The following is a 71,713-nucleotide window of genomic DNA, read 5'->3' as shown; positions in this document are numbered from 1 at the left end:
TAACTCTAAACCTAACCCTAACATTAACCCTAAACATTAACTGTACTAACTCTAAACCTAACCCTAACACTAATACTAAACATTAACTGTACTAACTCTAAACCTAACCCTAACATTAACCCTAAACATTAACTGTACTAACTCTAAACCTAACCCTAAACATTAACTGTACTAACTCTAAACCTAACCCTAAACATTAACTGTACTAACTCTAAACCTAACCCTAACATTAACCCTAAACATTAACTGTACTAACTCTAAACCTAACCCTAACATTAACTGTACTAACTCTAAACCTAACCCTAACATTAACCCTAAACATTAACTGTACTAACTCTAAACCTAACCCTAACACTAATACTAAACATTAACTGTACTAACTCTAAACCTAACCCTAACATTAACCCTAAACATTAACTGTACTAACTCTAAACCTAACCCTAAACATTAACTGTACTAACTCTAAACCTAACCCTAACATTAACCCTAAACATTAACTGTACTAACTCTAAACCTAACCCTAACATTAACCCTAAACATTAACTGTACTAACTCTAAACCTAACCCTAACATTAACTGTACTAACTCTAAACCTAACCCTAACATTAACCCTAAACATTAACTGTACTAACTCTAAACCTAACCCTAAACATTAACTGTACTAACTCTAAACCTAACCCTAACATTAACTGTACTAACTCTAAACCTAACCCTAACATTAACCCTAAACATTAACTGTACTAACTCTAAACCTAACCCTAACATTAACCCTAAACATTAACTGTACTAACTCTAAACCTAACCCTAACATTAACCCTAAACATTAACTGTACTAACTCTAAACCTAACCCTAACATTAACCCTAAACATTAACTGTACTAACTCTAAACCTAACCCTAAACATTAACTGTACTAACTCTAAACCTAACCCTAACATTAACTGTACTAACTCTAAACCTAACCCTAACATTAACCCTAAACATTAACTGTACTAACTCTAAACCTAACCCTAAACATTAACTGTACTAACTCTAAACCTAACCCTAACATTAACTGTACTAACTCTAAACCTAACCCTAACATTAACCCTAAACATTAACTGTACTAACTCTAAACCTAACCCTAACATTAACCCTAAACATTAACTGTACTAACTCTAAACCTAACCCTAACATTAACCCTAAACATTAACTGTACTAACTCTAAACCTAACCCTAACATTAACTCTAAACATTAACTGTACTAACTCTAAACCTAACCCTAACATTAACTGTACTAACTTTAAACCTAAATGAACCCAAAAGCCATTTTTCTTTTCTTTTTTGTTTTCAGACGAAAACTGAATAGGTGCTGTAAACAGCCTGTGTAGAAGGGAGGGCCAGGTGGTGGGTGGTGTACATTGGTAAAGTAGCTACACCACCCAGTGTACAGTTGTTTGAACAAGTTGTTTGGACAATCTCGGAATCTGCAGTTGTTTAGAAATTGCTCCATTGCCTTGGACTTTTATGTGTTCCAGTGTGTTGGTCAATTGAATGCTGTCAAACAAAGCCTTTTTATGTGGACTCAGAGAAGCTACCAGCTGTTGCCAATCACTAACTGGTAACTGGTAGTTATGAGGTCTTGGCCATGGCAAGTTAAAAGACATTGTGAAGAACTTTCAGCACCACTGAATTAATAACCTGTTTGTAATCTGAGTGGGTGTATGTATGTTTTGACCCTGTATGTATAATTCAGACCTTGTGTTGATGGCAGAAAAGCCCTCAAAATCAAACATGTGCACAAGTTCTTGTTTTTGCTATTACAGATATAGATATTTGTTGTTCACTCGTTCTGATCCTGAAAAACAATACTGACATTACATGTATGTCCATGATGAGTGTATGTGAACTTCTAACCGAGCATAACTGTAGCATGTTATATGATAAAAAGTGTGTGTGTGTGTTAGTGTGTGTGTGTGTGTGTGTGTGTGTGTGTGTGTGTTAGTGTGTGTGTGTTAGTGTGTGTGTTAGTGTGTGTGTGTGTGTGTGTGTGTGTGTGTGTGCACGCTTATGCAATTTCTGAGTCTCAAGGTCTCAACCTAATGCTTATAAAGCACAGTGGAGTTCTACAGCAACAAAAGCTCAGCCAGCCTCAGAGAACCTGCTTTCACCTCCCCAAAAGGAACAAGGGTTGCAGTACGGTGTTGAATAGAGAAAGAGAAAGATAGAAAGAGAGAGAGAGGTGTAGCCAGTGCTGGTGTGAACTCTTACCCTGCATGTGAGTGTGGAAGTGCTGCATGTCTCCGGTGCAGTAGAGCAGTTTTTGGAGCAGCTGCTGCTTCAGGCCCGTCGGCCGCTGAGGCGACTTTTCAGCAGGAATCATTGCTAACAGTGACCTGCTATGCTTGTGCAGCTGAGTCCACTTTACTCTCTCTCTCTCTCTCTCTCTCTCTCTCTCCCTTTCTCACTCTCTCTTTATGTCTGTCCTTTTTGTCACTTGTTTCTTTACCTCTTTTGTTCTTTAACCACCGCACTCTTCCCCTAACCCCCCCCCCCCTCTCTCACACATCCTGTCCACTCCTGTGATGGTTAATATGAACACTATCAACATCACTTGTTTTCTGGTTATGTATTCAACCAACGGCCAATGTTCACTCGACCAGTAGCCTCTATCCTTCTTCACCAATCACTCACTCTTCAGTTACTCTTTGATCCTGTTCTGTGTGGTTAAGCTTGATGAGCAGTAAAAGAGTGCATGTTGAGAAATTGTTGACTATTAGAACCTATTGCAACTGAATTTATTGAGACCAACTCTGCTGGTCTCTCCTGTAATCTTTGTAATGTCTGTGTGTTACTTTACGGATGGCTGTTCAGCTGGGAGGGGAGCTGTGAGGGGATTTGTATTTTGCTTGGAAGCTGGCACCTGTGCTGAACTCCGAGGACTGAGGAAGGCTGTGTGCTGCTGTCTTATGTAATGCAGTGTAATACAACAGCTCACTGACGACTTAACAACACGCACTGTTTACATAATGCAAGATTTGGGGAGCCTTTCTCAAATAAGAGCAAATGACTATGCTTAGAGATAAACAGACAGAGAGGGAGTGAAAAAGAGAGGACTCAACCGAACAAGACAAAGCTGTATTATCATGACTACGGCCCGGGGGTCGCAAGTTCAAATTTGCCATCAGCAGCCGAACCCAAGGGAGCGCAATTGGCCGGCACAGGCGTGTGTTAGCTGGTCAGAATCAGAATCAGAATCGGACTTTATTGGTCAAGTATACTTACACATACAAGGAATTTGTTTTTGGTTACAGTAGCTCACAGTGCACGATAACTGACATTACAGAAGTAACAAACACACCCATCCTACACACACACACACAGTGACATACACGCACAGACACACCTGTAAACTTAACATGTGCAGAGTTGTATATTTAAAGTAAAGTGCTAAGTGCAGCAGTAAAGAACAGTGCAGACTGGATTAAATAGATATAAATATGGAGAACAGAGGAGTCACTGGTGGTGTGGTGAAGCTGGGGACCTGCCGCGTTCCTCCAAGTGTGAAGTAAAGGAGAAACATGAGGAACATGAGGAAACACAAAACACAATAATTCTCTCTCTTCATTAGTAATTTACAACTGTGAAATATGAAGAATATAATAAAAGGAAAAGTTTACCAATGACATCAGTACATGTTTATTAGGTGCCTGAGGTGACCGTAAAGCCTCTTTCCATTCACCACGTTTTTGACAATTTAAAATGTGCAACAAAAAAAAAAAACCTGAATAGAAAAACTTTTTTAAAACACTTATCGCAAAAAAAGAAAGATTTTTACGCTAGGACGAGGTGAAAAAATGGGAAAAAGTGAAAGTGAAAAAGGTTGTTTTGACTCAGAACAACCTTGCTCGTCCTGCCTAGCGTCTCTAAACTGCAAGCATTTGGAAATGGCTGTAAAGATGATTCTGCTAAAAGCAAAAAATGATAAATATCTCTAATTTTCTTATTTAGATGCTGCTCCTAGCTTACGACTTGATTTGACGTCAAGACAATAATTTTTCAGGACCTGCAGGATTTTCTGCTACAGAGCAGAATTAATGGTTCCGTCAAGTATAGCAAGTCACCCAGGCCCTGAAGCTGCAAAGCATCCCCATATCATCAAACTACCACCACCATGTTTGACTGTTGGTACATGTTGTTACTGTAGAGTGCTGTGTAAACAACTTAAACCAGATGTAACATTCCAAAAAGTGTGCATACCATCATTTCAAAAGGCTTAGGAGTCCTCAAGGTGTGACCAATGTAAAGCAAGTCTTTATGTCCCTCTCGTTTAGCGGTGGTTTTCACCTTGAAAATTTTTCTTAGGATACCACAGCCAGATTTGTAGCTTCCCAGCCAGGAATCAAAACCTAGTCAGCCACAGGGAGAGCTGTGTTACTCACTACACTACACCAACCAACACAACAGAGTACTGAGAACCTTCAGTGTAATTAAATACCACATGTTCATACCTAAGTAGCCAATAGGTCAATAAGCATGTCCATTCCAAGCATTAGACTGCAGTCTAAATTAAATTGCTTATGCATGTTTCTAATGCCAGCACGTCTTAGGTCAGTAATCTGTTGCGGTCAACAAACGCATGCACTTCCAGCAGGTCATGCTCATTTGTTTTAAGCCACACCTATTCTGGTTTAAGCCTCAGTCTTACACTAATATCTATCATTTTATTCTGTATTTACTTGAATGGTATTGTTGCACACTGTGTATCTCTGCATGGTCTAAAAGCGAGAGTGAGCATGTGACAGATATTGTGTGTGTGGACAGATGAGGCTGCCTGGTGACAGGAGGTCGTTTTGCACTCTGTGCTCGGCTAATGATGCCTGCGTGTTCAGAATGGTGTTTCGAGCTGGCAGACAGAACACAGCAAACCGCTGAGTCTTACTGCCTCTTGGCAGGGAAAGATAGAGGTGAGTGTAAAACCTGTAGCAAAGTTCAAAAAAGTATAGGGACATCCAGAGAGAGAAGCAGAGAGAGGGAGAGGAAGAGGGAGAGAGAGGGAGAGGGAGAGGTGTCCTCATTAGTATTCTTCTCTTTTCCTTCACCTTAATCAAAGGCCATGTCCTTTTTGGTCACCATGGACCACAAGTCTGCTTTAACATTTAAAGGGCACTCACTAGAATAAATGCACACAACACAGCAATATCTTGTCCAGCCCCCCCCCCCCTTCTCTCTCTTTGTATATGTGCTTATACATGACAAATCACCTTCAGCCTGTTTGTGCGTGTGTGCAGAAGACCAAGTAATTGACAGAGGGACACGCTTCTTGAATGGACAGTAGCGGTCAATTACTGTTCAATGACAACAGCTCTTGCACATACACATACACACGTGCACACACACAAACTCACACACTCACACATACTCACATAGTTTTATACTATGTGTATATGTATTTTTAACTACATAGGCATCTCAGATTTTTGAATAAATTATATTTAATTATTATTATTTAATTAATTATAGTAATACATTAAGCAAAGCAAGTTGTTTGATCTGTGTTGGAAACAGGTAAAGAATTACCCACCATGGGTTTGGGATTGGCACCAGAAGGTTGCTGGTTTGATCCCCAGGGCCAGCATCTATGGCTGATTAAGGAGCATATTATGTGAGGGGGGAAGTTTGGGCGGTTCTAAGAACCTGTGACTGCTGGGGGCCCTAAATGTGTTATTGTATTTTTGGCAGAGTTATGGGGTCCAGCGTAATACATAATAATTTTCATTGGGGCCAAAATCCCTGGCAGTGCCCCTGAGATGAAGCATTCCTTGAGCAAGGCACCTAACCCCCAACTACTGCCTGGGCACTGACGTGGATGCCCACCAATCTGAGTGTGTGCTTTTATTGCCCTAAACACTAGTGTGAGTGTTTATGTGTGTGTATATGTGTGTGTGTGTGTGTGTGTGTGTGTGTGTGTGTGTGTGTGTGTACACTCCCATGGTTGGACAAATTCTGTACTGCTGTGCGTTATAATACATAAGGGTGCATAATGATAATTAATAGGATGTGTTGTTCCAGTCCCATTTGGGTCCATACTGTAATTACTTCAGTGTGTTCATGTATGATGTATGAAGAAAATTGACATTGTTTATCATGCCCACTTTATTACACGTTAAATCTGAATACAGATACTGATCCAGGCAGTTTGGGCGCTAAACAGATGCAGAAACAGATACAAAGAATGGTCTTGCGTTATATTCCTGGTGTGTGTGTGGGTGTGTGAGTATAATTGCTTGCCTGTGTATTGTTTTGCAGTAAAGCTCCCTGATCATGTAGTTGTTATCTAGGGTCGCACTTCTCTGGGGTGTGGGTGGATGAGTGGGAAGCTGAAGGTCGAATGTAGAGGGATGGCTTGGTGTTGGTGTGTGTGTGAAGTGTGTAAATGATTCGTGGGGCAGGGTCAGAGAGAGAGAGAGTGTGTGTGTTAGAGGTTAAACACCCAGTGAAAGAGAGTTTATACCTTAAATGCATCTCAACCCTGTACTTTAGATAATTGGCTTGTGTGTGTATTTACAGAGAATTCTGCATTTTCAAAAGCAGTTAAGTCTGTTTTGGTGAAAAAACAAAAGTCCAAAGTGGTTTAGACATTATTTTGGATGAAACCCCTGGACAAAACAATAAAAAATTTTAAGTTGTGAAATAGTGTACGAGTAGAAATGTGTGATATACACAGTTTTGGAATAGATACCACCATAAACCATAAAGATAATTTCAAGGCAAATGAAACATCTAATCTATCATGTTCTACTAACTGGTACGTTATGATCCATGCATATATATATATATATATATATATATATATATATATATATGACATTTAATAACACTCTTGTAATGATTATTTCCTAATTCTGTACCATTGAATAACATAAAGCTGGATGGACAAGATTCCCAGATCTCTTACAATCAGTCTTCTCTGTTCTTACGGTGTTTGTGTCTGGCCAGTGACACCAGGATCAATGTTACTGGCCACTCTCTTTTTTTAATTGAACCAGCAGCACCTTTCAATGCATCTAAGTGTGTGTGTGTGTGTGTGTGTGTGTTTGTGTGACTTGCACTTTAAAAGGTTATTCAGATGAAGGATGCAGGAAGCAGAATCTGCTAGCCTGATGAATGCTTTTCAGAACAGAAGAAGACATTTCCACTACCACTACTTCACCACTGAATGTGTTCCCCAGAATCTATCAACCATTTTCCTATTATTCCAATAGAAATTTAGTGGTTGGAGAAAATAATTGTGAACAGATTATATCGTATATATCTAAAGAGTGAATTAGATCATTGGTTCCCAAACCCTGCCCTTCCCATTTTAGTGATTTCTTGCTCTAACACAGCATCTTCTACTCAGGAAGGGCTTTTTAATGAGTCTAATGGTAGATAATGCAGATAGTGAGTCTTTAGTGGTAGATAAGGAGTGGTTATAGGTAGATAGCAAGAGATTAGTAGTATATAGTGGGTAGTTAGTGGTAGATAATAAGTGGTTATAGGTAAATAGCGAGAGGTTAGTGATATATATATATAGTGGGTAGTTTGTGGTAGATAATGAGTGGTTATAGGTAGATAGCGAGAGGTTAGTGATATATATATAGTGGGTAGTTTGTGGTAGATAATGAGTGGTTATAGGTAGATAGCGAGAGGTTAGTGATATATAAATACAGTGGGTAGTTAGTGGTAGATAAGGAGTGGTTATAGGTAGATAGCAAGAGATTAGTGGTATATAGTGGGTAGTTAGTGGTAGATAATAAGTGGTTAAAGGTAGATAGCAAGAGATTAGTGGTATGTAATGGGTAGTTAGTGGTAGATAATGAGTGGTTATAGGTAGATAGCGAGAGGTTAGTGATATATATATATAGTGGGTAGTTTGTGGTAGATAATGAGTGGTTATAGGTAGATAGCGAGAGGTTAGTGATATATAAATACAGTGGGTAGTTAGTGGTAGATAAGGAGTGGTTATAGGTAGATAGCAAGAGATTAGTGGTATATAGTGGGTAGTTAGTGGTAGATAATAAGTGGTTAAAGGTAGATAGCAAGAGATTAGTGGTATGTAATGGGTAGTTAGTGGTAGATAATGAGTGGTTATAGGTAGATAGCGAGAGGTTAGTGATATATATATATAGTGGGTAGTTAGTGGTAGATAATAAGTGGTTATAGGTAGATAGCGAGAGGTTAGTGATATATATATATATAGTGGGTAGTTAGTGGTAGATAATAAGTGGTTATAGGTAAATAGCGAGAGATTAGTGGTATGTAATGGGTAGTTAGTGGTAGATAATGAGTGGTTATAGGTAGATAGCGAGAGGTTAGTGATATATAAATACAGTGGGTAGTTAGTGGTAGATAAGGAGTGGTTATAGGAAGATAACAAGAGATTAGTGGTATATAGTGGGTAGTTAGTGGTAGATAATAAGTGGTTAAAGGTAGATAGCAAGAGATTAGTGGTATGTAATGGGTAGTTAGTGGTAGATAATGAGTGGTTATAGGTAGATAGCAGGAGATTAGTTGTATGTAGTGGGTTGTTAGTGGAAAGTAATGGGTGGTCAAAGGTAAACAGCAGGAGGGTATTAGTATATAGTGGTAAAGAGCTGCACTTTTATAGGCTATGGAAATACTCCATCAGGAGACCTAATCACTGCTTATGTCCACTTGTCCTCATTGTCTCTTTCTCTCACACACACTCTTACATGCACACTCTCTTTGTATTTCTCTCTCACTGTCTGTTTCTCTTTCTGGGCACAAATCTTTTGTTTGATGGTGTTGTATGGTGTTTTGGTAACAATAGTTAGAGTTAGACAAAAAATAGAGGGTGTGTGTGTAATGTGTGTGAGTGTGCGTGCGTTAACTCTGCAGGCTGTGTTAGTCATGCAGAACAGAGGCATCTGCCATGCCACTCTGCTAATGGCTCTCTCGGGCACTGGCACAGCTCTTCACAAATCACTATGTGCATGCCTGTGTGTGTGTTCATGTGCGCTTATGGTGTGTGTGGGTGTGTGCTACCCTCCTCAGAGATCACATAGCAGTAGAGCAGAGCAGTGTAGTAGCTCATGCATGGAGCTCAGGGGAGCAGTCTGGACGTGTGTGAAGAATACAGCGCTGCATTTTTCATGTAGCAATTCTCAATGCCCTTATTTTCAATTACATGTGTGCATGTATGAGTGTACACATGCAAATATACTCACACATACACACGCACACATACACAGTTCTTTGCATTTGCGTATGTGTGGGATGCTCCATATACATAGTTATGCATATACAGTACTATGCAGAGATTTTAGGCACTTTAATTAAAATCATTTATCTCAGCAATGCATGTTTTACCTGTACAAACATCATATCACAGTAGAACATATGAGGGTAAACATAAATACATTAAAAAGAAACAAGTATTTCTCATTCTGAAGAAAGTAGTTGTGAACTTGTGAGCTAGTCTGAAGTACAAAGCTTGGTTCCAGACTCCTGGATGCCTCCAGCCAGTGTGTGATTTGTTTAATTCCATCACCAGCTATCCTGATTTACCATCATTAAGCACTGATTTACCAAACCAGGTGTTGGTTAATAATACTAGACTCCCATGAGGAGAGCTTTGGAGATGTTTGATTGAACAGAGTGATGTAAAATCACTGCATTTTGTATGAATGTGATTTACATTTATTCTAATATTAGTGTCTAATAAGAGTTAATAAATCTACTTAGCGATAGCTTGGATGTAGACAGCAGCAGTGAGATGAAGGATGGGATCCCACCCATCTAGGAGAACTGACTGCTCAGGTACCATAGAACGTCTAGCCCAGACCTCAACACAGCACTGTTGTGTATGTATGTATGTGCGAACCTCACTGCACACACACACACACACACACACACACACACACACACACACACCCCACACACACACCCCACACATATATATACATACATATATATATATATATATATATATATATATATGAAATAATTACAGCACTGGCTGTTAATCATATATCACGCTGCTTTCATTTCAAACCACAGTGTAAACTTTCTCCCACTCACCATCCCTTTACACTTTCTCTACATCCATCCCTCTTTCTATCTCCATGGCGACCAGTGCCGTATCAAGGCTGGGAGGGATTATACATCTTTTCTGTGTTGTGTATAATACATCACACACTCCCCTAGCCTTACCTTCCCTGTCTTCTCTATTCTTTATAGGAGTGCTATGCAAACCCCATGAACACCACACACACATACACACACACACACACACACACACACTTCAACACAGATCCATCTCCAATTATTTAGCCTGCTGTGGATCCTCACATGCCTGCAGGTTAATCAGAGCAGGCAGCCGTAAGTGTGTGCGAGAAGGCAGCCCAAACTGGGTCAGGCTCATGCTCTCATGCATTGAAGTGTCAGCTGTAAATTCTGAAATTACGGGCTTCAGCAAGCAAATTGGAAACAGACTAAAACTAAAACTTAGAAGACTGTGAAATATTTTCCTTATTAATGACGCTACGAGAGAGAGAGAGGAGAGAGAGAGAGAGAGAGAGAGAGAGAGAGAGTGAGATGGGCTGGACAGGTTCTTTGTCATGGTTGGGAGAAATATTTTAAAAGGGTATTCTAGTACATATTGTAGTACATAAGAAGTACAGTAAGTTAGAGCTTACTGAATAGCAGAAACTGACTAAATCATAGTAGATACTGAACTGCAAATTAAATAAAGTTAAATAAGTCTTACAATCTCAAACAATTCTCAAACAGCATTCTTAGTAAATACAGAAGAATTTATAATATTAACCAAATAATTCCCAATAGATAGTGAATGATTAATTCCCATTCCCAATAGTGAATGATTTATAGTGGAAGCTATAAAGCTATATACCTCACTAATGTTCTTGTGGCTAAATGCCATCAAATCCTCACAGCAATATATCTAAGATAGTGTCCTATAGATAAAGGCCTTTGCAGAAGAGTAGGGGCAGTTACTGCTGCAAAGGAATAAAAAACAAACTATTGTAATTGATTTCTCAGGTGTCTACAAACTTTTGGACATATAGTGTCAGTTAGCATATGCTAATGCACCAGTTGTGAAAACTAGCTTGATGTTGTAGCTTTAGATGTTAAAAGTACAACTGTCGTTAAATGTTTAAGGGTTCTTCAACAAAGGCAATGGTTCTATCTACAGAACCATTGAAACTCAAATACTAGTTTGAATCCTAAATGGTTCTTTGTCTGTTAAAGGGTTCTTCATGTTGGTGGAGAACGTTCTGTAGATGGTTCTATAGGAAGTCTTTTTTTATGTGATTCACCCAAATATAGCACCAAAAAGGGTTCTGCTGTTATTACAAATGACCTAATTTTTAGTAGTTTTAGTAGTTGAACGCTTATTGCTTAGGGAGTAGACTAGCGTTAGAGTAGATTTGGGCTAATTTTTTCGTTTTCTTCAGATTCTTCATAAAAGGATTTTTGGAAATGTTTGATAGTTATCTTTTGACATCTTGAGTTGGTGTTGCGTCTTCTTTTGCTGAATGTTGTTCATTCAGACTCTGCTGAAGAAAGACTGTGAGTGTGACTGTTTTGACAGGTCTGGGCCGTCAGTCTGACGTCTTTAGTTTTCTGTGTTTTTTTTTTTTTTAAGGCTAAACACAATGGCTCCTTTTTTATGATCACCCATCCAATTCTTCTCAGCAGCAGATTACAAGCAAGCCAAACAGGAGTTTTTTTACATAAGAATGGTGTTATGATTAAAGATGCATAGCCTTGGCCATATTCAAGTCTGTTTTATTCATCTATTTCTATCGCACTTTCTCTCTCTCTCTCTCTCTCTCTCTCTCTCTCTCTCTCATCTCTCTTTGCCTCTTTGCTGTTAGCCTGGGCAGCATCTCATGCTCATGTTTCCCCTGGTTCTGACAGTCAAAATAGATTACAAGATGTCAATTCCAATCTCACAGGCCAAAGTCTACTCTCTCTCTTTCCCTCTTTCTCCCAGGAGTGAAGAACCCCCCCCCCCGACTGAGAGAACAACCTCCTGACACACAGCTAAAGCAACATTAGGAAGTGTTGTTACAGCTGAGTGATTGTCTGCATTGCTCGTATTATACAGGGGTGGAAAGTGATGAAGTACAGTAGGAGGAACTGTTTAAGTATCCGTTCTTTACTTGAGGATTTAATTCTTCTCACAGTCTTAAAAAAGGGTTCTCAAAGGTTATTTAAAAAGCTCAGCGATTCTATATAGAATCTATAAAGGAATTGGCTTGGGATTGGAACTCGCAACCACGAACAAGTTAATTGGCAATACCAAAAGAGAAATGGTCTACAAAAAAATACCTCAGCATTGTGGGGGAAGTGGAGTAAAGACTTTTAAACACCTAACCGGATAATCCTATCAAGAGTCCATAACTAAGCCTAGTACTGTGAGTATCAGAACATAGCAGCAAGCAAACACAGCTTATGACTTACTGATTTTGGGCCCCATAAAAAGATATTACACTGGAACCCACTCAAACAACTCTACCAGATTATTCAATTTATACATTTTCAGGGCCCCTGTCAGTCACAGGACCTTACTTGAATCCCCCCTTCCCCGCACACACAGCACCCCTGATTACAGAAGCCCTGGAAAGGTGAATGTGGCATCCAGCCTTGACCCGGTATCAGCGATCAGTATCAGCCCCAAAAACACTGATCGCTCCATCTCTAGTCAGATGGTATCTGCCAAAGTTATGTAAAGCTTGTCCATCCTCACAACCATGATATGAAGGAGCGCTTGTGGGGGTGGAACGTAAATAGCTCTGCCATTTCTGCTCTTTTCTCTGAGGTGACACCAGTCTGCTCTTTAACAGCAGATAGAGAGGAGTTGTAAAGGAATGCTGCGAGACCCAGGGTGGAGGAGAATAGTCAGTGGGTGAATAGTCAGAGTGAGATGTGAAGGTTCTTGCTGTTCTTTCTTGCTTTCGACCTGAACCTTTGCTGTCAGTGTAATAGACAGTGTAAAGACTCTCCAGTGCAAAGGCAGCTATAAAGACACATTGCACTACACACTTTCACAAGTATATATGGACTATATTCAGGCAAGAGTGTGTGTGTGTGTGTCTGTCTGACTGTCTGTCTGGGCCCTAAACGTAAAATGTGGCTCCATTTTTCCTCTCTGAGGTTTAATTGAACTGTTATTTATATATTTCCTTCACGGAGAGCTGTTGGCCTGTTCAGAATACTAAAAAGGGCCTTTTCGGCCCCACCCCTCTCGCTCCTCGCTTCTCGCTCCTCTCGCGCTCATCATGATTTGATCTCTCCTTCCCCAGACTATAGTTTTTCTCTGTTCTCTTATTTTCTCCTTCTTCTACTCCTCCCCTTCATCGTTCATGCTTTCCTCAAGTTTTTTTCTAGCTAAAAGATTTTTATCTCTCCCCTCTCATCTCTCTCTCTCTCTCTCTCTCTCTCTCTCTCTCTCTCTCTCTCTCTCCATTGGTCTCTCTCTTTATGGTGTTCTCTTCTTTCCTCAGGAGAGTAGCCTAAGCTGTGCTGTGAAATACTGCTGCCTCTAAATTGCATTTAGCCGCGCAGACCATAAAAATCTCTCTCTCTCTCTCTGTCTCTCTCTCTCTCTCTCTCTCTCTCTCTCTCTCAATCTTTCTCTCTCTCTCTCTCTTTCTCTCTCTCTATCTCTCTCTCTCTCTCTCTCTCTCTCTGTCTTGCACACACACTGTGCATCACCCCTTCAGAGAGTGAATAGTTCACTCTCTGAGGCCTTTACCTGCAGTGCAAATAAGCCCTGAACGCTTAGAGAGCGTTGCCAAAAATACAGCACTCTCTCTTTTCTTTCTCTCCCGCTCTCTCTTTCTCTCACACACACACACACACACACACACACGCACACTCACGCAAGCACACACAAGCACACTATGTCTTGTCTCAGAGGTAGGTATGGCCTTGCAGAGGCTCTTGCACTTGTACTCGATATGGACAAAAGTATTGGGACACCTGCTCATTCACAGTTTCTCCAGAAATCAAGGGTATTAAAAAGAGTGTATCCTGTTTCTACTATCCAGGGAGAGCTTTTGATTACATTAGTGAGATCAGCATGTTGGATGGTGATCACCACCCTACCTCATCCCCATCTTCCCAACTCATCCCAAAAGTATTGAATGGAGCACAATCATTCCACAGAACACAGCAGTTCTGCTGCACTACAGAGCTATGCTTTTTATAGTATTTCCCCAGAGATTAGAGAGAGGTTTCGTCTTCAGTGTCTCAGCAGCCACCGTTAACGTAACGCTCCTCTGTCTCTGTTGTGTAGTGACGAGAGACTCGCAGTGCACTTCAGTACACTCTCAAAAAAAGGCTTCTCCAGGAGATTCTTTATAGTAAAGGCAATGACACACATTTAGCAAACATATCAGAGTACGAATGCTGACCTGGCATCAGTTAATGCATTTTAAGATGGCAGCTAATGATCCAGTTGATCCAGTTATTTAACTTGCTATGCTTAATAAATGAGGCCCATTGTTTCTGTATACAACCATGCTAACTCACAGAATTCACAGAACCCTTTGTAACTGGTTCTACAGTCAGGTCAGTAAGTATTTGGACAGTGACACAATTTTCATATTTTTGCCTGTGTATTTGCTACCACAGCGGATTTGCAGCTGCCTTCAGTGGCTGCTTGTTTGTGAGTTTTTCTGCCCTTAGTTTTGTCTTTCTGTAAGTGAAAAGCTGGTGAATAATCAAAGCTGTCCATTTCTTTACCTTAAGAAGCCTCTGAGTTTCTTTCACGATATGTTTTGGGTCATTATCTTTACACCATGAATCGCTGTCCAGTTTCGCGCCATTTCACTTAATGTATGTTGAAAGTATAGCTCTATATACTTCAGAAATCATCCTGCTACTTTTGTCACTAGATTTCAATAAAAGAACAGTGTCCCAGTTACATTAGCAACTATACACATGCCCGATTATGTGCCCTTCCTTTCCATCTCCACACTCTTCTCATATTATTTATATTTTTTATACAACCATATTCACCATTTGGGACATTTTTGTGACACATATGGAATTTGGTTTTTGCTTTTAATCCATCCGTGCAGTGAACACACACACACACCGGTGAAACACACACAGTGGACAGTGAGCAAGGTAAAGGGTCTTGCTCAAGGGCCCAACAGTGGTAGCTTGAACAGGGGCAGCTCGAACCTATAACCTTGTCATCAATAGCCCGGAGCTCTAACTGCTGAGCCACCTCTGCCCCATCATCCTGGTACACAGTTATCTTGGTTTCATCTGTCTAAAAAATCTTGTTCCCGTACTGGACAGTCTAATCTGGCCTTTCTGGTCTTGGGTTTTACCAGTGGTTTGCATATATTTATTTTCATGAAGGCGTATCTTGATTGAAGACTTAATACATCTACTTTCTTCTTCTATCATCTTTCGTGGTCTATCAGTTGTGTTGGGGTTGCAGAGCTCACCAGTACATTCCTTCTTTTTAAGAATGTACCAGATTGTAGATTTGGCCGTTCCTAATGTTCCTGCTAGCTTTCTGCTATCTATCTTATATCTTTGTGTTGTTCATCATGTGCATCAACACCTCTTTTTGGGCCCATAATGAGAGCTCCCATGAACAGCTACCAACTGCAAATAACTAACACTTGGAATCAACTTCAGATCTTTTCTTATCTTCATTTGTGTATAAATGTTGAGAAAACAGGCCTCTCCTAGGCATGACACTGCTTAGCAGTCACTGTCCAATTACTTTTGACCCTGTAAATCGAAAGGACTATGTAAAAATGGACGTAATTACTAAACAGTCAATGTAGTATTTCTATTGAACCCTTTAAATGAGAAGCTGGAGGTTCACGTTTCGTTCACATCTTTACTGTATGATGGACAAATCCATTGTGCTGTACAGAGGCAAAATCACTGTCCAAATACTTACAGACCAGACTGTATGATACACATCTAAAACTTAAGTATGGCATTGTGTTCTTATACTGCACCAAAACAACCCTGTATGTGTATGTGTGTGTGTGTGTGTGTGTGTGTGTGTGTGTGTGTGTGTGTGTGTGTTTTCCATTAGTTTCTGTGTGTTTCTTCCAGTGGGCCTGGAGGCCTCAGTCTGACGTAAGACTTTCACACTATTTCACACTGAAAGACTCTCTCAGCGCTTTGCCCTCTCACTCTTCACTCTTCCCTCCCTCTCATGCATGCTCTGAGCTGTGTGAAATTTGTTTGTGTGTGTGTGTGTGTGTGTGTGTGTGTGCAGTAGTGCCGCTGTGCTCCTCTCTGGTGAATGCTACTTATGAATTTTTCATATGACTGTACTGACTTTAAGAAAAAGCAGACTGGGGATAAATTTGGAATGTGTGTGTGTGTGAGTGCGTGTGTGTCTGTGTGTCTGACACTTGCTCTGAGCATTTTTTTTCTTGCTGTACAGACACAGCATCATGCTCAGAGGAGTGACATCACAGGCTTCTAATAGAACTTCAGCTCATTTTGATCCCAAAGCGAACGAACACAGTGTACTACACACTTTTCAGATACACACACACCTGACTGTACACTCCTCGACAGCAGCGAAGAGAGTGGTTCTGTGAGAGAGAACATAATCTGAGAACATTTCACCACAACAAAATGTTGTAAATATTGAGTTTCCAGCCCAATTCGAAAAAAAATGTTTTCTGGAGATAAAACAGCGTCTCTCGTCACCAAATATGTGGCAATGTCAATAAGACCCCATTTCCACCTGATCACTTTATGCGTCTTGCTTATCAAGATCATATGTGGATAAGGCCAAGCAACATAAACCCAATTGTCTTTTAAACTAGATACAAATCCCATCACTCCAGGAGATGGTCTGAGATGCATTTGAGCCATGTTATAGCAGTGCATCCGCCTGTCCCAGATCCAAACACCAGTAATAATCACAGCACAACAAGCAACTAACCAGAGACGCATTTGACTATGTGTAAGTGTAAATGCATGTGATTCATTTTATATCCTGATTCTAGTCACATGAAGTGACCAGGTATAAATGAGGTCTGAGTATGGCCTGTACCCCACTCACCCCCATCAAACTCCACCACATATTACCCCAACTTGACACCTTTCACAGCCAACATAACCATGTGGTGGAATATTGTGGGTAGGTGGGTTCCAGGTGGGCATGGGCTCTAATAAGGTTTGTACATTAGTTGTTACTGGAACCCAGTTGGGCTTCCCAAATAGCCCCCATCTTTACAGCCAACACTAATCTCACCAATCTAACCCTCCAAAATGACTGTTTTTACACTAAATTTCTTTGAAAGTTAAAAGTTTAAAAGTGTTCTTCCTTCTCCTGTAAAGTTGTTGTTTTGAAGATACAAGGTTTTTGTGCTAATAAATTGTTACTTCTTTAAAACATTCATTATTTTGTTTTGTTGTATTTGGTTATTATTATGTATGGTTTTGTGCTTTGGCAACCATTTGTGCTGTTGAAAGTTTAAGTTAAAAAAAACTTGTTGAATTAAATTGAATTGAAATGAATTGAGACAGAGAGAAGTTGGACCAAAATATACTTACACCCTGGTTTTCATGCATAGTTGTGTTCAAATATGTTTTAAGTTTTGATTTTGAGTACTGAGTGTTTCAACCAGTAACGTAAGCATGCACATTAAGTTTGTACAGCAGGGCTGTACACTTGCAGAGAACTGGCCGGATGTTGGCATTTGCATTTGCGTACTTGCGCTGAGTGTGTTTGTGGCGTAAGAGAGGGACAGAGAGAAGGACAGAGGTTGAGACATAAAGTTGGCACTCCCCCAACAAAGTGCTACTTTATGAATTATTAGATTGTAACATTACATCATCCTCAAGAGCTCTCTCTCTCTCTAATTGTCGTCTGTGCAGGCTGCTGACCCACTCTTATTGAATTGAGTACAGTAAATGAACTGACGTCACTCACGGCACAAATTTGAAAATGGTTGGACTCCATTGTAGAAGCAGTAGCAGCTCAACGGCTCCATTCACACAAACACAGCAGATTTCTCGAAGGAATCAGGAGGCATCATTTTCTTTTCTTTGAACTTGATGTTTTATATTAAGGTACATGAACGTTACATTCTGCCGTTGTGCTCACAATGAAGAGGTAAACTCTATCTCTCCAGTCAGAACTGAATACACATGCACTCACACACACACACACACATAAACAGACACATCCCATACATCCGGTGTTTTTCAGTTCATGCAGTCCTTTGTTCATAAACAGCAGTCTGGGGTTTTTTTTTTGTTTTTCGTTTGTTTTGTTTTGCCTAATTTAGGCTGCTTCCACATGGCTGAAATAAGACATATGACCAACCACTTTAACTTAGAAAACATAGAGAAAAAAAGATAAACCAAAAAGCAATGAATCAAGTACAAAAAGAAAAGAAGGAAGCGATTCAGACGTCTGATAAAATAACAGAGAGCTTCTTTAAAAAATAAAATAATTATCCACGTTTTATTTACAGCATCATAGCAACTGTTTCGTGTTTTCTTTTCCACCGTGTTTTTTTCTGAGTAATATTGATACTAAGTAGCGCGAACAGCGATAAGAGACATTTATGACATTCTGCACTGCACAAGGTGATGACCAATCAGATGTTGAATGAAATATGATGAGAAGCGTTATGGGGTGTCCGCAGACTGTCTTTGGAATCATTGGTTAGCCAGGTTTAGCCAGCGCCCCCCCCCCCCCCCCCTCTGTAGAACCCCCCGTCCTGAACTAACTGACAGACAGATGACATCACTGAAGTTCAGGGGCGTTTAGACAGTCCTTGTAAACTCTTCAATTTTGTGAGTTGTAACACAAGTACTTTGCGGACAAACAGCTGACAAAGTCATAAATACAAGTGGTATCCTAAACTTGAGTTTATGAGTTGTACATATCGCCAGCCTCTGACATCACATGGACACAGTAAATCAAGCTGGCATTGGTCCATCCCAGCCGCTATATGTGTAGCGATAAATTTACAGGTTATCGGTGACTATTCAAAATAGCTACTAAAAGTAACACCAATTTGACGACATGACAGTTGTCTGACTTGTAAGTGACCAAGTTGAACAGATGTTGGATACCACATGAATATAATAGACCTTTTTTCCATTTTTTTGCATTGAACAAAGTGATTGGTCAATCTCATTTGCAACTAGCGGTTACGATACATTTGGTAGTATGTTAACAACTCCCCCGAGAAATGAATAAAGCGGAAACCGTAGCTGAGAAAGATGATTAGTGACAATTTTCCAACAAACCGAGTCCACTAGGACTGTCTGAACACACCTGTGAACTCAGGTGATGTGGAGCTCACCTGAGCCTACCACTTGTATTTCTGACTTTGTCAAATGTCGGGTGCATCTTTCTAGTGGTGAACTCCGAAATTGACAAATTAAGTCCGACCTATGTTCCCTCAAATCCCGCCCTCTCCTATTCCCACATATTTTGTCAGTTCCTGGGTGTTTTTGCTTTGCCATGGTGACCCACTAGTCTTCAGCTAGTCTTCGGACAGTGCATGCCACTTGGCGATTTGCCGCCGTGGGTGATCGCAGATCTCACGCCAGTGTTCTCCAGGTGTTCCCGGGGAGGAGGTGCCGAGCAGCAGGCGGCCGATGAGCGGCGTCCTCGCCGTCCGGTCCGAGTCCAGCAGCAGAAGCTCCACGCTGGTGTCCCGCAGACCCTCCTCAGAGGGCACATCAAAGACAAAGAGCTCATTGAAGACAGGGTTTGGTGCACACTTCTTCACATGGGTTTTCTTCTTGCACACACGCTTCTTTCCCTGGTACAGGTTCACCTTCACATACGGGTCTGCAGAGAGAGAGCGAGAGAAAGACAGAGAAAAAAACAAGTCAAGTCAAGTCAAGTCAAGTGGGTTTTATTGTCATTTCAACTACATACGGAGTACACAGTGAAACGAAACAACGTTCCTCCAGGACCATGGTGCAACATAGACAGTGCATACAAAACACAAGTGCAACACAAACAAACAAGTGCGGACAGACAACACAACACAGTACAGACCAGAGAATAATAAATAATTGCCGGTAGTGTGCAAATTGTGCAATGTGTAATAAATAGAGTCCAGTGAGTTACCAAAGATCCAGTCCTCATTTATACCTTATTTTCTTATTTTACCCCAACAAATTAAAAGGCCAATTACCCAATCCCCAGTCATGTGAACTCCCCCTGGCCATGTCCCCAACTAGATTGCTAAGAGATGCCTGTGCTGACCAACATTACACTAGGAGTGATGTGGGGAGGAAGTACCATCAACCCACCCTTGAGAGAGCAAGGCAGTTGTGCTCATTCTGACTCTGACTACAGATGGCAAGCAGCATGACCCAGGATTTGACCCAGCAACCCTCAGATCATAGTGGCAGCATCCCAGTCTTAGTTACCTTTTTTATATATAATTTTCACACAGTTCCCACCCACTAGCTACATAGCCCTGCTACCATTCTACCAAGCCATGAGGGTAAAGGCTAGCATGTGCTTCCTCAAGGTCGCGTGAAGCACCACTTTATCTTTTTACACTGCTGCTAATGCAACAACAGCTCCACATGCCTGAAGGAAATCATTAACTGCCAGTTGCACTGTGTCAGCTAACAACACACCCAAGCAGACAGATGTGGCTTGAAAAACTGAAGATTTTACTTTGAAAATTTAGCTTTTAATATTTTAATATTAATTAATATTTTCAACTTCATAATTTAGCTTTTATAAACACAGGATCATTGTTTAACATTGATAAAACAACCTGAAATGAACTAAGCTTAAATAGGTAAGGGGTGAGGGGTAGTTGAGATTAAGTGTCTGTCTTAAAGCAGCTGTATTTTCAGCTCTGGCAGGCAGCGATCAATAGCTGGATCGATGGAGAGGAAATGTTGGGTGCAGTTGAGAAAGATTGCTCTGTCTGATGTTGTGACAATAGGTGTATGAGTTATTCTGGCTCGGGTCGCAGTTTTATTAACCCCCTCCCCAAGATTTAGAAGCTTAGACACTTACTCAGTACAGAACAGTATGAGGGTACTGAAGATACACTCCTTCTACCTTTACCATAGTTGTGCTTCTCTTTAGTTTTTCTCAGGTTTTGAGATTAGGAAGATATCTCAGATCTTCAGATTTCTAATATATCTCAGGTTTTGAGATGAGGATGCCATCTCAAGTTTTAAATTAGGAAGCCATTTCAAGTCTTCAGATTAAAAGCCTATCTCAGGTTTTCAGATGAGATAGCTATCACAAATCTTAGGATTAGGAAGCTATCTCAGGTTGCTTAGATGTTTGAATCTTGTTTTATGTTGCAGTAACTGGATCTGAAGCATCAGAAAGTCTCTATTTTCACATTTAAAGAGGCTTGTATACAGTTTGTTTGAGTAAATAGGTTGTCTATTTGTACTTGTACATTCACCGCATTTCAAATAATAAAAGAATTCTGACTCATATCTAAACAATCATAAACAATAGTAATGAAAATTGAGGCCTTATAATGCATAAAAGTGTTTACTAAAAAATGTAATCAAATTGAATTGTTGTCTGAGGCAAGTCTTTATACCCAACACCACCACTATCCCCCTTTAAACTAACAGCCTTGTTTTTTAATTCACTTACCTGATGGGCCGTTGGGGTCAGTCTTGGGCAGGTGGCGAGCCTTCAGGACCACCACTGTCAAGGTGCTGGTGGTGGACTGATAACACAGAGACAAGAGCAGCTCTCCCCGTCCTGTAGTCCTCTACAGAAAGAAAGAGAGAAAGCAAAACAATGACATACCTGAGCTGCCTCTACAACCCTAGACCACAATGCTTTCAGAGAGCATTTTTAGACTCTCCAGTCAGTGTCGCTAGTAAACACTATGTAGTGAACAATTAATAAATTATGGAGGGAACCGTTCCAAACAGGTGTTTTTCAGTTCTTGTTTCCAGCAGTGCATCTCACAGTAAACAAAAACAGGCTTTTTTGACACCTATTGCATCTGTTACCAAACCATGTGACTCATTCAGCATCTTCTTTAGCTTCCCTTACGTGTAATAAGAGACTTGCAGAGAATAATTTCCATCACTGTATCCACTATATGATGTGTGAGCACAGCAACCCGTCACCATGGCAACCTGAAGCAAGGCTCTGGTGCTGCCGTGGCGATGACTAGGAATGTCTCTCAGCCAATGAGACGTAATTACCTCCGTTTGACTGTTTTCAGCAGCAGTCACCAGCAGAGGATAATGGCTTCTCTTTCCACTCCAAATGGAGTCTATTGTTCTGTGAATGATGGTGAAATCATGTTGTCAAAATCGGGGCACGTCACCAGCGGTGCTGATTGCTCTGTGTTTTGACAGAGTTTGAGTTTTCCTAACTGAGTTTTTTTGTGCTTTTTCAGTCCAATACTAGGCTTTTCTGTGTCAACTGACTGAGAGATGCACTGCCTACCAAGCATTGTCCAAATCAATAGATAACCTAGTGCTGGGACAAACCGCTCAGCACATGAATCATCCTCCCATGAAATGAGAGCCATTTAGTCCTGCTGGACAAACACCTTTCTACCAACTTTACTTCCCCAAAAGAAAGGATGCAACCCATTTCCAGGTGGATGATTTCTGTCGTTTTAGCAAATATAGACCATCATTTTCCATTTTTATGACATTTGAAATGTGTACAAATCATCTTCTAACGATCTACCAGAAAAGGTCTCAGGCTGCTTTTGTTCCATTAGATGGATGATTAAAAATTTAGTGCTAGTGGTTCAGTCGTCCATCTTTGCTTCTTAATGGGTGACACAGAAGCCATTTTATTGACCACCCTCCTACACACACACACATACATGCACACACCCATACCACTACATACACATACACACTAGCGCACGCAGAGCAGTAACCATCCTTCTGCTCTTGGGTGTGTCTACGGCTGCCTACGATACGCCAACTCACTATTGAGCGCTTCTAATGCAGCATTAGCGGTGGAGGAAACCAGAGACCTTATACAGTCCTACTCTCTCCCTGCCTCTACATCAAGCCCCCCTCACAAACACTATCAAATTACAAATATCAATAAAAAAAGGATGCCAGACAGAAATTGACCAACTGAAGCAATGAGAGACATTAACTTCTAGACACTTTTAGACACTCTAAAATGGTCTACTAAGGTAGCTACTGGTGATTTGTAAAATCTTAATACTGAAGGTGTCAGGGAATATTATTATACAATAGAAGTCCCATTTGTGGTCCTTTAAAGACGGATCAATCAAAGGATTCACCCAGAACCCTACACACAAGCTATGACCCATGTAGGGTAGACTCTAGTGTGGACTTCTAAAAAAGAACACACTGAATAAGGCAACGCCCCTTACCCTAACATTCCTCTTGATGATGTCACGGCTCATGAGAACCCGTCCCTCAGAGAGGTCCACGTCAGCCAGTGGTACGAGTGTTTCCCCGATGACCTCATCACGGGAGAACCGGTCAAAGCTGAACACCATGAAGTGCAACGCAAGCTGGGACACTCGGGCGTATGGGATTCCGTAGAAGCTGAAGGTTTCATCAAAGGCCGGGTCCAGAGTCTTTCGCAGAACCCTTGTCTTCACTTTGTGCTTCTTTTCAGGGAGCAAGGTGAGCTTGATGTAAGGGTCAGAGGTTAAGGACTGCTCATCGGTAGGCGAGAGCCCATGCGCCTCTTTGATGTGCACCATAAAGGCCTTCTTCTCAAAGTTGTACTCAAGGGAGAAGAAGAGGGTACCCAGGCCACCTTCTTTGTCTTGAGGTTTGTCCAGGGCAGGCGTGGCTGTCTGGCTAGACAAGCTGCTCTCTGGGGTGGTGGCCTCTTGACTGCCCCCATGACCAAACCCTGGGTGTGGTGACGGGATGTCTAGGTCTGGAGAGCTTCGCACTTTGGGATTGAGCGCAGCCGGTGGCTTAAAGGTGAAGTTTCCATTGAGGTCTCGCTTCTCCAGGTCCAGGTGGAGCGAAGGGCGCCCTCCGGTGGGACTGGGGCTGTTTTTTCCCTGTGTGGAGTCAGGAGTCTTCTCTCCAGCAAACTTTTTCTTACCATTCAAGCTCTCAGGGTAGATGTCCACCCCCTTCAGCATGTGAACAAACTTGTATGGTGGAGTCTTGGTGCTGCTCTTGTTGGTCTTGCGTTGGCAGCAAATCCAGGTGAAGGCGGAGATGCTGAAGACCAGGCCAAAGACGCTGACCACAGCCACACTCACTGGGACCTCCGCTGAGGGGGGCAACAAACACACAGACACTTGTCAGCACACTCAAGACTTATAACTTATAGGACAGTCCTTCTACCACACATAAAGGTTCCAGAAAGGGTTATTTGGGGCGAAACCACAGACAAACCAACAAACTGTAGGTTCTCTAAAGCAGTGGGTTTAAGCTCCAGTCCTGGAGACCCACTGCTCTGCACTGTTTCAATGCTTCCCTGCACCAACACACCTGATTCAGCTCATCAGGTGCTCAGGTATTGAGCACTGCAGGAGGTATTGAGGGCAGAGAAGATCTGAAACAGTGCAGGAGAGTGCATCCCCAGGACTGGAGTTGAAAACTACTGCTCCAAGGCTTTTAAAAAGCCCCAATTGAAACTACCCAACTGTTCGCCACCTTTATAGGTGTAGGTTAGCGTAGCCTATTCCTGTTTCCCTCTTCCTCTTGGTGCAAGCATAGCTAGTACAAACTGTGCCATTGCATTGGAGGCAACACATAAATATCCAGATATCGTGACTGACGTAGTTGGCTGTGAGTCAGGAAAGCCAGAACACCCTGAGAATAGCACTGTCCCTTCACATCCAGTGGAACCTGGCAAGCATGTTTTTGTGTGCTTCACACCTCAGCTGGGCTTGTAAATTATGGACAAGCGCTTTGGCATATGACTAAAAGGGCTCGAGGCGAACCTTGCAATTAGTATTTACAGTCACATGGGGATTCTCAGCAATGTGTGCCCACTGGTGAGCTGACCATGATGATGGTATAATACCCCTGCGTTGGGCGAGAGTGGAAATTTCCTACTGCATGGTGGGTGCACCTCTCAGTGGAATTAAACCTTCGCACCCCCTCCCCTTTGCCTTTCACACATATACACACACTATGTATTTGTGGGGTGTGTGAACGAAGACCTCAAGCAAACCCAACAAGCAAACCCAACACCCACCACAGTAACCATGACCAAACCTTTCAGCTCTTACGTTCTCTAATGAACTATATAATGAGCTTCACCTCAGTTCACAGCTTATTTTTGGCCTCACACACACACACACACACACACACACACACATACCCACACCCAGCAGTGTGTTCTCTGACAGATTGGCGTGAGAATGACTCAGTGAAAAGGCTCCACAAGGAGTGATGCCAAAGAAGACCCACTTCCAAATTCCAATGAATGACTCTCTGAACAGTGTGAGGATTTGAGGGTTTGTAGATCAAACTGTGGATTCATTAGGCAGTCTATAGTAGTGACGTCATGGTCTACTTATACCCATCGCGCGTGCTAAAGGATCGCTGCTGCCACGTCAAACCGCCAGCGCGAGACAAGCGTCTTCAATGAGCGATCGATCAGTGACTAAACGAGGACCTGGTGCCGAACTGGACCAGGTCTTCGCCTATAATCTAAAGCTGTTGTCTAGGTAACCCCACACACAAGGCTGTAGACCCCAACCCCCCCCCCCCCCGCCCCCCCACTTTCGGTCCAGCTGTGCTGTACTCACCGAATTGCGCGTGTTCAGAGGCCACTGGAGCCATCGCTGTCCGCGGTGCTGAAACGACGCTCGCAGATCTTCACCACTCGAAACCCCCTCCTTCACTCTCCTCTCCACTAAAGCCTCGAGGCACGAAGCTGAGTGTGTGTAAACGCTTGTAGTGGATTAAAAATTCACGCGCGCTCGTTTCTTCTTCAAGGAACAGCTGGCACGCAGTCTTCCTCCTCTTCTTCCTCCTCACTGGTGTTCAGCACCCGCCCTGTGCTGCTAGTGTCTGCGCTATATGACCGAGGAAAAGCGCCACCCTTCTCTCTCTCTCTCTCTCTCTCTCTCTCTCTCTCTCTCTCTCACTTTATCTCTCTCTCTCTCTCTCTCTCTCTCTCTCTCTCTCTCACTTTATCTCTCTCTCTCTCTCTCTCTCTCTCTCTCTCTCTCTCTCTCTCTCTCTGCTGAAGTCGTCGGCTCTGACGCAGTTCTGACGAAGGCTGGGGCTGAAATCACCGCCCTGCCATCGAACACAACAAGGAGAGTCAATCATTCTGATTGCTGAAGGTTTGGGCTCTTAGTGTATGTGAGTGTGTGTGTGTGTGTGTGTGTGTGTGTGTGTGTGTGAGTGTGTGTGTGTGTGTAAAGCAAAATGTTCTTTTGATTCAGGTTGAGGTAAACAATCTTAATATCCAAAAAAACTTTTTTTCTAGGGGAAGCGTTTGTCTAGTCATAATTCTTATGTCTGTAAGTGTGAATGTGTGTGTGTGTGTGTGAAACAAATAATTACCCTAATAAATAATCAGTACCAACAAAATGCTCATGAAAAGTGGTAACTTGGCATTTCTATTGGTTCACTCATCATGAAGTATAAAAATTTTTATCGTTTTATGTAACAGTGATGTTATAAACAGCAGCATTGAATAGGCTGGGTGGAATATTGTATAGGTTGGCACTGTCACTCCAAAATCTTACATCTCCAGCTTTGCTGTTTTTTTACTTTTTGACATAACATGAATCTAACAGTTGTTCTTTACATTGTGTAAGAATTTCATAATTAAGGGTTCAATAGAAATGCTCCAAAATGTTATTTTTAAATACTGATTTCCATTGGAAGTCAGGAAGGTTGCAGATATCAGGTTTTGATGTGACAGCAATGATATTTTATTAAAATGAAATTTCCCCATAAAAAGTTCCCCCTCTACGTTCTTCATAAGCATTGAGTCTTAGTACACAGATTTATAGTTGCTTAGCAGCTTTAGGGAGGGGCAAAATGTGTATTTTTTAAATGGATGGTCAATCTTCAGGACTTTTACGATCTAGGCAGTTACAACAGGATGTATGTGCCTGACCCTGAAGCTTCTGACCCTTTAACCTCTAGGCTATTAGTATCTCCAGAAAGTCTGCATTACTGGTACACCTAGTCACCAGCAGCTTATACTTCATTTTCACACATGTTAACAAATGTGATATTTAACACTTCTACTGCATTATGTAACTCTGGTGAAGCTGCTATATGTGTCAAATTCTGTAACTTTACTCTACTGTGTCAGTCCACATCCTTCTTTCTCTCTTTCAGTGATGGTCCTGTATCTCTCAGCTTATCCAGAAACGCATGTTCATCAGAGCTTTGAGGGGGGCACTCAAAGCATGATTTATATTTACTGCAGTGGAGTAAAATAGGATTACACTCCCCACATATAGGGGGATATAGGTACTTTCTTAATATATGACTCATTAGATAAACACTCAGTAGGACTGTCCTATGAAAACTCCTAGTAGCCTGTTGTGGTTGGTGTGGCGCAACAGATAACACCACTACCTGCTAGTGAGCTACCACACTGTAGCTGTGCTACACCAATAACAGTCCTTGGGCAAGACTCCTAACACTACATTGGCCCAATTCTGTAATATAAGTACATATAATAAGTAAAAGTATAGCCTTGTAAGTCACTCCAGAGAAGAGCGTCTGCTAAATGCAGTAAATGTAAATGTATTGGTCACACAAATGAAACAGTCCAACCAGGCTTTGTGGTGACATCACCGAAGAGGTCCCACTTTTTGTGAGTGCAACACAAAACTTCTGTTTTTTCCTATGTTGTATGTATGCAGAGAATCGTGGGTAACCGAGGGCCAGAAGGCATACATCAGTTTGGTCCTTCAAATCGCTCTGAATGTGAGCTGCATTTCTGTGCTGTATTACGGAGGGTCCTTCACTTTGCAACAGCTTATTATGAAGTAGGCGCTGAGAAATGCAGCCTACCTTGGCTGTAGCCTAGGCTTTGGATGCAGATGCATAGTGTGTCTTACTTTTGAATAGATTTACATAACCGACACTCAAGACTTTATTAGTGTTTATTTGTGTACTTTCAACTAAATTCAACATAAAAATCCTCAAGCTTAATTGAAACTTTTCAAGTATTTTCAATGCTGTAAAGAACACAGGATCATTTGATGTGGACATAAGATGGATAGGTATAGGTACAGGTATATTTACATAGGTATTTTAGACACATCGGACTATTTCATGTGAATGTTTTTGTCTTCATTTGTGGCTCTGACAAGTAGTAAAGACAAATAAAGACAAGCAGTCCAAAATGCATGTTGACTGACAGACCAACAGCTTTACAATATCGGTTTCCCAGATAACTTTTGTACAATCCTCAGGGTTGGGGAGTAAGGCAATACATGTAACTGTGTTACATAATCAGCATGCAAAAAACAGTGACAGTAATAAGTGTCAAAAGTGAGTAATAAGATAACAGAGTGACAAGCCAAGGAGCATTACCAGCAAAAACCAGTTGAGACCTCTTTAGAGAAACATGGAATTCATGCTGGCCTACAATGTTTGTTTCAGCTGGATGTCTGAACAATTCATTATAAACAAACTAGCATAAACTGTTCAATCATTTTACAATCTTTTCACATTAACTTTGGAAATGATGCTTATGTTTATTATGATTTTGTTGTATTCCTGTGAAGCTCCTATTTTGGAGATAAGGTTTTGCTCCAGCAGTCCCAACAAAATGGTATATATGATGTAGTAGACAGTGAATTTTTTTTTGCCTTTTTTTTCTTTGCCTCTTATTTTTTGCCTTTTTTGCCTCTTATATTTCTATAATTCTATATTTTCATATTTTTATATTTTATTTTTTAACTTAAATTTAACTTAAATGTAACTTATTTTATTTTATTTTTTTTTTTTTGCACTTTTGCACTTTATTTCATTAAGTTAAGGTTTAGTTTAAGTTTAAATTTAGATCTTTATTGAATAACTTTGATGTGGGCAGACTGTCTAAAAAAGCATTTCACTGCAAGTTATACTGTGTATTAATATGTATGTGACGAATAAAATTTTATTTGATTTGAATTTGCTTTATGAGGACACAAGATTGTTTGATGTGGATATGAGATGGTTAGGTATAGGTTTGTTTGTATAGGTATTTGGTGTAGACACACAGGATGGTAAATTTATATGTATATGTTTTGTTTTTTGTCTTTTACAGTAATCATTTGGATTACTTTATAATTATATGCATTAGCAGGTAATCAGTAATCTATTATGATATTTTTTTAAAGAAACCCTCCCAACCCTGACAACTTTACTGTATGTGAAGTAAAACTGTTCTTCATAGTTAGGTTTATCATTGGACTGAGATAAATGTTCTTAATATCATCCAATAAACCTTGCCCATCGCCTCAGGAGGAAGCATGTGTTCTCATTACGACTATGCTGAAGAAACACTTCTGCAATAAAACTGCACTGTGCGAAAAACAAACAAACAAACACACACACACATAGCTAAGACTGGACAGGTGCTAAATACGCTTCATAGAATACAATAGACACAGTTTACTGTATGTGTTTAAAAAGGCCACCACAAGTTACAAAACCACATATAAATCAGACAGTTCTCCAAGACTGATAAACCTCCATGCTATATAGCTCAGCTGGTCTCATATCCTTTACGGACAGTCAGGTCAGGGTTTTCAGGAGGCTTCCTTTAGATGATCTATAGAAGCATGGCTCTGGTTTAGAGAACATTATGGCACTAATTGCTGTGTGCTTGTAGCTTTATTCCACATTTGGGATTATGAAATAGAGCCCTGAAGAGGATGGACCAAAGGCACTGGATCAATACACCCAGTGCTGTTTTCTTTTAAGATGATCTAAGCTAGAAAACAAGGGCACATTATTGGCACAGGTTTCAGCTCTTATTAACCCATGCATGCCCAACAACTGCATTTAGTATGCATTTACTTTCATGCTCACATTTAGATTTGCTGTTGTAAGGTTAACATGAATTTAATATGATCCATATGGATTTGTAGGTGTGTTTTTAAAAGGTGCTCACTTTTTGAGCAGACCAGTAGATGCAAAACTTATCAAACTTAACATTAACATTTATTTATAGAGCACTGTTAACAGCAGATGTTGTGTTTACAGAGGCCCAAGTGAGCAAGCTAATGGGGACAGTGGCATGAAAGACTCCCTCAGAGCTAGAGGAAGAAACTGTGAGAAGAACCCAGACTCCAAAGGGATTGTCTCAAAAGACACTGGTAATAAAGAATGAATGGAAAAATAGAAATGAGCTTAAAGCTACACACAAGTGCTTTGATTTACCCACTATAAACCAGACATTACACTGTGACCTGGGGGGTTGTGGGTTCGAATCCCGAGCCAAACTGCTTTGCCATCAGTGGCCGGAGTCCTGGTGAGTGAATGCCGCTCCCTTAAAATGATGTTGTCTGGCAGAGGCGTCTGAGCTGGGGACCAGATGCTTTCCTCTGAATGTGTCAACTGCTCTGTGATGCCGCATCGACAGCAGTTTGAAAAGTGGCGGTGGCAGGCTTCTGCTCCGATACATGTGTTAAGTCTTTATCCTCCTTGTGGTGGGAACACTAGAGGTCCTAGGGGGAGCGATGTACAGGAGGGTTAATTGGCAGTACCAAATGACGATTATGTATGACTATTAAATGTCTGATCATGTTAATATGAATATGTAAAGGACTATGTATAATTACTTATGTCAGTAGTAATGTTTTTTTTTTTGCAAGATTCTATGCAGGGATCAACTGGCCTTATTCACCCATATCTATGTTCAACAGGATTTTTCTACATTTGTTCTTGAGAAAAATTCTAACAAGACGTCTGTGTCAGATTGTTTGATGTGAACCACAGAATTGTTCACAGCTCTGCTCTTATAATGATGAATCCCCCTGTCCCTGTCAATTGAACCAATCCCAAAGAAGAAAACATCGGTGGATGTCAGAATCTTTGTGAAAATGGCGTAGGTGGGTTTTTACGAACACGTTTCTTCTTAAACCTGAACCATCCAATAATTGCTTATTTGTCCTTGACAATAATTTTAAATTTACTGAAATAAATATCCAAATTTCATGACCAATACAAAGACTTTTCTTTTTTTAATTACTTTCATTGAAAGTTGTTTTCCTTCTCCTGTAAAGTTGCCACTTTGGTAAACAAGGTTTTGTGTGACAGCTACAATGTATGACATTTCATTCAAGTAAATTCGAACTCAGGGATCTGGACGTATTTTTCTGGTGCATGCAGTGAACAGATAATCCACTAGGGGGCAGAAAACTCATTTTATTTGTTCTTATTTCTTTCTGGGGTTTTTTTATTTCTGCAGTAGTACTGCCAAAATGTTATTTGACTTGTAACAATAGTGGAACCTTTTTGGTGCTATAGAGAACCATGTTAAAGACTTTAAGTAGTGTTATGTGCAAGCAAATAGGTTTTGCATTCGTACATCTGGCTGCATCCCCATTACATATTGCACACTAATACTGTAAGTCATACACTAATATATACTAATCTTTATAGTGTAGGTTTGGCAGGTTATTACACTAAATATTAATATAAGTACTAATCTGTTTTGTACTAGCAGGAAATGATAGTGTTGCTATGCCAACATGCGTCACTGCTAGATCTGCTGTTGCACTTACATTGTTATCAATTATTTTTTTTTTATATTTTTTTCCAGATGCACCCTCTGGCTGTGTCTGAAAATGAAGAAATGCTGCCTACTCAGAATGAAATTTTAATGAAAGTTTAATAATCTACTTTTCTATTTTGTTGGGCATTTAGAATTATTATTTTGTCACACAAACACTGTATCACTCCGCTAAATGCCCTGACCACAAGAAAACAACCTAAAAGGAAACTAAAAGGATTAGGACACAAATACACAGTAACTGACAAGAAAAAACAACTGTGAGTGGGAAACGGAGTTTAATGTGTTGGTCTGTGTGAGGAGCTAGAGAAGGAACTGCAGGCTGTTCAGTGAGTGAATGGAGTTTGTTTCAGTGACACCCCAACAAGCTGCTCATTAAGGACTATAATTTGGAGGAAGGACATACTAACATTAAAATATATTAAATGCTACATTCACGACTCAGTTTATTTATTTCTCACTTTATTATTTTCTTTTTTTACTTTCCAAACAAGCTGTATACAGTTTCACAATAACACACTCCCTCTCATGATCTATTGCTTTAACAGAGACCTTCATCACTACACTGCCTTCTGAGACAGCATGAAGAGCAAGGCAGTCATGTCAGCTAGCTAATTACCTCCACTGCCTGCTCTGCTTAGTTCCCAAAGCTTGATGATGGGCATAACCTCACCCATGTGTTTTTTCATAGTTGGTGTGTTGGTTTATAGGGTGGTGTTTTTTTTTAATAAAACAGCTCTTGTTAAAGCTGTCTATGTGGTTCTTGTTCTTTCCCTGATCATCATTGGCCCAAACAAAGCTACGTTATTGATCCATGGTGCCCAATTCCAAAGCTGCCCCCCACCTATTTTTAATAAACAGCCATGACTATGACAGCCATATGACTATTTCCTAGTCTTCCATTAACAGGTAGGGTCTTTGACATTGCTGTGCCTTTAAGATTGATGTTAATGACCTATCGGTTCTCTGTTCTGATTGGCCACACTGAATTATTCCTCAAACAGCAGACTGAGGAGAAAAATGCTTTCTCTTCAGCATGAATGGGTGGGGCTGAACTGCTGCAGGGTGGATGGGTGGACATTTTCTAAGATATGGGTTCAAGCATCCCCAAGGTTCTCTGGGATTGCCTGGTTCTATATATTGTCGCACAGCTGCCTTTACTGAAGACCCATTGACCCTGCTTACACCTGGTCACTTCAGATTTTAGCCACATGCATTTAGACTTAGTATTTTAGAGCGTCTTCATTTAGTCAGACTGAAATCCGATTGCTGTGTGGGACGGAAATATGCAAATCTACTTGGGCAATAGTTACTTTTTCAGATGTATTGTAAGAATATTGGTTGTATATAATAAGAATTTTGGTTGTCGAATGAGTCTTGGAGAGATGGATGTGGGTACACTGCTATATTGGACTCAAATGCCTCTCAGACCTCCTCCTGAACTGGTTTGAGTGATGGGATTTGTCTCTGGTTTAAAAGAGTCTTGGGTGTGTTTCAGATGTAATCCTGATACTCAAGACGCATTAAGTACCCAGGTGTAAACCAGGTGTGACCAGGTGTAAACGGTCCCAAAACATTTGTTTGACTATGCAAGATGTCGAAGTTGTGTCTAAAAGCAGTTCGCAGGCTTGCCCCACTACTAACGATCAAGCATTCTGACCTCAGGTCATCTTGTGTCAATATTTTCAGCTCAAATCTACAGCTGTTGATGTCTTTAAGGGATAAATGTGGTCATATACACTGATGGTGCGATTACAACTTCAGTAGCATCAGAACTGAGGGCCCCAAGACCCTTCAGCAGACCCTCATCCCCTTTTAACTGAAGCTTCCTCACAGCAGCAGAGGCACTTTAGCCCTCTTCTGAAGTCTCGTTCACACTCTCTCACGAACTCTTCCACTGACACACATTTCACATCTCCTGCAATCACGTTCACACTCTGATCTGCTGTGTCACCATGGCAGCCCGGCGGCCCAGCAGAGCACAGCAGCGGCCCGGAGGCGCGGTGCTAATGGAGAGAGAGGTTCAGTACTAAAGAGTCTCACACAAAATTAACATAGAGAGAGAGAGAGAAAGAGAGGGGGGGGTGGAAGCAGAGTGAGCAGAGTGAGCAGTAGAGGACAGTGGGAGAAAATGGAGAAGAGCAGGAAAACAAAAAAGGGAAAAGGAGATAAGCCGGATTAGAAGACAGGGAGCAAATAGAGAGAGGAGAGGACGTCAAGAGAAAAGGGGAGAGGGGAAGGAAAAGGTCAAAGAGAGAAAGTAGGAAGCACAGAGGGAGAGAAGAGTGAAAGGATTAGAAAACAGCAAGTGAAGATGGGGGGGGGGGGGTAGGGAGAAGGAGGGAAAGGGAAGAGAGATAGAAAGAGAAAGGTGGGATTGGAAGACAGCCATTAGAGAGGGGGGGGGGACACAGTGGGGCAGTGGTGGTACAGCAGTTAAAGCACCGAGCCACAGGGTTGTGGGCTCGATACCCAGGCTTGGCAAGCTGCCACTGTTGGGCCCTTGAGCAAGGCCCTTAATCCTCTCTGTTCCTCTGGACACGTGTGCTCACTGTCCACTGTGTGTGTGTGTTCACTGCACGGATGAGTTAAAGGCATCTGTGTCCAACAGAAATGGTGAATATGGGTGTCTTTGTCTTCAGTGGAAAGTATGGAATTATTAGGCTTGTGATGATTTTTCCTGGGAATCAGACACAGTGTAGTGTTTGTGTCTAACTGTTGAGCACTGTGCATGTATTGTATGTAGATATCATACAGACGTCTGTAGCTGGCAGTATGAAAGCTTAAAGGTATGTTTGCACTGTAGTCTATTTACTAGTGAGGGATAAATGTAAAAAAGAGGAAAAGAAGAAGGGAGGAAACGAGACTGAGCAGACGAGGAGACATAAAATAAGAGAAAAGGCAGAAATATAATAATAATAATAATAATAATAATAATGATAATAATAATAATAATAATATAGAAACAAGAAAACAAAGGGAGTCAGACAAGACAGGATGAGCAGATAGAGAGCTACCCTGCCCCACCCATGACCCTCTGAAGCCCCTCCATATGAGTGTGGGTAAATGCTGCCACCTGCCGGTATATCTGTAAACTGCTCCAACACAAAAGACCTCTTTTTGTAGCTGTACCGAATGAAACTCACTGGGTTAAAAGAAAATGTCAGAGAATTTTCTGCAGTCCCATCTTTAATGGAGCAGAGTCTTCCTTATTTCTTGGTGGTAAAGCCTTCCCGACGCGGCGGTATAAAGGCTGGTGGCTGGGTGGAGGAACGCCCAGCGTCACGTAAAGAGGAAGGGCTACGGGTCTTTCCAAAATGGCGACGACCATAGAGAGTAGCAATGCTGGAGCGGCGAGCAAGAAAAAGCATCTCGGGATCCCCGAAGCGATATTTGTGGTGAGTGAGCAGTTGGCGGAGAAGTGTAAGGGGTGGACGAGATGTTTTGCAGGTTGTTTTGAGAGCGGTTTTCGGGGTAAAGGCCGCTGGCCAGCCCGCTGTGTTAGCGTGGTGCTCTAGCCTGGCCGTTTCCTTTTAAGGCTGTGGCCCAGACTAACGCTCCTTTAGGACCAAATGGAGACTAAAACAAAAGCCTTTTCCCTCTAAAACCAGCAGATTATGTTGACTAGAAGCTCCAGTGCATACAGTGCAGGTTCACAGCGGTCCTGGTGTGTCTTCTCTCTTGTACTGGTCTTTTATTTCTATTCTGTACTGGTCAGATTTTCCTGGCCATTCACTGTAATGATGAGTGGGAGCTGCTGCAGTCATCTGTGGGGAAATATGGATACAGTCTCTCTCTAATATAAGAAGTTTTATTCATCTCAAAGAGGAGATTTTTGTGTTGCTGTGGGGTAGCAGTATAATGCTAAAATATGCTAAAATCTAAAGGAAGGAATTATTTTATTAAAAATTATATAAATATAAATATATTTAATTTTATATATATATTATATAGTATGGTATTCATATGGCGAGGTAAACAGTTACTGTATATAGTAATTGACATAAAATAACCATATAATATAATATAAAATAAGTAAAAAATATATTGCATTAAATAGAATTAATCCCAAAATGTGGCCTAATGACATTTCTGCAGATATGCACACAATATGGGAATTCTGGACAGATCCCAAATCCAGTCTTTTTTGTGTACATATCTGCTGTGTATATTACTGTAATTACCGTGGAATTAGATATGATATTAAACCCTCATATCACCATTGCTACCCTCTTGACTTTCAGTGGAAGTCAATGTCAAAAAAGTCCTTTTGGAGTCTTTCTATCGGTCCGTTCATTGTGATTGTTTTTATTAGTGAATAAAGGGAATTAAATGATGTCTAAGCACAGTAGCCCAGCATCATCTAGAACCGTTACGCTGTTATGAAGTTTGATAAATACGTCATATCAGTTTGAATTATCTATAAAATCGAAACATCTGTCCGATGCAGATGTTGTTCCTGAGTAAATCTGCTGATGTCAGAAGCATTGCAGTGTCATTGTCCGACCCTACTAACAACTGCAGTATGCTCAGCAAACCCTGTGATGATGACAGGGAATATAATCGTGACCTCACACATGGTCAGTAGGGGTGAGGCTCGGTCCAACAACAGCACTGGAAATGCTCTGCATGGCAGTGTAGGTGGATTCACTGTACCGGAGGCATGACTTGGCAAGAAGGGGGAGTCCAGTTTCTCCCTCATCCTCCTTTCCTTCAGGGCCTTTGAAAAGTGCAGACTTTACCAGTTCTTTACCACACCTTTACTGTTCCTAACCAGTGCTTTCAGGTTCTTCAGATCCCTGTTTTGTTAACTGGACAAATAGTGTTTTTCTTAAATGCAAATAATATTTCTTCAACTCTCACTATTGGTAAAGAAGTAAAATGGGGGGGGGGGGGTTATTACAAAGTTTGGCGCCACAAGTTGACATATTAAATAAGACCTCTCTTTGTTTGATGATGTATTAAAGTTTTTATAACCTTAATGATGTAAATGTCCAAATAAAGTGTAAGCCAGTCCCAGCGTTTCCTGTTATTTTACTTTCATTTACTTTTGAACTGTGACAATTCTGCCATGATCGGCTTTGTATCACAGCACTGCTAAATAAGATTCATCCTAAATGCTGGGAAATAACTCGTGACTCTGTCTTCTGTCTCTTTAGGAGGATGTGGACTCCTTTATGAAGCAGCCTGGCAATGACACAGCAGATATTGTACTAAGAAAGCTGGATGAACAGTATCAGAAATATAAATATATGGAGCTTAACCTGGCGCAGAAGAAGCTCAGGTTTGTGGATTTTTTTTTTGTTATTATTATTATTGTAAAGTAGGGCTGCTTGATATCCTCAGAATAGTGCTTTTGTGATTGTTGTATATTAAATTTCTTGTAATATATTAAGTCACTGTTGGACATTGGCCTGCTTTATTCTGACCGAAAATGCATGAGACCAGCCAGCATAGAAGACGTAACAGTAGTCCAGTCTTCCTAGCAAGTGGATGGGATTTGACACAAACTAAATTTTGAAAACGGTTGTTTGTACATATTTTGTTTATCTGTAGTTGTTTACTGTATTCATATTAACTTCAAAACACACAAGTATTGGGACACATCTTAATGATTGAATTTAGGTGTTTTGTTTCATCCTGTTGCCACAGATGTTTAAAATCAAGCACACAGCCATGCAGTCTGCCTTTACACAAATTTGTATGTAATGCATAAAATTCGACCAATGCACTGCTAAATCAGTTAGAAACCTGCTGTTAGAGCTGCATGATATTACATAGTAATGACTGTAAAAAAAAAAAGCTCCTGTAGGTGTAATGTGTAGGTGTCCTAATACTTTTGTCCATTTAGTTTTTATAAAGCAATACTCAGTGGTGCTACTCTTTTGAAAACTACTTTAGAAAACGCTCTTCAGAAGACATTCACTGCCTGTCATGGTTGGATTACATTTATTGTAATGGTTAATCAGAGACACTGATATATTGTCAGACATTATTTAGCTGTGTCATCACGTTGCGCTTTATCAGGTGTCTTCAGTTCCAGTCTTTTACACAGCAAATTTGTACTGTTGAGCATGAGGCTTTTCTGAACTGTGTACAAGCAATAAAATTGCTAACTGTGCACCAGGTGCGAGACAGGGACTTTGTGGCCAAAAACAATGGCTGTCGATGCATAATCCAGTGTTTTCTTGTTCAGGTTGAAAAGCCAGATTCCACAAATCAAGCAGACGTTAGAAATCTTACGGCACATGCAGAAGAAAAAGGTAAGAAAGCAATAATAAAAATAACCTTGTTAGAACAAGCTCACAAAGTGTCTGCTTATTCAGTAATGTCTCCATCTCTTGGTACAGGACACTACAGATCCAATGGAGACACACTTTCTATTGGCTGATAACGTGTACTGCAAGGCCTCTGTCCCGCCCACAGATAAAGTGTGTTTGTGGCTTGGGGTAAGTTCAGACTCCAGGAGAACAAAGTTAGCTTAATTTCTGCTGCACTTTAAAAAGAATTTCAACCCCCATTGCAAACCAGGATTATTACCAAAATGTACAAACCAGATGTTTGCAGTCAACCAATCAAACAATGCCAATTTAAACAGCTAAAAAATACAGCTATAAATATTGAATATAACCAGTGATCTCTCCAAATTCAACATAAAATAACACTCTCCGAATCAGACAACCCCTTTATGCGTCTTTAGTGCTTACTAGAAAGGGCTTTGGCTGTTATGACCTGCTGCAAATGGGATGCATAGCCAGACACCAGCTTCTGGTAGCGTTCCTGAGTCATCTGTGCCCATTCCTCATACGCAATGGCCTCCAGTTCACTAATTATTGGGTTTGCTGCTGCCTTCTTCCAATCCCACCAAAGATTTTCTATGAGGTTGAAGTCAGGCGACTGTGCTGACGACTCCACAATCTTTCAGGATAGCTTCTCGTGGATATGCTTAGGGATAACTGTCCTGTTGAAAGGTCCAGTTACACCCAAGCTGCAGCTTCCTCACAGAAGGCATGACCTTTTCTTCTTGGATTTCCTGATACTTGATTTAATCAATCTTGCCCTTCCACATGCTGCAGGTTTTCAGTGCCAGAGGAAGCAAAACTGGAACTTTTAAGCAGAATGTCTGTTTTTTTTTTTTGTTGTTTTTTTGTTGTTTTTTTTATTTTGTTTTTTGCAAGCAGATGAAAGTTTGTACATTTTTGCTAATAATCCCATTTTGTATAGTGCAAGTAATGGAAGTTTATGCAATGTCCAAAGGAACTGAAAACTATATGCATAAGTCCTGTACTTTCTTCAAACAGTGGTAGAAGAATTAACAGCTATGTTGTATGTAATTTGCAGTAAAGTGTACTGTGGTTGTTCACAACTGAAAGCGTTGTCATTTCCTTACAAAGGATGTTTTAGACCCATGGCAGTGGCAGCCAGTACATTGTTTTTATATGATCCCTTTCTGAAAAAGGCAAACGTAATGTTGGAGTATGACATAGACGAAGCCCAGTCACTTCTGGAGAAGAACCTCGCCACAGCCTCCCGAAACTTGGACTCTCTAGAAGAGGACCTGGATTTCCTCCGAGACCAGTTCACAACCACTGAAGTCAGTATCCTTTCCCCAGAGTGGACATGCGTCTCACACCAGATTGCTAAATGCACACTGCGTTTCTGGGTCATTTGTCCAGGAACAGTTTTGGATTTCTGTTGATGGGAAATCTTAATGGTATTAAGTAGAGTGGCGGCTGACAGGGTGTACTTGACTGTAAATATCCCACCCTTAAGCCCCCTGTACGGAGCAGTGTTGGCTTTAATTAATACATACTCTCTTACAGATTCGTAGTCCTTCCTAGTTTCTTAGATACAAATTTGATGTCCATCTTCTTCATGCTCAGGTTGTCTTATAACTGTGCAGTGCAGTTATTAGAGGATCATTCTTCAGTTTTTAGCCTCATCAGTTTGGGTCTTGGCCACCTTTTAGTACCTTACCCAAACAATGGCAGATGAAACAAAAGGGCTTAGCAGTAAAGTATATAGTCTGTTTGTCTCAATCAGTGTCTTAAATCCTGCTCCTGGCAACCTGTCGAACTCCATGGTTTCAAATATCCCCTGACTCATTACACCTGATCCAGCTCGATAATCAGTTGAAGAGCTTGAGGTGTATTGTGACAAGGATTACCAGCACTAGAGTTTACATTAGCCTGACTGCTTTTTAATCCTTCCTTTAAAAAGAATAAATCAATATAAAATAAATATATATGGATATTTTTCTATTCATTAATTTACTGGCTGTTTAACAATTGATGTCTTGTACTATAAATGTTTAACAGCAATAAAAGTGTTGATATTAAGTACAGTTGACTGTATATAACACTTAATTAATATTTATTTACAAATTTCAAATTTGCACACATGCTCTATATAAACCTGTTAATTTTGGACTTGCTCAGGAACGCCCTCTAGTGTCTTTGCAAGGCAAAAGTGGAAATTCCCCCTTACAACAAATTCTCTGGTTGAAACCATGTGGTGCTGTGGGTTGCCAGGAGAAGGATTATGAAACGCTGGTCTGAAAGCAGCTGAATCAGCCAACCAGTTCCAGCTTGTCTTGAATCACCAGATTTGGTTGAGTCAGTTAAAAGAACAGATTTTTGTTTGTGTGGGTGGGTGTGGCTGTCGAGAAAAGGTCAGTTTTGAGCATGGGGAAGCGGCTGTAGCTGCTGATTACGCATTAAAGCTGTTAATGGACTGGTACAGGCATATCTTGGTGATCTCCAGAAGTGTTTTAGCCCATCTTGATCACTCTGCTCAGCTGAGGCAAGCTTACTGCTAAATGCTAGGATCACTTGGGCCTAGAGCTCAAGTGATGGAGGTCTGAAGTATAGATAATATTAGAAATGCTGGCTCAAATTATTAAAGAATCTTAGGTAAACGGTACTTGCTCAGGCCAGCAGATGCCTACTATTAATTTTTCTTTCTTTTACAGATTGTAGTTGTACTGTTATTACATTTGAATTGTAAAGTTGTCGTTGTTTTAATTGTGTAAAGTAATTTTGTAACTGAAATGAAGGAAAGCACTATATAAAGCTGCTCAGGGGTGAGTTTTCCTAATTAAAGCAGAATGTGTGACAGTTCTTCAAATGTTTTTTGAAGAGCTTTGTAAACCAATACTCAAATGAGATGTTCAAAAAACATCTTAGTTGTCTCCTCTCTTGAAACAGTGCAACCAGTCAAACTCTAAACAGTTTGTCTATTATTACAGTTGAAAAATCATACAGACAAACATACAGATTCTGAAATCTGATTGGCTGAAGACTTTTCCTAGCTGTTAAATGTTCTTTCACAGACCAATACAAATCAACTAAAATCTATCATCTATATTAATTCCACAAATAATGAAAAAGCTATTGACTTGTTGGTGTTTTGATTTAATATGAAATTATTATTATTATTATTATTATTAGGAACAAGCATGTCCCTAATTACATGCTTACGCACGCCTTCGACATGCATAATGTCAGCCATCACTAGGCAGCCAACGCGGTGGGAGTAATGGGGAAGAGCGCCATCTACCCATCCAGACAGCGCATAGCCAATTGTGCTCTCTCTGGCACCAGCTGCTGATGGCGAAGCAGCATGACCCATAATTTTAATTTATAATCCAGTTAGCAGAGTACTTGGCATTACCACAACTCGCCCCAGATCTTCTAGAGCACACAGAGTGTGATTCCTTAACAGCGTTCTTTTCAGATATGGCTCGTGTCTATAACTGGGACGTCAAAAGGAGGAGCAAAGACAACCTCCTCAAATCTGCTGAAAGGTCTTAGAGGAGGGGCATTGCTTTGCCCGGCCCCGCCCACACCCCCAAATCTCTCTCTTCCCCGTTAGTACAAACCAACCCATGTGTCTACCTGCCTCCACACTGTTATCTATTGATTTGTTACTTTTTGAAGTATTTTTTCAAGTAAAAAGGAAAAAAGAAATCAAACAGAAGTCACAGCGGCCGTTTCTTTTTTTATTCTTTTTAGGATAATCAAAAGTTTGTGTTTCACTTAATGTATGACCAGGTTTTTCCACTTGTGTTAAGTTTATTGACTGGCGTTCATGGCCGAGTGTTCACTAAGCTGTTTACTGTTTAAAATCCGTGCACTGCTTATTGAAAATCAGAATCTGAGTCAGAACATGGAGAGACGACCACGCACGGACACTGAGGGCGAGTGCTCCGAAGGAGATTGTGTTTGTTCATTGGTCGACCTTCCAGTCTATCCTGAGACTCCTTCCCCTCGCTCCTTGTCTTTCTCTCCCTCTCTCCAGCTCTCACCTCCTCTTAAACCTGCTGTGTCCTCTCCTTTGTTTTTGTTTTTTCCTCCTGTCTCTCATCTGTATTTATTTGTCACATTGTATCCATTAAATACTGAATGAGCAACTCATAATGAAGCTTTTGAGGAAAGACACAAAATGGATGAGATGGTGTGTGGTTTTTAATCTGTTTCCATATTATTGCAGTATTATAGTTAACTTTCACTCCGCTACCTTAAGCACACAGGTTCCCAACCCTGCTCCTGGAATTTTTCCTTGTCCTGCTGTGTTGGTGTTTCCCCGCCCTAGCAAACGCACCTTAACTGAGGGAAGGGCTTGTCGGGTGTGTTGGGAACTGAAAAAAACACTTAAATATCTCGGACGTGGGGTTCTCTGCGACCTACTACCTTTTCCTCAGTTTCTACTTTCCTCTATTGTGAAATATCTGAAGAAGGCCTGCCCAATCTTCCTCAAAGTTCAAAAGAGCAGTAGTTGAAGACTTGAGACCAACTTATTAAAGAGCCCATATGCTATCTGAAACCAGTGCCACAGCTGTCTAAGGGGTGACTCTGTCATTGAGAGATTGCCAGTTTGAGCCTTGGTAATGGCACAGCCATCCGTGATTGAGTGTCTGAGAGAGCACAATTAGCTTTGCTAGCTTTGTCTCTGAGTGGCTCTCCCTGTTTCCCCGATCACTAAGTGCTATGCTAGCTCGATTAGCTGATGTAATGGAGCTGGCAGTTTGTGCTCTCCTCTGAGTGTGTTCAGCTGCACAGTGATGTTGCACCAGCGGCAGAAAAGATTTAGATGGCTTTCTCTGTTACGCTGAAGAAAATCGTGCTTGCCCTTATCAGGCTGGCACTGGTGGCATTGTGTGAAAGGGGGAACTGGGGGTGGGCAATGTGGTTAAATGATGATACAGGTGAGCACAGACAAAATGCATCAGTAGTAACAGTTTCTGAAAAAACACTTTAAATACGGTCCCATACTGAGTAGAAATCTGCTGCAGTTCATCCAATTAAACCAGACTAATTAGACTGTTCATAATGAAGCAGGCAGTTGATCAGTGTTCTTTAAACACTGATGATATCCTGGATTACTTGTACATCATTTTACTGGTAATGTTTTTCATGATACAGTAAAATATTGCATATCATATTGCCTGCTCCAAGGAAAACCGTAACTAGTGAATTGGGAATTACTAAATTGGGGGGGACAATCAAAAAAAAAAGTTACTTTTACTTTTAATAATTCATTAAGGAGTGCCATAGAAGAACCATGTTTGTAATGTAAAGGTTCTTCACATCCATAACTTATTACATGTGTGTTTCTTTATTAAACTAAAATGGCAGTACTCAACGAGCCATTTGAGCACCTTAAGAGTCTAAATTTTCTTCTGTTATTGGCTTTTCCCTTGAAGGCTCCTAATCACCTATGTAGAACCAAGCTATTAAGATGTCTGATGTATCTATATAAAAAAAAAAGTCCCGATTGGCTGCTATGTATTGTGTCTCAATCAAAGACAATGTCCAATCTGAAACACTCCTTAGAACTTCAGTGTGAATAGGTGGGTGGGTGATGTCGAGCCCTTTCATTTAATTTCAAGAAAGCAAGGAAAGTACCTGCTGGTACACCAACCTTTTGTGGAGAAGACTAACAGCAGCATATCATCTTCATATTACCGTCCAGTGGCAGGGTTTGTAGTGCAAAGCAGAACCCAATAGGATCATTAGATAAGATCAAAGAGCAGATCAGCTTTGTCATGGTATTTTAATCTTTAGTACAGTTCAAGTTCTTCTGATAGAGATGTCACAACTGCTTGTAACAGGTACAGTTATCGATAGTTCAGTCTTCATGAGCTTATGTCCAGCATCAGTGGGCTCAGGAGGATGAAAGCGTAAACCAGAGAAGTAAGGCCAAACCAAAATGTGACCCACCAGCTTTTAAATAATGGAATCGAGTGAAGTAATATGAACAGGGCTGCACGACATGGAGATATCACTGAAGGAAATGCAACAACTGCAGTGTTTGGTTATCCTACTGCAGAGGCCAATATTGTGGGCCATACTTTAACATGCGAGTATACTGTACTGCCCTGACAATAACGGACATTCACTTTATCCAGTCAAGCAGCGACATATGTATTATAGACCTGTCCAGTTGGATGGGGCAGTATGTAATGAATACATTGTGGATTGAGTTGGAAAAGGCACAGTGAGAAGCAGCTAACAAAAGGTAGGACCCCGTTTAAACCTAGCCGCTTCATGTGTCTTGAGTAGCAGGATTATATCTGGATAAGGCCAAGCCATGCAAATCTGATCACTCGAACCACTTCAGGAGGAGGTCTGAGACACATTTGAGTCATGTTCTAGCAGTGGAAGACCGTGTTTACCCCTGATCACTTAATGTGACTTGTATCTGGATTGTATCCTGGTAAGATTTTAGCGATATGCGTTTACACTCTAGTTAGATGGAATATGCAAATTTGTGCATTGTGCTGCAATTATTCCTGGTGTTTGGTTGTTGAATTTGTCTTGGAGAGACAGATGTGTTTACACTGCTATAACTTGGCTCAGATGTGTCAGACCACCTCCTGAAGTAGTTTGGCCTTATCCAGATATAATCCTGATCCTCAAGGAGCATCAATTGACCAAGTGTAAACAGTGTCTATATGCATCTCTCTCCAAGACACATTCGACAACCAAGACTCTTCTAAGTACAACTGAGACACCAGTAGTAACTGCAGTGCAACGAGCGAATGCTGCATATTTCTGTCTGATTAACCGAACACGCATGTGGCTTCAGATTTAATCAAAATACCATCCAGATACTAGTCACATAAAATGGCCAGGTATACACATGCCTTTCTGTTGGTCACTGTTATGACTGAGATGGAACCAGCAGAAATGAAGGTTATGGATTGGGTAAACAAGAAAAGGTTTACGCGAGTGGTATAATTGGGGGTTTAATGGCGTGTGGGTAGGAATGCCAGTGCAACCCAACTGTTTACATAAGTACAATCCCTAGCTGTAATATCTGAAACCACAAGTTTTGGGCAGTCCACAAGTTAAGGTGTATCTAGAAAGAGGCGGACAACGTTGCAGATCTGTAGTGCTTTAGTGTCATAGAACAGCACACCTCATATCCATAGTCCTTCGGTTGCTCATTTCTTTGATAGCAAACTAGCATAAATCCCTTTGGTAAGAAGCACACCTCTGTGTCGGGTCTTAATTCATGTCTGTACTTCAAAGAACAGTTTATGCTCAGGTTCAGTGACTCAGTACATCCTCAAATCACTTGATATGGTCTAAAAAAAACAAGCTAGATCCCCAGCATTCTCCTATGATGTGAAAATTGAAGATATCATACTCTTCAGGCCTGTTTTGCCATTTTGTGGGGTTCAGCATAATGTACTATATTGCAGTACAGCCTTCCATCTCTCGTTGTATCCACAGCCCAAGCCTCGAGACACCTCAACCAAGAGATACCGTTCTTCCAGGGTTTTTTGTTGCTTTCTAAGCTCAAGCAGCATGTTAGCATTCTGAGCACCAAACAGCAGTTCTTTCCATAGTCATCACATAAAAGTCTGCAAGTAAACAACTGCTTCATGTCCAGTCATCCTTACAGAACAGTCTCTGTGAGTGCCTTCAGCAATTCCAGTCTCATGGAAAACATCTCAAGTGATTGAAAGATGTGTACATGTGGGGTTCTTGGGGATAAGGTGCTGAAATTTAGGCCCTGGTTGGCCTTTCAGGAGGAAACTGGAGGTGCTGATACTCGTCTCTTGGCGTAAACCTCTCTTTTTCATTGGTCAGTGGACACAAGCCAGAGCACACCGACCCAACAAACCCAGACGTTTGGTTGTCGTCCTGTGTATATGAGGGACTGATTGTTGGAAGTCTCCTCATTCACATTATTCTAGAAAGTTCCCCCTCCATTCAACACTGTTCTAGCAGAGTGTAAATGAAGAAGAACAATTTTACCCCCCCCCCTCCATCTAGACTCTATTCTTCAGAGTGTTGCAGAATGTGTGTTCTTCATTCACTGTTCTTGAACATTTACCAGTACTCACAGGTTCTAGATCATTCTCACCACATTTACACTGCTCTATTCACTCTATTCTAAGACATTCTACCCCATTTACGCAGTACAAGAGTGTTCCCATTCATTTACACTCTTCTAGAACCCCCCCCCCTTCCTTTCTGCTCTAGATTATATGTTCTGCTTCCCTCACAGTGTTTTCTCTACATTCCCTGCATTTTCCAGTGTCCTAGAAGGGGTGTTCTTCATTCACACAGTTCTCAATGTTCTCTCCCAATTTTAGGATGTACTTAAACCCACACCATTCTAGAACACTTTTCTAGAATGTTCTCTTTCATTTACATGGCTTTAACCCCCCTTCCCTTCATTCAGTGTTTTCACTACATTTTCACTGCAATAGATTGTGTTCTTTATTCACAGAATGTTCTCTCCGGAATGTACTATTCAAGAATGTTCTTCCCATAACCACAATTCACACTGTTCTAGAATGTTCTCCTCCATTTACATCACTTTAAAGTTTCCCCTTCTGGAACATTCACATTGTTCTTCAACATCCTCCTCATTCACAGTTACACAGTGTTCTCCCCACATTCACACTGTTCTAGAATGCCCTTTCTGTTCACACTGTTCTAGAACATTCACAGTGCTTTTCCTTACATGTTTACGGTTCTCCGTTTAGACTGTTCCAAAACGTTCTCCCTCATTCACACTGCTTCTAGAACACTCTCCCCCTTTCACAGTTTAACCCCCCCCCCACACACACACACACACACACGCCCCACTGTTCTAGAATGTATTCCTTCATTCACATGGTTCTCTCCCCTATGGACTGTTTACAAATGTTCTACATGCAAACCATTCTAGAACATTTGCATTGTTCTAGAATGTTCTCCTTCATTCACACTGTTCTAGAATCATCTCCTTTATTCACACTGTTCTAAAATGTTGTCCTTCAATTACACTGTTCTAGAACATTAGAACATTGTTCCTCGTTCACATTATTCTAGAATGTTCTCCTTCATTCACACTGTTCTAGAACATTGTTCCTCATTCACATTATTCTAGAATGTTCTCCTTCATTCACACTGTTCTAGAACATGCTTCATTCACACTGTTCTAAAATGTTGTCCTTCATTCACACTGTTCTAGAACATTGTTCCTCATTCACATTGTTCTAGAATGTTCTCCTTCATTCACACTGTTCTAGAACATGCTTCATTCACACTGTACTCCCCTCTCAATCACACTGTTCCTGGACCCCACACACCCCCACACACCATTCATACTGGTTAACTTGGTTTATCAGGTATTTCTCTAAGCATCCTAATTAAAGTGCCAGCATTAGAGTGTTGGTGGTTGTTGGGTCAGTGTGCTATGGCCTTTTAAGTTTCCATCTTGCAGAGAGATGGCCAGGAGCTTATGGGCAGTACCTCTGTGGAATAGGGGAGGGCCAGAAGGGCTGGGCAGACTTAGGAAGCATTCAGCAGGCAGGTGAAAGGGGTTAAGTCATATCTGAAGAGCAAAAGAGTGCCCTGTGATTGTAAGGATCCTGAAGAGCTGAGGTTCAGGTCACGGGGGAGGGTTTAAGCTGGATCAGCAGAGGCACCGGCGCTCGCTTTTGGTCACCTCCTCAGACGAGTGCACCACGTTGGGCACAAATCCACTCCTGACCCCCTCCCAGTCTTCCTGGATGGTGATCTCGCCGTGCTTCACCAGCTCAAAGATATCCCGCGTCAGCTCTGTAAAGGCCCTCTCCACGTTGATGGCGTCACGCGCTGAAGTCTCCACGTAACGCATGCCGTATGCCGCCGCCAGCTTCTCCGCCTCCTGTCGCGTCACCTGCCGCTGCTCCTCTATGTCGCACTTGTGGCCCACCAGCAGGAAGACGATGCTGTGCGGCTGCACGTGACTGCGCGCCTCCTCCAGCCACTCGTGGACGTTCTGGAAAGAACGACGGTTTGTGATGTCGAACAGTAGCAGGCCGCCGACGGAGTTGCGGTAGTACGCCCTGGTGATGGACCTATAAGGGGGTGAGAATACATGAATATTTGTGTGGTCATGTGTCTACCTTATCATCAACCTACAATCACATAACTGAAGGTTAAGATGTTGGACCATATGAAGCAGAACCAGTATTGCCACATTTAAAGCCCAGGGGAACCTAAATCACAGTGGCTTCTTTCTAACTAGATTAATCGTGCTCTTGTGGACACTCAATATACACTATATGTCCAAATGTTTGTGGACACCCCTTCTAATGAGTGTATTTATCTACTTTTAGTTGCACCCATTGCTGACACAGATGTGCATATTTGTGCACACACACACACATACACACACACACAGCTTGTCTAGTGCCTGTATAAAAATACTACCAATACAATAAGACTCTCCAATGGCCAATGAGTGTATCTACCTTAAGGCAGCTAATTACTGACTGAGAATAGAGAATAGAGAAAAGAGTACTGATCTAGTACCAGCTCTCTGCTCTCCATGTGTTTATGAGTCTATCAGAGGGGATGGAGGAAAAGGTGGGCGAGTAATTGAAAGAGCAAGGCTAAGTCGTGTTGAAGACTGAAAGCACTGAAAGTGAAAGAACTGAGGATGCTGATGAACAGACAGGTCTATTTGAAAGCACAATATATATATATATACAGTATCTCAGAGGTAACTGGCATGGATGTAATGCTGGGTAACAGGCAGTGTCAGGTGTAAAAGCTACATCTACGTCTATATCTACTCAAAGGAGGAGGCAGCCTGCACTGAGCGAGAAAACACTAGACTCCAGGCGTATAATTAAGACATGTTCATCAAAGCTGAAAGACAAGAGTGTTAGTGAGGAGCCAAAAAAAGCACTGTTAGCAGATGCCAGCCTAGGAAACAAATAACATGTGCCTCAGTGAATCACAGGGATCAGAAATATCTCTGACGTTGGAGCGGATTTGTCACCACTGAGAAAGTGTGCAGATTCGCCTCTTTTCAGGACTCCCAGAGGAGAGATGCCTCAGCGCGGTCGACAAGGGGACAACAATCATTATGGATAAAGACAGCTGTCAAGCTGGCCTGATGATTCAGCACCATCAGGTTCAAAATCTATATATATAAAGAGTTCATTTAATACCCTGTTGAGGTGATCATCAATGTACCGATCAATTCTTTAAGTGAAAGCAGTTGTATTCCTGGAAAAGGGGGACAAAATATTTGAATCTGTGCTCTGGTAGGTTTTTGTAGGAGTTCCTGGCCACGTCAACATGCTCCTACAACTTTTTCTGGTTACATGAGTTACCTGCTGATTCATCCTCTGTCAAACCAAAGAAATTCAGAACTAGAACTGAGGGGAGCTGGCAAGCCAAAGAGAATGCGTTAGCCTTCGCTAAAACCAGCATAGACATTGGCTTGGCTGATGGTAAGATGGTGAGAGCCCTGTGACCTGCAAACATTAAAAAGGCATGCTAAATTAGCTTTTTTTCTTGCTGGAGTAAGAATTTTTATTTTTATGACTAGCTACTAAAACAGAAAACACAACATACAGCACCACCTTAACAGACACCTGACTGAGTGGATGCTTTATAAAGCAACTGGACACATACCCAGCTAACCAGCTGTTTTGCCAGTGTTATAGTCAGTGCTCCATATCGCTGCACCGCAAAGAAGGCCTTCAGACTCCATTTTCCCCTTTTTAGCTTTCTTCGTTTGTTGGGCGTAACTGCTCTCTATACTGTGACAGTGTTTCATAATAAAGTAACAAAACAATATATTCAAAAACACAGAATACAATTTAATGTGGCAGTAAGTATTTACATAAACTGGCATAAAAACATTTAAAAAGGCTTTTACCTTCAACTAAAAAAAGAAACCATTATGGATATACATTTTTTTACAGTGACGATATATATCTGCATTTAAATGGTTTAAAACCTATATAGTTTATTATGTTATATAGTTTATAGTATGTTATATAGTACAGTTTATAGTATATTATGCTAATAAGAATGACAACAGTTATAATATTGTTACATCCTCTAAAGACATTTCCTTCACCCAGTTTTGTAAACTTGCAATCATCAGATTCATCCTCTCTGAAAGAAGCCTGTGCCACAATGCACGTTTTTAAAGCACCCAAACTTTTGCTTAATATTATACACATACATCCATTTCGTTACTGTCGTGCAAAATTCTTGCATCTCCATTTTTGCTGTTTTTGAAATCTGACCACTGTTCTTTATATTGTGTCAAAGCTTATGGACCCACATGGCTGCCAGATCAGGCACAATCTAAGGCAAAGAAGTTTGCTTCAGTAGTCTGCCCTAAACACAGACCCCAGTACATGAAAGAAAATAGATTTTATGCATATATTTACTGACTTTTCAAACCCCCCCGTCTCTTGTATATCTCCCACACAGACCACATGCTGAGAACAGGGCTGAAGATCTTTGCTGGCGTCTCTAGTAAATGAGTAAGTACATAAAAAAAAAACGATTTGAACATGGTTGTGCATGTTCTTCATCATCACTGCCAGAACAGCATGCTGGCATAACACTGAAATTCTGCTTAAAAGAGCTGCTGAATTTCAGAGTTAGACCACGCCCACTTCTGCTATATATCTTTATCTACAGATACAGATAATATATATTCAGTTTTATTTTGTTTTGTTTTTATTCCTGTTTTGCTTTTGTTAATATCCGGTGTCAACCAGATAACCCTTTTTGAGTCTTTGTTCTTCCTCTCGACCCGAGGGAGTTTGTCCTTGCCGCTGTTGCCACTGGCTTGCTCAAAAGGGACCCGGATCTCTGTAATGCTGCTTTGTGGCAACATTCGTTGTGCAAAGCGCTATAGAAATATATTTGAATTGAATTAAATAGATAGAGTCAATGGTTAATGCATTAGGCCCCTAGCGTAAAAGGTTTCCTCACAGGTGTAGGCTGAACAGCTCAGCAGTCTTACAGGGTGCTCTTCAGATACCGCAAGTTACTTACAACATTCATTTCTGTAGTAAACATATTATTACATATTATTTATTTATTGTCATGAGAAGTTCATATAATGACTGCAAAAATGTGATGCTCAAAGCACTTAAAAAAATGTTTCTTTAAAGGTGTCAAACTATTTATCCTGAATATTATCGTTAAATAATGAGAATCTGGTACAAAAGCCAGGGGATGGGGCCAAAGTTAAAAAGCTAAAGTTAAAGCAGCATTGTGCAACAATTGGAATTTCTTGCTCCTAGGCTCCCTCTAAAGTCAGGAAGTGTATTTCCCGCTTGATGCCACCTGTTTACACATGCATTCCTGGACAAGCTGAGAAATACAGAACCGTCGCTGAAACTGATAGAGGCATGTGGACTGACATGGTGGAGTAATACTACAGGATTTTACACAAATATGACTTAGGTACACTCTTAATGTTACACAGTTCTCACACAGGTCTTTTTCTGCCAGCTTCACCAAAGTTACAAAGAGCAGTTAACAGCGTTCCGAGCCCAGAGTAGCAACAGTATAGACACTATTCTTTGTATTACAGTCAGTGGAGAATCATGATGATTTTGAACACTACAGGATGTTGCTTTAAAAGTGGTTAAGTTACTTTTTGGAGATACAATGCCAATATTGTAAAAACTGTGTGTAGCATCTTACTGTTTTATTAAATCTAAATACAAAAAAAGAAACAATTAGTCGATTACTAATAATAAAATAGACTTTAGGTGATTCTAACACACATTTTTCGAAACACCGGCATCAATCAAGGAGTGAAGTGACGTTTCCAGGAGACCAGGAGTGGTTCTCCAGTGGTACGGTACCTGAAGCGCTCCTGACCCGCAGTATCCCAAATCTGGAGTTTGATGCGTTTGCCCGGCTCAATCTCGACCAGACGAGAGAAGAAATCCACGCCCACTGTAGGGTCTGATACCTGGGCGAAACGTCCCTCAGTGAAGCGCCTGATTAAACAGGATTTACCAACAGTTGAGTCCCCAATGACAATCAGACGGAACTGGTAAAGCCATATCGCCTCCATAGCTGTCCGGCTCTGTGGAGAACAAGAGTAAAAACCCTGAGACAATTACAGTGACAAGAACTAGCATACACACACACAAAGATTAACACCCGACCCCATGACATCCCTCTTGCCTGTGTTGTACTGCCAAACACGATCATGTCTCTGAATGTAAACGAGGCTGACTGGAAAAGAGTTCTTTGTGTCTTTTTTTCTGCAGCCTATCTAACCAGTCCAAGTGTGTCAGAGGGAGAAAAACGTCACCACAGGCTTGGCTTCCATTTTACTCCCTTAGTAATTACATATCAGACTGCTGTAAGACACATCTCTAACAGCAAGAGCATTACATAAACCCATCGTACTCTGAAGGAACACTTGACAATAATGGTTCCCAAACGGTTCTCGGACTGGATCAGGACAGGATCTTTAGAGAACACAAGTGGTTATTCTATGGCATCACTCCAAATAACCTTTTTCGTCAGCTGTATATTTATAAGTGTAGGGGTCGTATAATCCAAATACATTTTATATGATACACCATCAGCCCTAACATTATAAAGGCCCCACTTGTGCCTTCAAAACAACTTTGACCCATCAAGGCATGGACTCCACAAGACCTCTAAAAGCGTCTGTGGTATCTGGCACCAAAACACTCGCAGCAAAACCTTAAAGTCCTGTAAGCTGTGAGATCAGGCCTTCATTAATAAGACCTTGGGTCCATGACCCTGTTGCTGGTCCACTGGTTGTCCTTCCTTTGACCACTTTTGGTAGGTACTAACCACTGCATACCGGGAACACCCCACAACACCTGACGACAGGGCCAACATGCTAGCCATCACAGTTTGGCCCCTTTCAAATTGGCTCACATCCTTACATTGGCCCATTTTTCCTTATTTTAACACATCACCTTCAAGAATTCACTGTTCACTTGCTGCCTAATACATAGATTTTCATAAAAGGTGACTAGCTGAAATGCAGGGTGACACAGGAGCCGGGGGTTGTGGGTTCGATCGGGCCACAGACACAGTGCTCTTGTCCCTATGTCCGTGAGCAGCTCCCAAAACCATGTGGTAGGTGAACTAGCTATGCTAAATTGCCCCTATGTGTGAGCCACTGGGTGTGTGTGTGGTACCTTCCCTGTGATAGGCTATGCCCAATTATCCCGGGTACCCACCGCCGCCCTTACCAGGAAGAAGCGGATGAGAAAATGAACGAATAGCTTTAATATCGACTGGCTGATACTCTGACAACAACCATTTAGCCAGACGAAGAGCCTTTTTAGCTTTCATACGCTCAAGTCGTTTGGAAAGGCATGTTCTACATAGAACCCTTATAGAATTTGTAGAAGTTATGCACTCTTGTCCTTTCCTATTACAGCACTGTTCTTCCAACCTAAGCATCCTTTAGAACATGCTGTTTGGTGAGCTCCTGGTGGTAAACGCTGGTGACTGTAAATTGGCAGCTGATGCGTGTCTCCTGTTACACACACACACACACTGCTGTGTCCAGCCAGGATTATACAGACTGCCTGCCAGTGCAAACATTATAGGCCACAGTATTCAACCAGTCATCCAGCAGCCACGGCCCTATTGTCCCACACCGGATGCCGTAGCGAGGACATATCTGCTGCATGCACATAAACAACATGCACCCACATTTCTGACATGCACATTAGAACAGGTTTAGACCAAGACCAGTCCTGCCCTGGGTTTTATTCATAAAACATCCCCTCTCTCCCATCCCGTCTCCCATCTCACTGAGGCCATAGTCATCTCAACTCATACCTAACTCACATACCAACTGCATTCTTTCAAAGCCCATTACAACAAAGACAAGCATGTAACCATTAGGTAATAGCTGCAGTATTTAAGGCTACTTCATTAACAGGCTTTCTACAGGCCCAGCTTTCAGGCACAGCTTTTCTGATTAGTTCAGATCTTCTACTTCAAAGGTTTTGTGCTTCACAGGATGCTAAAGACCAGAGGAACAGTGCAAGACCCTCTCCTTAAACGTATTCTACCCTACTTACTGCGTTAGGGTGGGCTGCTCAGTGCTCAGCAGATGCAGAAAGAAGACTCCATGCTCCTGAAAGGAAGGTGGACTTGATGGGAAACGCGCGGCGAGACACACACCTGCTCCAGCCTGCCTACTCGCTTACTTAGCTACAGCATAACGAGCACAACAAGCACCCGGTAAACAGGAGCGGCCCGGAGTCAGCGTGCTAGAGCGAGCGTGCCTCTCCGTAAGGTGACCCACTACTGATCCGGCAGAGACCCCCCACCACACTTCCCATCAGTTCAAACACTCAAACACCGCCTCGTGATCAGCGCTCCGGAGACGCAGGGATTGTTTGGGAATTGTGCTGATGAAATGGCAGCAACATCCCACAGCCTGACTCATCCCGCATCAGCACCAGCGCCGTAAACCTCCGAAGAGCCGCGCAGCTGGAGCGCGCAAGTGGCTCTGATATGCAGCTCCAGTGCGCGCTGGGGGACTTACCACCAAATATTACAATTCTGCAAATGTTGTTCAAATAAACTCCACAGATTGTCAAGCTGATAATATAATGTGGAATAAAGCCCTGGATTCAATTAGAGAAGTATGCACATTTTCACGGGCATTCTCAGACTGTTGGACCCCACTGTACAGTTGCAAGTCCCCCCACAAGCTGCAGGTTTCCAAAGCAGCCCAACAGCATCACAGAGCCACAGCCGTGCCATTTACACCGTATGCTCCATTCTTCCTCCTCCAGATATCTTATAAAAAAGTTCCAGTTGTGGACTGGAAGCTTTCGAGCCTGTGGATCACCGGTATGTCTGGAGGAGGAAGAACTGCCTGCCTACAGTGAAGCGTGGCAGTGGCTTGGTGAAGCTCTGGGGATGCTTGGAAAGGCAAGATGGATTTGCTCCAAGTATCAGAAAATCCTAAGAAAAATAAGAAACACTATGCCTTCTGTGTGTGGCATTCATTGGACTCTCCAACAGGACAATGACACCAAGCATACCAAAGAGTCCACCAAGGTTGGGTTTCAGAAGAAGTCCTGGATGATTCTGGAGTGACCGAGTCTGTACCCCATAGAGAATCATTGGTGGGATTTGAAGAAGGTGGTTACAGCAGCAAACCTGAGAGTATTAGTGAACTGGAGGCCACTGGCCATGAGGGATGTGCTAAGATTCCTCAGGAGCGCTGCCAGAAGCTGGTGTCTGGCTATGCATCACATTACAAGCGCAAGACGTTTGAATACTTCTGAGACTGGAGGCAATATTAAAAGTGGTATTTTGTTATATTAGCTGTGTTTAGATATCAAAGTATCTTCATACACAAACTGGACCCTCACTCACTACAATACACAACCATGGCTCACGGAAAACACACTACGGACAACAATGAAAATATTTCTTTTAACTCACACATACACTCACATACAGATAAATATGTACATATGTATATGTATGTATACACACACACACACACACACACAGACACGCACTATTTCATCTCTGTATATATATTTGTATATTTGTATTCTGTACTTTTTTTGCTTATATTTCTATATTTTCATATTTTTATATTTTATTCTTTAACTTAAATGTAACTTATTCTATTTTTATTTTCTTCATTTTTATTTTATTTTTCTTTTGCACTTTACTTCATTAAGTTAAGGTTTAGTTAAGTTTAAATGTAGATTTTTATTGTATAGCTTGATGTGGGCAGACTGTCAAAAAAGCATTTCACTGCAAGTTATACTGTGTATGACTATGTATGTGATGAATAAAATTTGATTTGATTTGAAGTGGGGCTTGTTTGATTAGTTGATTGCAGACAGCTGAAATTTTGTCAATTCTGTTAATACACCTAATTTACACAATTCATTTAAATGTATATGAGGAGAAGTAGAAGTCAATCAAATTAGAAAAGTAGGCCTACACCCTTCAAAATGAAAAACACACACTACAACTGATTAATATAAGTATTCATAAAGATTTAGTATTAATAAAACTATTATCAGCTCATTCATTCACTCTGTCCACTCATTTTCTCTTCGTCGTTATAGTACATGTTTTACAGGCGGACGTGGCGAGCCAGAGGCATGACGGGAGATGTAGTTTTCGGCTCCTGTCAGATGAACTCCGCAGATGCTGCGTTGGCTTTTCCAGTTACTTTTCTTAGAGCTCTCTCCGGGTCTGCTGAGACAGATGAGGGCTTTTTTTCTGAGGACTCGTCGACTTGTCTTTCAGCTGGCTTTGCGATCACATCAGCTAACGTCAGACAGAGGTGTGAAGATCTAACACTTGAGCCAGGCGCGAAAAGCGTTTCCCCGCTCGTCTTCAGCTCGACCTGCCAGTTCTGCCACTTGTTATGAAGTTGTACTGCCTGCGTACTTGGGACGTCCTGAAGGCTTTCTCTAAGGGGGTTTTAATGGACTAGGGGGCTGGGAAATGTGCAGGGTATCCAGCTCCTTTCTTCAGCACTTCAGGTAACCACAGAGTTCTTACTTTAGGAGCCCGGTTGGGTCAGTCAGTGGGTGGGAATGCAGCAGGAGCGTTTGCTGAAAGTACTGGTCATCGGAGACTTAGGCGTGGGGAAAACGGCCATTATCAAGCGCTACGTCCATCAGGTCTTCTCCCAGCACTACAGAGCCACCATCGGGGTGGACTTCGCCCTCAAGGTCCTCAACTGGGACCACAGGACAGTGATTCGCCTGCAGCTCTGGGACATCGCTGGTAAGTAAAACAGGGACAGAGTTTGGAAAGGGTCCAGATCTGAACTTGGGTCCAGGATCAGACTTGGTCTATCAGTTGACTGATATAATCTAACGGGTCATTTTCAGGCTGCCAGTAGTTTCTGCTTCTCTCTTTGTAGGGGATCTCCACCAATATTCCTGTGCCTTTAAAAATATGTTTAACTAGCATTACTGGCTGCATCCCATAATTGCTTACTACACACGAATACTGTAAGGTATAGACTATATCATCACTGTCCAATGAAAAACACGTATCTCTAAAATTTTCTTAACTCTGAATGGAAGTCAGTGTAAACCAAGAGTTTATTCCAAGTCATTTGGAGCATTTCTATTGGTCTATTTTGTTTGACTGGTTACTGGTTACTTCATAAAAGCTGCATCCGAAACTGAGCCCTATTCACTATATAGTGCACTATTTGGGGGGGGGCACTAATATGGTATGGTGTCCGAAAACCATGAAAAGTGCTGAATTTTCAGTGTGCTCTAGCAATCCCACAGTGCACTGTAACATATAGTGCACAAACAATAGAGTACCCATAATCCTTCACACCGTTTGCTTTGAAGTTTTACACAAAGACAGATGTTTAGATTGCTTATGTGATGAATCGCACACATACCCAGGTGTCCGAAGTCCTTCACTACCTTGCTGAATTGTGTTCCCTATAGTAGTGCTCTATATAGTGATCTGAATTTTCACATGTAGGGGACAGTGAATAGGGCAGAGTTTCAGACACAGCTAAAATAGTAGCGTAGTAACTTGGTTTGTACTACCAGGAAGGGATGAAGCGTTGCTATGCCAACATACTTGCATGACTGCAAGTTCTCCTGATGTCATCGTCCTGGATATTTGAGTATACTCAACTTTGCCCCTTTTATCTATACATAGTTCATAATCAAACTAGTTAGTATTAGTAATTAGTGCATTATTGGGACGCACCCAGTGTGTCTGGCAGTGGGAGTGAAGAGTTTGTGAAACTCTTCTGATGCCTGGCTGCAGAAATGTGCAGAAATGTAGAATAGTGAGTGGAGATGCTCTTTGACCAGTGATGAAGGATCTACAGACTGACCTCCAGTATGACTTGCACTAGACTGGCTGCATTGATCTGCTTTTCCAGTAAGTTTATTCTGGTTTATTCCTGCAGCCGTTGCAAGCGTGCTGAACTCAGCAGACGTGTCTTTAGATTGCCGTTGTCTCAGGCTTTACTATACACTATATGTCCAAATGTTTGTGGACACCCCTTCTAATGAATGTATTTAGCTACTTTACGTTGCACCCATTGCTGACACACAGATGTGTAAATGCACACACACACACAGCCCATCTAGTCCCTATAGAGAAGGCTTGCCAATACAATAGGACCCTCTGGAGCAGAAAAACCTGAACCTATTGGCACCATGCCTAATACCAGGGTGGGCTTGAGGGGTGTAGCTGTGGAGCAGTGGATCTGTGTTCTCTGGATTGAGAGTGCCCCCTCCAATACTTCCTGGATGAGTTGGTGTGTTGATTGTTCAACACCTTGAGCTCACTAACGCTCTTGTTGCTGAATGTAATCAAATCTTTACAGCAATGCTCCAGACATATAGTAGAAGGCCTTCCCTGAAAAGTAGAGACAGTTACTCCAGCAGAAACAGAATAAACTCTTTTTTGACACTCTTGATTTTGGAAGAAATGAATAAGCATGTGTCCCAATACTTTTGTCTGAATAGTGTATACCCTGTGTGGTGCTCTACGTTTAAAATGCCACAACTTTTTGGTACTTTGTGTTCTATACATTTCCAAAGCCTGTCTAGTTTCTTCAAAAAATGTCATCCCAAACAGGGTCGGCCTAGAGATTGAGTGGTCACTGTAAGCTGGACAGTGCAGCTGCAGTAAACAGGGTTAATCATTTGCCGTGTCTGATTTTATTACACACACACACGCCCTTGGAGTGCCTTGTTTAAACATTCCTTCTCCTCTCAGATTGTCTGTGTGTCTGTCTGTGTGTGTGTGTGTGTGTGTGTGAGTGTGTGTGTGTGTTTACAATGGGATAAACCTCTCTCTGTCCATTCCCAGGGAATGCTAGTGAGATGGAAGTCGCGTGGTGTTATCAGCTGGTTTCATGCCTAAATTTGTTTCATGTGAGGGAAAGCTCAGCAGAGGCAGTGCTCACGTCACCTACACACACATATACACACACACACACACACACACACACACACACACACACACACACACACACACATGTTTAGAAACACACTCATACAGGACCACTTAATCATGTAGAGAAAGTCAGATGGAAGTAAACAGCCAACTCGCTGTATGCATCTAAGGTGACCTACCGACTAAGGGTGGATGATATGGTATCGTTATTACAGTAAATTCATTCACAATTAACCAGTAACAAGCAGTGTTGAGCTATACATTTCATTATATGGATTTTACTTCCATGCGTATGAACACAAGCATAATGATGTTTGATATTATGTGTGTTAAAATCTACTCTAGAGAGCTGCTATTATATTCTACACAGATTTGCTCAGCACAGACAAATAAAAGTGAGTGGTCCAGCAGACTAAGGCTATGACCTGACCTGACCTGACCTGAGGTTCAAATTCCGAGTCATGCTACCTGCCATCAGCAGCCAAAGCCAGAGAGAGCAAAGCCAATTGTAGATGTGGGTGGGTAGATGGCTTTCTCTCTCCCCCATGACCTCAGTGTGTTGCTGGCCACCCTAGGCATCTGATAGCTCATGCATCAGAGCTGGGTATTTCCTCTAAGTGTCTGGTGCACTGCATCGATGGAGAATAGTGTCTCTATCATTGCTACTCCAGGCTCGGCATCTTGCTAATTGCACTATGTAGCTCTGGTGAAGAGGAGCAGTACAAATACAGATATATTTGTATAAATTTGTGCAATACAGTTGTACCCTATAATCTAATAAAATTTGGCCACAAATGACCTTTTTGAACATCAAATCACATAAATATTCTTTCATGTGCCATTTATTGTTACTCTGATTGAACACAAATATTACTAAGCAATCATAAGCTCTGAATTGTGCTCTAAATGAGCTACATACATCTTTTAGAAAAACGATAGAAAACATGAACGCTCACAGAAATCTCAGAGATTCCACATACTGAGACAAGTTTAAACAAGTTAAAGGGGGCTAAATCAACCTCTGTGAATGAATTGCTTTAATACGATAAAAAGATGCATGATATGAGAATCATACCTCAGTAGATAATCAATTTAAAATTATCAAAACATGATTAGATTTTACTGATATTTGATGATGTTCTTACTGAACTCCAGAAGGTGCAGGTGACACTGGTCTACTGCTCTGAAATAGCTGCATTTTATTAATTTAATAAACAAAAAATATATATATATTTTTACAATGTTAGTTTAGATGTATAAATGTTTATGTATGTGTATTGACATACACAGAGGGGTTCCTGGAAAATATTAAAATGAGCATTTAATTCCCAAACTGCAAATAATTCATACTGTAAACGATAGACAGATAGATAGACAGATAGATAGACAGATAGACAGACAGACAGACAGATAGATAGATAGATAGATAGATAGACAGACATATAGATAGATAGATAGATAGATAGATAGACAGATAGATAGATAGACAGACATATAGATAGATAGATAGATAGATAGATAGACAGATACATATATAGACAGATAGACAGACATATAGATAGATAGATAGATAGATAGATAGATAGATAGATCCCAATGGTGTCTGGCATCCAGCGCACTGTTGGTCCTGTTATATTGGATGTAGTGGTGTTAACATAGTTTATGTAAATGCAATTGGCTAATTTTAGATAGCCAAATACCCAACCCACTCATTAGTTCTCTCCCCCTATCAAAAGTAATGCTCCTCCAACACATGCACATCCAGCCACCACCTCTTATTAAACTGCCACCTATGCAACGCCACCAAGCAACCAATGCACTCAGAGGAAATCGCTGGATTCCCAGCTCTGCTGCATCAGCTAGCAGACCACCGTTCCAGCCAGCATCACATTGACATGATGTGAGAGAGAGAGAGAGAAAGGCCAATTGTGCCCTCTTGGGCTCTGGCTGCTGACTGAAGGCAGCTCCTTAGTCTGCGGGACTACTCAGTCCTAAATGTGAATGGTGTAACTTAGTTGTTCTCAGAGGGCCTGTGCAGAGATATACCGTACTGTGCTGTATTGGAATTCAGGCAGCATTCCTGTTCAAGCAGCAGGTATAAATGGCCAGAATCCAATCTTGGGATATGCGGTAATGAAACAACCAGATCAGTGACTTTTTTATGTGACTTTTGCGTCAATCCAACTCAATATTTAGCAAACATGCATGCTGAGGAGAAGGGTGAAAATGTTTACTGTAACAGGTGTCTCTGTTTAGCCATAGTGTTTTAGATCTGTGTCTGTGTTTTGTCTTGGTTTCCTTCTGTTCTGTGTTCTTGTTTCTGCCCTAGCCCCGCCTAGTCATTAGTGTTCCCACCTGTGTCTCCTTTGTTGTCCTGCCCTCTCGTTGTCTTCCCCATGTGTTCTTGCTTGTGTCTTGTCCCCGTGTTTGCTCTGTTGGTTGTCTAGCGTTGTCGATCTTGTTGATGTTGGATTGCATGACGTGGTTTGCTTTGTTCTCTGTGTTTTGTTATTTTGTCTTTATTTGGGGTTTTGTTTTTTTGTGTTTGTATTCTGGATATTTCTGTACTTCTGAATTCTGTGACCTCTGTCTGGGTTGATATTAAAAGGATTAAGAGAGGTACCTCGCACTTGCATCCTACCTCAACCCCCCAATTGTTACAGTTACGCTTCACGCTCCTAAGCTGACACATGACTCTAAACCTTTCCTTCTCCTCAGAATTAAATTCTGCTGAATGTTGAGTTGGATTGATATAAACGTTGCATGAATTTCTATCTTTAAAAAGACATAAAAAAGACTCAGGAGGTGTGTTCTGTTGTGTTTTGCAGGACAGGAGCGCTATGGCAACATGACTCGTGTGTATTACAGAGAAGCCGTGGGGGCCCTGGTGGTCTTCGACATGACCCGGGCCTCCACTTTCCAGGCTGTGCTCAAATGGAAGGGCGACTTGGATTCTAAAGTTGCTCTGAACAACGGGCGGCCGGTTCCAGCTGTCCTGGTGGCGAACAAGTGTGACCAGCAGAAGCAGGGCCTGTGTGCCAGACTGCCCAAACTGGAGACCTTCTCCAGAGAGCATGGCTTCGTGGGCTGGTATGAGACGTCAGCAAAGGTGAGAGAGTGAGAGCGAGAGTGTGTGTGTACTGTTAGTCCAGCAACTTGGACTACCTGATTGAAATGATTTGTCTTGTTGTGAATACATTAGATAAGTGACAGATGCCCATTTTCAGCCCCCCTCGAAGCCTCATTATCACAGCGATGTTCATGTAACGGACATGACTGGAAATACAGCAGCATTGTGTAACAAACCAGGGTTGAAGAGCAGAGCAAGGCCCCCAAGTGGCTACAGTGCCACTTTGCCATCAGTGGCAAAGTCAGAGAGAGCACAATTGGCCATGCTCTCTCTGGGTGGATAAATGGTGCTCTCTCCCCTTAATGCAATGGTGGCTGGCACAGGTGTCTGTTAGCTGGCATAGTGGCACTGGGGACCCAGCGCTTTCCTTTGAGCATATGGGCTGCCTGGAGAAGACACGTGAGACACTAGTCCCTACTGGGTGTCGGGAGCCTTGCTAGTGCTAGGGGGAGCTATCAAGGGGTTGGCAGCACCAAATTGGGAGACAAAGGGCAAAATGTGACATATATACATATATATGCATAAAAGAGCAGAACAAGAGTATTTATTCAACATGTCAATTATGTCTCATGTTTCTTCTTCCATTCATAAATCAATCACTCACTCTCTCACTCATGCTGAACCTTATACTGCACTCTCTCTTTCCTTCTCTCTCAGTTCAGCTCAGTTCAAGATAGCTGACCAATGACATAATGTAACTGCCTCTCCCTCTATTGCTCTTTCTCTTGCCCCCTCTCTCCTCTTTCTCTCTTTCCTCTCTCTCTCTCTCTCCACTGTTTCCTCTCTATATCTTCCTCCCTCTCTCCTTCTGTTTCTCTCCGTCTTTATCTCTCTTCTCTCAATCTTCTCTTCCCTCCTCCTTTCCTCTCCCTCCTTCTGCCTCTCCCTCTCTCTATTCTGTTATCCCTCTCTTTATGTCTCTCTCCCCTTCTCTTTCCCTCTCTCTCTCTCTCTCTTTCCCTCTCTCTCTCTCTTTTTCTTTATCTCTTCTTTCTCTTTCTTCTCACTCTCTCCCTCTTTCTCTCTCTATTCTGTTATCCCTCTCTTTATGTCTCTCTCTCTCTCTCTCTCTCTCTCTCTCTCTCTCTTTATTTGCATGATTATCTCAACAACAATGTTATTAAAACTCACAAATGTTAAATCTGGATTAGTATGGTGAGAGTGGGGTACGCATGATAACTGTTACTCACTGTCCTTCAGACGGAGGCATGTTGCCACATATTTGGTGGCGAGAGCCGCTGTTTCACCTTCGCTGAGGTAAATTTGTATCAGTCAGACCGAGTCAGAATTTCCAGATTTGGGTGAAATTTTTCTCGGATCATGTTGAATTTTGGGCAGCGGAGGAGGAAGTGCAGCCCTGTCTCGACCTCACCACACACACTCAACACACACTCGCTCCTCTTGGGCAGCCAGGACTGTTTATACTTATTGTCTTTCTCTCTCACTCTCTGTCTCTCTCTCCCAGGACAACACAAACATTGACGCAGCGATCATGTGTCTGGTGGAGAACGTCATGGCGAGTGAAGTGGAGAACCCTCCTGTGGACTCAGACCGTAGTCTGGTGATCTTGCCGGCATTCGACTACAACCTGCGTGAACGCACTGGTCCTGGCTGCTCTGCCTGTTCCAGGCGGCGCTCCCCTCCCAGAGACAGCAGTGATTTCTAAGACTAAAGCCATGTGATAATCTGTGTAAATACGCTGCATCTGCACAACGGATTTGAAGAAAATATTAATACTGATGATAATAATAATAATTAATCTCAGGGCTCCAAACCAGTTAGACGAACGATGATCAGAATGAACACCAGAGCGAGGGATAAAAACTTATGGAACAAAGACTTTTTATTATTATTATTATTATTATTATTATTACTATTAGTAAATAGCATGCACATTATTATTCCACTATCTGTAGTGTCAGGCATTATGATACATTAACCTGAGTTACACTATGTGGACAAAAGTATTGGGACACTCGCTAATTTATTCTTTCTTTCAATGGTAGTAAAAGTGCTTTTGTTGGAGTAACTGTCTCTACTGTCCAGGGAAGTCTTTCTACTAGATTTTGGAGCATTGCTGTGAGAATTTGATTGCAGTCAGCGACAAAAGCTTTAGTAAGTTGAGGATGTTGGATGATCCCCAACTCCCCAACTGTGCAACTCATCCCAAAGTATTGCAAGTGTTGGATGGAGCACCATCATTACAACACAGCACAGTTCCACTGCTCCACAGCTCAGTGCTAGGGGACGTTATACCGCTCTAACCCATACCTGGCATTAGGCATGGTGCCAATAGGTTCCTGTTGATCTGCTATAACAGAGAGTCATATTCTATTGGCAGTACTTCTCTACAGGGACTAGACAAGTTGTGTAAGTGTGTGTGCATGTGTCAGCAACAGGTGCAACTTAAAGTAGCTGGATGCATGAATTAATCGGGGTGTCCACAAACATTTGGACATATAGTGAACAAAAAAAGTGCTTTTTTACGCTTCCGCCTAAAAATACAGTTAGAAAACGTTTGAAAATGGGAACTAGTGTTTAAATGCAAGTGCTGTGGCCTTGCACTCAGCCTCAGTGGACCGCTGTTGAGAAAGCTTTGACCAAAGCTTTAACACTTGTGCCAAAAAAACGATGTCATCAGTATAAAATGCAGTGTGCAGCAAAGTCGGTTCTCAACACTTGTCTCATAGATACACTGCAATACACCAGCTGTGTGTGTGGCGGTTGCTTTTTCCTTTTACAGGAGTACTTGTGTGTGTGTGTGTGTGTGTGTGTGTGTATGCACATGTCTGCCTGTTTTAAAAATGAAATTATACAGGAGCCTGAACCGCTAATAGTGTTCGTGTATATGTGTTTGTGTGTGTGTTTGACGCTGAGCAGGTGCGTGCCTGGTGTTTAAATGTGTCCCAGGCTGTTGGTGCTGCTTATCTGAATAGTAAAGGTGCTCTGGGGAATCTGCTGAAGTGTTTATCATGTCATAACCCATATGCCACAGCGTGTCTCTGTGCACTCTGCTGCTTCCCTCCACTAATTACTGCTGCCACGCACACTCTCCAGCCCAGCTCTCCTCTCCATCCCTTGTAATTTTAGGATCCTCTTAGCATCCAGGCTCTGAGAATACACCAAAGAGATTATGGGTTGACAAATAATATGTGTTTTGGAATGTGTTCCAGTCTGGAATGATTGCATGCATATGGTAATGCAAACAGCATTGGAATTGGCATTTGTAATCGCCTCATGGACATGCATTCTGTGTGCGAGACGCCAAAAAAGAGAAGAAAAAAAACACCCAGAAAAGCATCTGTTTCAGTGACCTTTAATTGGCATTTCTTCAACCGAGATAAAGGCATCATTTGCATCGCTGAGCAAATCCACTGGTAATCCAGAAGTTGGCAATGAGCCATAACTTGATATATATCTCAAATGGAGCAGGAATGAACAGGGATACCATTTGTTGGACCTTTCATTATACTGCGAATGATGAATGATTGATAGCCTAATATTGAATATAAGTCTGGTGGACACAGTTTTATTGAAAATTCTGAAGCCACATGAGCTAAGGAGCAGACTATCTCTTCACCTCTCTTTCTAGCCCCTCACTCTGGCCACTAGGAATCAGTGGATTGATATTGAAATATTGATACGTCTCATGCTTCCGTTCTCAGCATTTGAAAATTAATTCTCACATTCAAATATCTAATACTAAGCAAATACACTCACTGAGCTTTATATTAATACTGGACTCCCTTTGCTCTCAAAACCCTCAATTCTTTAAGGCATGGATTCCACAAGACATTTGAAGCCTTCCTTTGAGATGTTGGCATGGCTGCGTTGTGCAATTCCTGCAGATTTCTCAGGAGCACCTTCATGCCTCAAATCTCCTGTTCTGCCACACCCCAACAAGGTGTTCTGCTGGATTCATATCCAGTGACTGGGATGACCTAATGAAGAACGCTAATGAGGAATGCTTATGTTCATGAAATCAGGTTGGGACAACTGTTGCTTTATGACCTGGTGCATCATCTTGCTGAAGCAGATATTAGAAGATGGTGAAGTGTGGTCACAAAGGGATGCACACAGTCAGCATGAACACAGAAATAGGCTGTGATATTTGAACAATGGTTGACTGGTGTTAACTGCCCAGGAGAACATTTCCTACACTATTACACCACCTCCACTATTACACCACCTCCACTAGCTTGGACTGTTAACATAAAGCAGATTGGGTCCAGGAATTTGTGACATCTGTGAGCCTCAGCAGAAATCCTGATTGATTTCACTTTCCAATTCCCACCCAGTAGCTAGTAGCTAGGAGAACACTAACTGCCAATGTTTTTTTCGTTGTTGTTGTTGACTACATCACAACAGTGGGGCTGAAGAAATACAAAGAGAAAAATAAAACATATATCAAGTAATAAAAAAATGCATCAAAACAGGAAAAAAAATATAATTGGGCATATGTATATATATACACACACACAGCACCCTCCACAATTATTGGCACCCCTCATAAAGATGTGTTCTTAGGCTTCTAATAAATTCATTTTTTAATAATACAGGACAATGCAAAAAAAGAGAAAAATCTAACCTTTAATTCAAGTGGATTTATTCATTGGGAAACAAATCCCACATTAAGAAATAATTATTTTACATTAAATCATGTGTAGATTTGGCCACATGTTTAGGGTCATTTTCTTGCTGAAAGACCCAGTGACGACCCATCTTCAGCTTTCGGGCAGAGGCCACCAGATTTGTATTTTAACTGTCCTGGTATTTCAGAGTTCATGATGCCATGCACAATAACAAGGATCCCGGGGGTTTTGGAAGAGAAACAGGCCCACAGCATCGCCGATCCTCCTCCATACTTCACAGTGGGCATGAGGTGCTTTTCCACATACTCATCTTTTGTGTTATGCCAGTCTCAGAGCTTTTTTGGCAACAAACCCTCTATCTTGGTCTTACCTGACCAAAGCACAGGATCCCCTGATGGTTCTTATGGAGACTTTGTGACCCCAAGATGCTACTCTTTGATCGATTCTCTAACAGTGAGCTTTGGAGAACTTTTTACTTGCGTCCTCTTCCAGCTGATCCAGTTGTTTTAAATTTCCTGATGATTCCTCTGACTGAAGATATGGGCAGGTGCAGTCGAGTGGCTGTTTTCTTGTAGCCATTGCCTGACTCATGAAGGTCGACACACATCTGCCTTACTTGAATGATGTGTTCGCTTGTCTTTTCCATGTTGAAGAGTGGTTAAGAAAAATAGGCCTCTCTGTCACATCATATTTATACCTCAGGGCAACAGGAAGTGATGAATTACTAATTAACAGTTCCTGTATACCCTGATCATCTTTATAAACTACAGTAGAATAGACAGAGATGCTTCAATTACAATTATTTACTAGGAATTGTTAATAATAATCTAGAATTGAGCTAATAATTGTGCAACAGGTAATTTTATGAAAAATAATTATTTATTATCTTAGAGTTTTTTTTTGTAATTTGTAATGTATTTGAGGTTACATTTTTCCTACAATTTTCAGTGTGAGATTATCCTTCTGCAATTTATTTATTTTAAGGCTTTTTACAAATCTTAACCAGGGGTGCCAATGATTGTGTATATATATATATATATATATATACACACACACACACACACACACACACACAAGATATAAAATATAATATTTGGCCATAATTTCTTTTTATGCAGCTGAAGGAGAGAAACACAGATGAACGTTATTTTTATTGATGGGTATCTTTAAATAATAAATAATAATTTAGCTTTTTTTTCAGACCAAATGTACCCAACAAAATATTCTCAATTAAAAATGATATTTTCATGTCATTCAAAACAACCCAACAAACTGTCAATCAGCCAATAAAGTCCAACTAGAAGCACTACTTAGCATCTTAGCATGGTAGAGCTCCATCCTACCACCCACAGAGAGCTCTCTCAGAGAACCACGAACAACGCCCATCTCTGCTTCTTACTTGCCCGCGTCTTAATCTAACTTTCACTTCCACCTTAAATGGGTTGACGGTTCCATTGGTGTGCTGGAGTTACGCGTATAGGCGCCTGTATGTAACGCCTTCGCTTTTTAAGGTGGAACGGAGTAATCGAGCTGTGATGCTGGCGAATAGGAAACCAACGCTGCCAGTGACGAAGGAGCCAGGGACGAAATGAATGGGCTGTGAGAAGAAGGTGTAAGGGGACGAATGGCGAGTGGGGAAAACATGTGAACACATGTGAACTGGTCCACACGCTCACGTCCATCAGCAAGGCTGCAGCCACCGCACCGCCTCGACGAAAACACTGCTAACCAACCAGCCGTGCGGCCAAGTTGAGCCAAAGTGAGGAAATGGCTGACACAGAAAAGTGTTGGTTACTAAGTGCATAAAAATTCAACAGTACTTGGGACCCACTGAGCTGGTGAGTAGTCTGACCATATTTCTGAACGTACTAATTTTAACACTTACTTTCAGAGATATGAGTGTGTTCAGCAATGTGAATAATGTTAATAATGAAATCTTTTACTATCTTTATTTCCTCTGCAAGGATAAAAAAACACACATTTAATCCAACACTATGCTGTGGAAGGGAGCTGAGCTTCTGTTTGTGATAGTGTTTCCTCTACATTCAGGTACTGCCCTACCTAAAGGTTCTCTATATCTTGTCATCATGCAGGACTTGCCTATAAATGCATGGAAAATCAACATATTTGCCCTTCTGTTCTGTTCTGTTTCACAGCCCAGAGCTCAGAGCATCCTCCAGCTATGAACAGTGAGCTGTTCCCAGGTGTAGTGTACACACCTGGACCATCCTACTTGAGTCTGATCCTGCTGGCTTTCACTGTAGGACTGTCTGGTAGTATTTACCTTTGTGTACTACGCTACATCTGCGCTGGATGCTGCCAGCCTGTCGGAGTGGGACCGGAAACTGACAGCCTGTCTGGAGTGGTCTGAAAATACATTCCTAAAAGATTATTATATTATGAGAGTGATCACAGGACAGGAACCTTTTCGAGAACCTTCATTTTTTAAAGAGTGTACTGGTGCTGTATGTAATCACACTCATTTAAGTGCTTCTTGACTGAGAGGAGCTGTTTCCTGCAGAGCCTGGGACCACACTGACATGGCAAAACCAGACAAATGTGAGACCACGGTGATTATTGGTGGTAAAGCAATGACGGGACGTTGATTGCATTATTATAATACTCTAAAGGGATTCCTTGTGTGGCACTGATTGCCTTTTTTTTAAAGAAAGGCACAGCCAGTGCCGCTTATTCCTTTCGAAAGCCTTCAGTGTGAAACGAAGTGTACTGTAATTGGCCTCACGCTGCACTCTTGATGACTAATAACGCATGGTAATAGCAGTAGTAATAATAGTCATTATGGGCACAAAAACGGTCATTATGGACACAGTTAAAGCAGACTGTCCTCACACCTGTCAGTCGTGTCATGTGTACACAATGTTGAAATCTATCACTGGTGAGTAGCCCCCAGAACCTCTTTTGATTGACAGGTCTCCCTCTGGGGGGATAATCCACAGGCTGTAGATACTGTTGCCATGAGGAGCCAGTTGCCATGGCAATAGTTCTCTCTCCCTACCTCTAGATGGGGCTGCTCTATTATCAATGTGGTGTTCACAGTTTGCCAAGATCAGAGTAGTCAGAACAGTCTGAAATGGATTAGAATTTGTTAATATGATTCATTAAATTTGTATGTGTATATATATATATATATGTGTGTGTGTGTGTGTGTATACATATGTCTGTCATACAAAAAACCTGATGTCTATATTAATATTAATAAGATTAATTTACATTTATATGTATATATGTGTTTATACACATAAAAGCTTAATGTCTATATTAATATGAATATGATTAATATATATAGTAAAATTATAACAGTTGTGTTTGTGTTAATGCATCAAAACACCGAAAAGATCATTCCATTTTTAACACGACCAATGACCAATTTCTAAACTCTGTTGACCATCTAGAAGGAAACAGTGTTTTGATACTGTCCCTTTAAGACTGATTTATGTAAATTAGCTCTGCTCTGATTGGCTGCCCTTTACCCTGCCTCATTTAAAGTTCTAAGCTTGAACAGTCATTTACATTTCTGCCATTTAAAAATAAACGTTCCTCATGAAAATAAACGAGCAGAGCTGAACAGCTCTGAAATAAGCTGGATATACAGTGTGTAAAAATGTTGTTTTTCCTTTGGATTTTTTAGGCCATACGAATCGTCCATTTTCAAGCGTTGACTGTGTTTTCATACTAAATTAATCTATGAATGAAAAAAAGAGCCCTGTGAGCCCTTTAATAAAAGTTTGTGTTGCTATTTTTGACTGTAGAGTTTTGTTCAGGAAATTACAGCTGGATTCACTTATGTTTGTGACCCACTTATGAAAGCATTGGTCTACTTGTCTGAACTTTCATGGTGCTCTATAGAAGATGAATTATGAATGCATCACAGATGTTGTACTATTGTGTCTTTCTTATGCTTTTTGCCAGAAAATATATATACTTTTACTAACACATAAACATACATCTGATGTATGTCTCATATGCGTCCTACTGGTGTGATCATTATATGTAATGGCCATTTGACTCCCCAAAACGGGGTATTGCTCCAGTCTGCCCCTAGGCTTTAGCTGAGGTGCTCAGAAAATAGTAGAATATTGAGCAATATGAGAGGTGACTTAGGAAATGGCAAATGTCACATAGTGGAGCTTCTTCTCAGAGTGATGATTGTCATGTAGTCTGACTCTCAGAATTCAGAGTACAGAGTGTGTATAACAGACTACAAGTCATCACGCACTTGTCTTTATATAATTGTTCTATTTAAAAATGTCTCTGCCCAAAAACACATACCCTACAAAACTGGCAGTCAATAGCCTAATTGAATGTTTGTTTTGAACAGGAAATTACTAGATATTTTAGTGCATATTGTGGGATTTAAGTTCCAGTCAAACACCACTACTGGTTACACTATGGATGTGAATTTTATTTCTGGCACAAATTTCACAAAAAGGTGCTGTCTTTACACTAATGGCATATATTGTGAATATAGTGTAGGCCAAGGACTCTTGGTGGTGTAGCATGGTCTGCTTGCCCAGCCGGGGAATTGAACCCATTATGCTATGCCAACAAACGGGAAAACAGAAATGTAGCACTGCAAAACTCATATGCACTAATCCATGCATATGAGCATGTTGCGGTTTTATTTCATTACATGAACTTTTTTTTTGTTGTTCTGGCCCAGAACTAGCACCTAACATTATTTGTCAAGGTATTTTGTAATGACGTATTGTGCCCCCAGCCTCATCAGCTTTCAGAATTCACAACTTTACTGGGTTGTATTTCATTTATGAGTGTTCATCACTGCAGTTCCCAGTATGCATTATGCATACAGCTTTTAGGAATCCCTGCCGTGCTTAACCAATCCTGACTGCCAGCCTAGCCACTGAGCAATAGGCCAATGACTGCAACTTGCATTACTGCAGGTCCGACCTTTGTCGTCAAATCAGATGAGAGGGTCTACAGGCGGTGGAGGTCTGCAGGCAAACAGGCCTGTTGAAAGTGTAGTTTTTAGCAGCACTTTTAACCATGTAACTACCAGAGAGATCTGAAATAAGGTGTATAACTGGCCTATCCGCTTAGCAGACTGTAAAGAAAACTGCAACTCTGTCTTTATTCGGCTCAAGATG

General features: G+C 41.3%; 5 protein-coding genes and 1 long non-coding RNA gene across 6 annotated transcripts in view; 3 read left to right on the top strand and 3 right to left on the bottom strand.

Moving 5' to 3' along the window:
• The window catches only part of LOC140562931 (urea transporter 1), a 21,564-nt gene extending 19,203 nt beyond the window's left edge, over positions 1–2,361 (bottom strand). Inside the window, exon 1 of the mRNA XM_072688796.1 lies at positions 2,250–2,361. Coding sequence (XP_072544897.1) covers positions 2,250–2,361 — 112 coding nt within the window. The remainder of the gene's footprint in view (positions 1–2,249) is intronic.
• Positions 2,362–18,045: 15,684 nt separating this feature from the next.
• syt4 (synaptotagmin IV) lies at positions 18,046–26,033 on the bottom strand. Its single transcript, XM_072687483.1, has 4 exons — positions 25,712–26,033; positions 23,354–24,222; positions 21,622–21,742; positions 18,046–19,821 (listed from the first exon to the last, which is right to left on the bottom strand). The coding sequence occupies exons 1-4, from the start codon at positions 25,743–25,745 to the stop codon at positions 19,511–19,513; spliced, it is 1,335 nt and encodes a 444-aa protein (XP_072543584.1). The 5' UTR covers positions 25,746–26,033; the 3' UTR covers positions 18,046–19,510.
• An 8,927-nt stretch (positions 26,034–34,960) lies between these two features.
• On the top strand, positions 34,961–42,083 carry vbp1 (von Hippel-Lindau binding protein 1). The gene is made up of 6 exons (XM_072687482.1): positions 34,961–35,063; positions 36,825–36,949; positions 37,862–37,928; positions 38,016–38,114; positions 39,125–39,263; positions 41,401–42,083. The coding sequence occupies exons 1-6, from the start codon at positions 34,983–34,985 to the stop codon at positions 41,475–41,477; spliced, it is 588 nt and encodes a 195-aa protein (XP_072543583.1). The 5' UTR covers positions 34,961–34,982; the 3' UTR covers positions 41,478–42,083.
• A 4,658-nt stretch (positions 42,084–46,741) lies between these two features.
• On the bottom strand, positions 46,742–54,380 carry rab39bb (RAB39B, member RAS oncogene family b). The gene is made up of 3 exons (XM_072687481.1): positions 54,011–54,380; positions 51,788–52,014; positions 46,742–48,010 (listed from the first exon to the last, which is right to left on the bottom strand). The coding sequence occupies exons 2-3, from the start codon at positions 52,000–52,002 to the stop codon at positions 47,584–47,586; spliced, it is 642 nt and encodes a 213-aa protein (XP_072543582.1). The 5' UTR covers positions 52,003–52,014; positions 54,011–54,380; the 3' UTR covers positions 46,742–47,583.
• A 1,744-nt stretch (positions 54,381–56,124) lies between these two features.
• Positions 56,125–65,125, top strand: LOC140562081 (ras-related protein Rab-38). Its single transcript, XM_072687480.1, has 3 exons — positions 56,125–56,705; positions 61,694–61,974; positions 63,461–65,125. The coding sequence occupies exons 1-3, from the start codon at positions 56,513–56,515 to the stop codon at positions 63,659–63,661; spliced, it is 675 nt and encodes a 224-aa protein (XP_072543581.1). The 5' UTR covers positions 56,125–56,512; the 3' UTR covers positions 63,662–65,125.
• Positions 65,126–67,894: 2,769 nt separating this feature from the next.
• LOC140562930 (uncharacterized) lies at positions 67,895–70,348 on the top strand. The gene is made up of 3 exons (XR_011980185.1): positions 67,895–68,425; positions 68,552–68,636; positions 68,744–70,348. It is a non-coding gene; the product is annotated as an uncharacterized lncRNA (long non-coding RNA).
• Positions 70,349–71,713: the final 1,365 nt, after the last annotated feature.

Source organism: Salminus brasiliensis, chromosome 9, assembly GCF_030463535.1.
Source record: "Salminus brasiliensis chromosome 9, fSalBra1.hap2, whole genome shotgun sequence".
Taxonomy (NCBI): Eukaryota; Metazoa; Chordata; class Actinopteri; order Characiformes; family Bryconidae; genus Salminus; species Salminus brasiliensis.
This window is presented reverse-complemented; position numbering and strand designations above follow the sequence as displayed.

Coding starts and splice junctions, on each gene's coding strand:
- syt4 (XM_072687483.1), bottom strand. CDS start 25,745: ATGGCTCCAGTGGCCTCTGAACACGCGCAATTCG. Junction 21,743..23,353: donor TCATCAAGAGGAATGTTAGG/GTAAGGGGCGTT, acceptor TTCTTTCTGTAG/AGGACTACAGGACGGGGAGA. Junction 19,822..21,621: donor TGACCCCAACGGCCCATCAG/GTAAGTGAATTA, acceptor CTCTCTCTGCAG/ACCCGTATGTGAAGGTGAAC.
- vbp1 (XM_072687482.1), top strand. CDS start 34,983: ATGGCGACGACCATAGAGAGTAGCAATGCTGGAGCGGCGAGCAAGAAA. Junction 35,064..36,824: donor TCCCCGAAGCGATATTTGTG/GTGAGTGAGCAG, acceptor CTGTCTCTTTAG/GAGGATGTGGACTCCTTTAT. Junction 39,264..41,400: donor GTTCACAACCACTGAAGTCA/GTATCCTTTCCC, acceptor CGTTCTTTTCAG/ATATGGCTCGTGTCTATAAC.
- rab39bb (XM_072687481.1), bottom strand. CDS start 52,002: ATGGAGGCGATATGGCTTTACCAGTTCCGTCTGATTGTCATTGGGGAC. Junction 48,011..51,787: donor GCGGGTCAGGAGCGCTTCAG/GTACCGTACCAC, acceptor ACCCCCTTATAG/GTCCATCACCAGGGCGTACT.
- LOC140562081 (XM_072687480.1), top strand. CDS start 56,513: ATGCAGCAGGAGCGTTTGCTGAAAGTACTGGTCATCGGAGACTTAGGC. Junction 56,706..61,693: donor GCAGCTCTGGGACATCGCTG/GTAAGTAAAACA, acceptor TGTGTTTTGCAG/GACAGGAGCGCTATGGCAAC. Junction 61,975..63,460: donor GGTATGAGACGTCAGCAAAG/GTGAGAGAGTGA, acceptor TCTCTCTCCCAG/GACAACACAAACATTGACGC.